Genomic DNA, 72,089 nt, shown 5'->3' on the forward strand with positions numbered 1-72,089 from the left:
AGGAGAGATGGAGATTTGCAACATCTTCATTTCTCAGAGAAGCTAGATTCTAGGATGAGAATGGAAGCAGGAAGGTTACCAACCCTGACCTTGGAGGAACCAGGTCAGTGGACACCTGGAACACTTCCAGTTTTGTATCCTGTCTCAGTCAATCTGGGTTGCTGTAACAAATACCACGGGCTTCACGGGTGGCTCAGTGGTAAAGAATCTGCCTCCCAATGCAGGAGGCGTGGGTTTGATCCCTGGGCCAGGAAGATCCCCTGGAGGAGGAAATGGCAACCCCCTCCAGTATTCTTGCCTGGAAAACCCCATGGACAGAGGCGCCTGGCAGGCTACAGTCCATGGGGTGGCAACGACTTGGACACGACTGACTGAGTATACACACATGCACACACAACAAATACCCTGGACTGAGTGGTTTGAACAACAGACATTTATTTCTCACAGTTCTGGAGGCTTGAAGTCCCAGGTTTAGATGCCAGTCAATTTGATTCCTGGTGAGGACCCTCTTCTTTGCCTGCAGACAGTGCCTTCTCCCTCTGTCTTCATGTGGCTCTGGTCTCTTCATCCCCTTATAACGGCATCAATCCCATCATTTGGGCCCACCCCCATGACTTCATCCAAATCCAATTACTTCACAAAAGCCCCACCTCCAAACACCAACACATTGGAGATTAAAGTTTGACATATGGATTTTGGGAGTGGGGTGCTGGAGAAGACTTTTGAGAGTCCCAAGGACAGCAAGGAGATCAAGTCAGTTAATCCTAAAGGAAATCAACTCTGAAATATTCATTGGAAGGACTGACGCTGAAGCTGAAGCTGAAGCTCCAGTACTTTGTCCGCTTGATGAGAAGAGCTGACTCATTGTAAAAGACCCTGATGCTGGGAACGATTGAGGGCAGGAGGAGAACAGGGGGACAGAGAATGAGATGGTTGGGTGGCATCACCAACTCAATGAACATGACTTTGAGCAAACTCTGGGAGATAGTGAAGGACAGGGAAGCCTGGTATGCTGAAGTCCACGGGGTCACAAAGAGTCAGACACAACTTAGTGACTGAACAATACATAGCGCATATGTATGAGATGCAGTTCATAGCACATCTTTGTGAATTTGTCTGTGGGGTGAGTTTGTTCTGATGCAATAAGTAGCTAACACTGGAAAAGTACCATCTCTGCTCAGCGTTTAGGGGCACTTCAGTGTATCAGGACAATAATCTTGGTGCATATCAACATCTTGAGATCCTTTAGTAGACACTTCATTTACCATGATGAAGAGCAGAAAGACTATGATATGACTGTTTTTGTGTGACTACCTGTGAATCATTGATAGGATATCGACATGTATAGGAATTCAGGACTTTGAGACTTCCCTGGTGGTTCAGTGGTTAAGACTCTGAGCTCCCAATGGAGGAGGCCTGGGTTCGATCCCTTGGGGAACTATATCCCACATGCCACAACTGAGACTCAGTGCAGCCAACTAAATACTTAAAAATAAAATAAAACAGCTTTAAAAAAAATAAATTCAGCCCTTCAATAACGAGTAAGGCACCAGCATTAAGGGGCAGAATATCTATGAGCACAATATTAAGACACTTATATAGAAACCTGAGAGGAAACAGAAAAATTGGACATGAATCTTACCTTTTAGGAACTTATAATCAGGAACGAAAAGACTTGTATCAGTGACTAAGAGCATAATGGAAAGTAATACCTAACAGAGTACTGTAAAAAAGGTCATGTATTTTCAAGAATGTAAAACGGTACAGCCACTGTGAAAAAGAGTATAGCATTTCCTCAAAAAACTAAAAATAGAGTTACCTTGAGATCTAGCAATCCCACTGCTGGGTACAAATTCAAAAAAATTGGAAGCAAAGTCTCAAACACATATTTGTACACACATGTTCATTGCAGCATTATTCACAACAGCCGAACGGTGAAGGCAACCCAGGTATCTATCAACAAATGAATCAATAAAGAAAACACAGTATAAAGATACAATGGAATATTACTTAGCCTTAAAAAGGAACGAAATTCTGACATGTGTTACCATGTGGATGAATCTTGAAGACATTATGCTAAGTGAAACAAATGAGTTACGAAAGGACAAATACTGTGTGATTTTACTCATGTGAGGTCCTATAGTGGTCAGATTCATAGAGACTGAGAGTAGAATGGCGGTTACCTGGGGGGGGTGGAGTTGAGGGGAGTAATATGGAGTTGTTGTTTAATGCGTACAGTTTCTGTTTTATAAGATGTAGAGTACTATGGATGGTGGTGATGCTTATACAATAATATGTATGTACTCAATATCATTGAACTGTGCACTTAAAAATGGCTATGATGGTGAATTTTATATAATGTAGTTTTATCATGATCTTTTTTATTTCTTAAAACATTTATACAATTTTTGAAGATTAGTTTCTGTGTACAGTTATTACAAATATTGGCTATATTCCCCATGTTGTACAATACATCCTTGCGCCTATCTTATACCAAATAGCTTGTATCTCCCACTGTGTGCATGCTCAATCAAATTTGACTCTTTGTGACCCCAGGGACTGTAGCCCACCAGGCTCCTCTCTTCATGGGATTCCCCAGGCAAGGATGCTAGAATAGGTTGCCTTTTCGTACTCCAGGGCATCTGCCTGACCCAGGGATCAAACCCACGTCTCTTGCGCCTCCTGTTTTGGCAGGCAGATTTTTCACCATTGTGCCACCTGGGAAGCCCATATATCCCACTCCCCCACTTCCATTTGACACCCCCCCACATTTGTTAAAAACAGCATGTTGTTTCAGATGAGACTTCCCAGAAGTCTCTGAGTTGGCACTGAGTTGGGCTTGAAAGGGCAGATACATTTCAATAGATAAAGAAGAGGAAGACACTTCCCTGGTGGTCCAGTGGTTAAAACTTTGCCTTCCAGTTCAGGGGGCATGGTTTTGATCCCTGGTCAGGGAATTAAGATCCCACATGCCTCACAGCCAAAAAAAACAAAGCATAAAACACAGGCAATATTGTAACAAATTCAATAAAGACATTAAAAACGGTCCACATTAAAAAAAAAAAAAAAATCTTTAAAAAAGAGAAGAAGAAAAAAAAAAAAAAAAGAGAGAGAGAAGAAGAGGAAAAAGGGCTTCGGAGGTAGAAGGAAGAACATGAAATGCCCAAAAGCAGTGCAGCATCAGTAGGCAGGCACAATGACTAGGTTTAAGTTTCCTGCAACAAAGCATTCAGGAAGAAAAATAAGGTTCAACCACTGTTGAAGCCAAGACAACACAACCTCAATGGCTAGAACAAGGAGTTTGGATTCTGTCCTCTAAGCCATCATAGCCAGCATTTCCATAGTGTGTTCCACAGAAAACTAGTTCCCTGAGATGCTGTGGGGAAAATGCAGGGGAAGGGAGCTATAGTTGAATAAGTGGGAGATAATGCATAGTCCTAGAGACAATGCCTTATGCTAAGTCCTAACATAAAGAAACTCAACTCACTTTGTTTAACTTACTGTTCCCAAAATTCATTTGATCATGCTACCCTTGGAGGAAGCTTCAGAAGCCATTTTATTCTTTTCTTAGCTTTTTAGTTGTTCCAGCCAACGTAGAAATGGTATCTTGCAAAGAGGCAATTTTAGATTTTTTTTTGTGCACAATTGGAAGCTTCTGCATACCAATGAAAATAAATAATACCATTCATTTAGCTTAATTTTAGAACTGCAGTACTCCAATTTAATCTTAAGAAAAAATGAATTTGGAGAAATCAAAAGTTCTCCACAATGACCATTGTAATGCAAAATCACTCTTAGTTTGTTCAGACCACTTAGTTTAAAGATGTGCATGTAGGAGGTCATAGTTTTTAAACGTCAAGTGAGCCTAAGTCCCCAAAGGAGGGCTGCCCTTAGAGCATTTAGATGACTGGCATCCCATTTTCCTAAACTTTTCTGAAAATATAAGTTGCTAGAGTCCTAGTCTAAATCCCAAAAGGAATCTAGAAACAAAAATTCTTGGATTTCAGTTAATCTGATCTCCCAAAGAGAACCTCACTACCTTGCACTTCAGGAAGCAACTGAGTACTCACCAAGGACAAAACCTTAAATTAGAAAAGATGAACTCTTTTCCCTGAAGGGACAAAGCCTTTCTGGATCCAGAATAAAGTCAGAGAACTCAAAATGCACAAAGAGCAAAGCTTGAAATCTCAGAGAAGACCCACCAACCTGAAAACAGGAGGCTACTCATGGAAGCAATGAGCACAGGGGTTTGGTGTGAGTACCTCATTCAGTTCTGGGGGTCTATCACCTCTCAAGATTTGCCTCCCTTGAAGCCCACTTCTGACACCAAAAATGTCAACTCTAATAATATAACACCCATTTATTTTACCAGCAAAAGCAAGTTTACTTGGGAATGCCCAGAGGAATTGTCACTTGAGATATGTGATTATGATGTACCACAGGGGAATCCAGGCTTCCCTTGTGGCTCAGCTGGTAAAGAATCCGCCTGCAATGCAGGAGACCGGGGTTTGATCCCTGGGTTGGGAAGATCCCCTGGAGAAGGGACAAGCTACCGAATCCAGTATTCTGGCCTGAAGAATTCCATGGACTGTATAGACCATGGGGTCGCAAAGAGTCAGACATGACTGAGCGACTTTCACTCACTCACTCACAGGGGAATCCAGAGAACAAGGCAGGGGAACTTGCTTTCAACAGGAAAAGAGGAGAGTTGGGAGGGGCTGTAATAACCAGAATCCACTGGAAGAACTCTGGAAGCCAAAGTGTGGAGGCTTCTCTTTGGTTGTACTGCTACAGTCTCTGATTGGCCGGACTGTCATGGGGTGGAGAATTTTCTTCTTCCTGATAAAGAGTAAAGTAGGTAAAATCTTCCTGTCAGCAATGTAGGCCTACACTGCTCCCTGTGGGGAGTAATTAATGATATATGGCAGGGCATGGAGGCTTTCCGGATGGCTCAGCCGGAAGGTAAAGGATCCACCTGCAATGCAGGAGACACAAGAGATGAGAGTTCAGTCCGTGGGTCAGGAAGATCCCCTCGAGGAGTCAATGGAAAGGTGCTCCAGTATTCTCCCCTGAGAAATCCCACAGACAGAAGAGCCTGGTGGGCTACAGCCCACAGAGTTACAAAGAGTCGGACACAGGTGTGCAACTAAGCAATCACCACAGAGCATAAGATCTGCCCCAACAAGTCTATCTCAACTCCAGTTTTAGCTGAAGTTTCTTTCATTCCACAGTTTCCAGACTTATGTATTTTTTCTTTTAGGAACCCAATGCCATAAATAGATCTTTGGGCACTGGAGGATGGTACCTCATCCTTTCAGGGTACTTCCTGTAAGCTGACACTTCAGTTGCTCCTTTACTTATTTATTTTGCTGCTGTGAAGTAGCTCAGCCGTGTCCAACTCTTTGCAACCCCATGGACTGTAGCCTACCAGGTTCCTCCCTCCATGGGATTTTCCAGGCAAGAATACTGGAGTGGGTTGCCATTTCCTTCTCCAGGGGATCCTCCCAACCCAGGGATCAAACCTGGGTCTCCCGCATTGCAGGCAGACGCTTTAACCTCTGAGCCACCAGAGAAGCCCTTATTTATTTAGAAAGTCTAATTGTTTTTTTAATATTTATTTATTTATTTGTCTGTGCCTGCTCTTAGTTGCAGCACACAGGGTCTCCCATATTTGTTGTGGCATGTGGTATCTTTAGTTGTGGCACATGAACTCTTAGTTGCAGAATGTGGGATCTAGTTCTCTGACCAAGGATCAAACCTGGGTCCCCTACATTGGGAGCTCTGAGTCTTAGCCACTGGCCCACCAGGGAAGTCCCCAGTTGCTCCCTTAGAAGGCCATTCCAGGATTCTATGAGGCCAACTGTCTGAAGGTGGTGTGGTATGTGATATAATAATACACTTCTGAGCATCCTTAGCTATAAGGACCCAGACCGTCTCAGTCTGCTGGGCCTGCCGTAAGAGAAGACCACAGACTGCATTGCTTAAACAATAGACATTAGTTTTCTCATGGTTCTGGAAGCTGAAATCTCCAAGATCAAAGTGTCAGGCAGTTTGGCTTCTGGGAAGAGCTCTCTTATTGGCTTGCAGATGGCTGCCTTCTTGCTGTGTCCTCACATGGCATGGAGGAGGGAAGTGGCAAAGAGAAAAAGAAAGATCTTCCTCTTCTTATGAGGCCACAGACCTATCAGACTAGGGCCCCACCCCTATAATCACATTTAAATTTAATTATCTCCTAAAAGCCTTATCTCCAAATAGAATCACTTTGGGGATTAATGATTCAACATATGAATTTGGGTAGAACACAGTACAGATTTTCCCATGGCCCTGTCCTCTGCAAAGCAGGCCCACCATAGCTGAGTATTCTGACATCTCTGGAGCTGTGACTCATGATGAGGTCTTCTGCCTGATGCTCAAGTGTCTCTGCCTTTCCACTCTGGGTAGCAAGGCCTCTTTGTGAACCACCATGGAGGCATTCTGACTCTTGCACTTAGCCTTTATCTGCTTGTTAATGGCCTCAGGTCTCTCATCCTTTTGCAGAGCATCAATGCAACTTTTCAGTAAACAGTGACTTCCATTGTCTTTGGAGGCATTGTTCCCTCCATATTTTTCAAATTCTTGCATCGTCACACCTGTCACAGTGTTCCCCCCAACCCTCTACCATGACATTTCCCAGGTAACCACCAGTGAAATCTTTGGCAGTTGAGCTACCACACTGTACCAGAGACTGGTACACCTCCAGTGTACCTCCTAATCTTCCTCTTCATATGTTGGGTGGTGGGCAACCCAGGCCCACATCCCCAGCTTCTCCCTTGTTTTCTCAGACCACTCTGAATACCACTTGTGTTAGTCCAGGTCCTCTGAGATGCAAACATCAAGGAAGGGTTAAGCATGCAAAGATTTTTATGCCCATGGGGAGAACTAATGGGGAGGGAGCCCAAAATGCGGGAGAGCCATGTCAGACCTCGAAGCAAGTCTTGCCACACATGAAACAGAGAGGGAAGGAGGGGATTGGATGGAAGCCTCCTAGACTGCCACAATGTCTAAGGAAGTTTCAACAAGGTTCAAGCCAAAGCCACCTGTCAGAGAAGCCCTGGTATCCTTGCATACTTAGTCACTGGCTGGCAGCCCCCCAGTGGGAAGCATGGACTCAGCACAAATATATTGCTCTGGATTCCAGAGTTAAGTACCAGGGGTGTCAGGTCAACTATGATCCCTCTACTTCGATGTCTGAGTGGTACAATCACCACTCTACCATGTCCCAGACTTTCCCTGATTCCAGTTGGGCAGAATGAATAAAGAGTTGCAGTCAACGAAAGAGTAAACACATGGTGTTTTTTAGTCCTTGAGTATTGATCTAAATACCCGCATCTGCCCAAAAAGCCACAGAGATAAACTGAGAACTCTGATTGCCAAAGGCGTTTTCTAGTACAGTTTCAAGTCAACCCTGGGCCAATGACTTTTTGCATCTCCATTCAGTTATTTTATCTTACATCTCATCTCAGATCCTGACATCAGCTACCTACTAGCTACCTACCATGTTGGTAGCTGTTTGTTATTTTTCCCCTACAAGGCAAAGTAAATGCTGTCCTTGGTGGCCGAAAGTGAAAGTGAAAGTTGCTCAGTCATGTCCAACTCTTTGCAACCCCATGGAGTCCATGGAATTCTCCAGGCCAGAATACTGGAGTGGGTAGCCTTTCCTTTCTTCAGGGGAATCTTCCCAACCGAGGGATCAAACCAAGGTCTCCCTCATGGCAGGCGGATTCTTTACCAGCTGAGCCAAAAGCGAAGCCCAAGAATAGTGGAATGGGTAGACTCCCTTCTTCAGCACATCTTCCCAACCCAGGAATCAAACCCGGGTCTCCTGCGTTGCAGGAGGATCTTTACCAACTGAGCTATGAGGGAAGCCCAGATTTGCTAAAGATCATGTTCATTTTCTCCCACATCTTTTCAATAATTGTCTTTCTGGGAAGCTCACCACCAAGAAGTATTCAGAATATTTTCCCATTGCCATAGTACATTTTAAAAAATTATTTATTAATTTATCTTGCTTTTTGGTTGTGCTGGGTCTTAATTGCTATGAGGGCTTTCTCTAGTTGGGGAGAGTGGGAGCTACACTTCATTACGGTGCATGGGCTTCTTATTGCAGGGTCTTCTCTAGTTGTGGAGCACAAGCTCTAGGATGATCAGTCTTCAGAAGTTGCTGCTTGCAGGCTCTAAAATGCAGGCTCAGTAGTTGTGGCTTATAGGCTTAGTTGCTCTGTGACACGTGGGATCTTCCCAGACCAGGGGTCAAACGGGTGTCTCCTGCATTGGCAGGTGGATTCTTAAGTACTGGACCACTAGGGAAGTCTAAGTATCATTTTTATAATGTCCATGATGCTTGGCTAGTCTCTGCATGTGAAAGTTAAATAAATGGTGAATCAAGCTGTATCCCCACATGACCTTTGAAAGGAAGGGAGCAAGCAGGTAGGATTCTGCTCCTTTACACAGAAGCAAAAAAGTGGAATTGGTGGTAGCAGAGCTATGCAGACCTGAGAGCTCTGATTGCCAAAGGTGTTTCCTAGGTACAGTTGCGAGTCAGCCCTGGGCCGATGGCCTTTTGCATCTCCATTCAGTTATTTTATTTTACATCTCATCCCAGATCCTGACACCAGTCAAAATCGATTTCCAGTCATCAATGGCAGGTGGCCTTCTGGCCTGAACTCATATAAAACAAACAAAAAGAGCCCCTGGGTTGCCAACTCAGCATTTATTGAGCTCCTGGTGCATACCAAGCACAAACTGTTAAGTTTGGCGATACAGGGATAATAAGATACTGGCCCTACTTTCTGAAAGCTCCCAATCAGTTCTTTCACCATCCTCTCACACTCTTCACTGCATTCCGAGTGCCAGGGTCTAAATTATTCACAGAGGATAAAATGGTCTATTTTGGGGTAATTCCTATCACACTTCATGGTGACTGCTTCCATTTTTAAAATAGCCTCAAGTGTGACTATTAATCAGTATATCATTAAAAATAATATCTGTCAGGATGACATTCATTTCTGTTCCATAAATAATGTCACCAGCATTGAATTCCTGAACAGTGGGACATGTACAAAGTTACCGAAGAACTCTGGGTGATGAGCTTCGGAAAGCGAGGCTGTGTCTTCTGCCTTTCCAACACAGACCACCTGGGACAGTGCCTGACTCACAGGAAGAGATCAGCAAATGTTTGTGGGAGTAATTTTTAAGTCCCTCCACGTCACATTGTGATCCTGTTGTGAAACTACGTGACGTCAAGCTCCAAGGTTAGGTGAGCTTCCAAACTGTCTTAATGTGTCCTAGAGACCCATTCGTGCTTTTTCACGTTATGCCTATATCTTTATCCTCCTACATCTCGTGTGTGTGTGCTCAATTGTGTCTGACTCTTTTGCGACCCCATAGACTGTAGTCTGCCAGGCTCCTCTGTTCATGGGATTCTCCAGGCAAAAATACTGGAGTAGGTTGCCATTTCCTACTCCAGGGGATCTTCCTGACCCGGGAATTGAGCCACTGTGTCCTGCATTTCCTGCATTGCAGATGGATTCTTTCCCACTGAGCCATCAGGGAAGCCCTTAGATCTCGTAGGTGAATACATTTCTTAAGTTTATTACTCAATGTATGAACAGGCACATAGTTCTATTGATTTTAAATCTACTTATATTAAAGGTCAAGAGCTGCCCCTTTTGAACTGGATAAAAATCAATGTCAGCGTAGCTTTGTCCATTTCTACATTTCTCTAGCACTAACATTCTAGGCTTATTTAATTTTTTTAATTAGATTTTGAGATAATTGCAGATCCACATGCAGTGGTGAAAAATAGTACAGAGTGCGTCCATGTCCTCTTCACCCAATCTCTTACTAATGGTGTCATTTTGCGTGACCATAGTGAGATGTCACAACCAGGAATATCATTTGTGTGTGTGTTCAGTTCTATGCAGTTTTATCACATGTGTAGATTTGTAAGTTCGCTCCCACAGTGAAGCCTCAGGACAGTTTCCCTGACACAGCGATCCCTCATGCTACCCTTCTACACACCCACCTACAGTACTTCCTGCCCTGCCTACAACTCCTGGCAACCACGAATCTGTTCTCCATCTTTATAATTCTGTTTATAGCATGTTATATAAATGGATCCATACAGCACGTGACATTTTGAGATTTGAGATCCACCCAAGTGACTATCCATATCAATAGCCTATTTCTTTTTATTACTGAGTAGTATTCTGCAATAAAATGTAGTTACCGACATCCCTACCGTAGTGAAACTGTGCTACCATATGGATGTAGCACAGTTTAACCATTCACCCGCTGAAGGACATTTGGGTTGTTTCCAACTTGGAAATCTATTTGATTTTAGCTTTTAAATAAGTGTTTCAGGGTTTCCCTGGTGACTCAGTGGTAAAGAATCCACCTGCCAATGCAGGAGACATGGGTTCAATCCCTGATCCGGGAAGATTCTACATGCCACGGAGCAACTAAGTCCATGAACCACAGCTATGGAGGCTGTGCTCTGCGACAGAGAAGCCGCCACGACGAGAAGCCCACAAGCCACAACTATGTCAGCGAAGACCCAGCAGAGCCTCAAATGGAAGAATAAATAAATAAAATGACCAATAAGTGTATCAACCACCAGTTTTCCCAGATTCAAAAGCCCAAATACTTTATTTCCTTTCTCATTCCTTTAACTGTTTTAAGTGCCCTTCTCAAGTACTAGAATATTCTTCTGAGATTTATCAACAAAAATTCTGACATAGAATTCAGCCTGAAAAACACAATACGTTTTTATGATACTGGGACAGTGTTTCCCCTCTAATTTCTAACACCTTTCCTGGCTGGGCCCTACCTGTAATCAACTTCTCTGGCTACTGGAAAAGGATAAGCTCAGAGGACAATCTCAGACAGTGCATAGACATATTTTAGCCCAAGGAACTATAAGTATAATTTGGATTATTATTTTTCTCAGTATTTCATCTTTCATTTACCCATCTTGAAACTCATCCGCTGCTTTTCTGCAGCTCAGAGAATCTGGAAAGATCTTCCTCCATCTTTTATGTTCTCACTGCCTGGTAAGTCCTATGAGGTCCGTAGACTTGGAGAATGCTGCTCACATTGTATACAGGTCCAGGGCTCGTGGCCAGCTTTTCTCAATTACCTGCCACTGTGTCTCTTGCTAATGAGAGTCTTAGCTAGGAACACTCTCTGTTCATCAGAAGGAAAGAATTTATCTGTCTTTCCAAAACCCTGAGCCAGCTTTCTGAGCTCTAGGAAACCAGCATCCTTCCTGTCATAGGTTGAAGGAGAAATGTAAGCCACACCAGTGTTCCCCACGTCTGTCTGCACATCATACTCAGGATTCACTTCCAATGCATTAAATCCAGGGACAACCCAGGGCATGAGCATTTTTCAGAAGTCTTCAGGAAGGGCTTCCCTGGTGGCTCAGTGATAAAGACTCCACCTGCCAATGCAGGAGACACAGGTTCAACCTCTGATCTGGGAAGATCCCATAAGCCATGGAGCAACTAAGCCCCTGAGCCACAACTACCGAGCCTGTGCTCTAGAGTCTGGGAGCCACAACTACTGGAGCCCAGGGACCCTAGAGCCTGTGTCCCACGACAAGAGAAGCCACCACGATGACAAGCTCCAGCCCTCACTCACCACAACTAGAGAAAAACCTGCACAGCAACAAAGGTTCTGTATGGCAATAAATAAGTTTATTTTTCTTAAAGTCCTCGGAACTCAAATTATAGTAAGCCCTCATGTTGGAATACAATGCAAATTTAAGACTGAGGAAGTTGTCAACATACTGATAAGAAAAAATCTCCTTAGTAGAGTGCTATATGAATAAAATTGGTTTAAATTCATATGCCAGCAAATTTGGAAAACTCAGCAGTGGCCACAGGACTGGAAAATGTCAGTTTTCATTCTAATCCCAAAGAAAGACAATGCCAAAGAATGTCCAAATTACCACACAATTGCACCCATCTCACACACTAGCAAAGTAATGCTCAAAATTCTCCAAACCAGGCTTCAACAGTATGTGAACCATGAAATTCCGGGTGTTCAAGCTAGATTTAGAAAAGGCAGAGGAACCAGAGGTCAATTTGCCAATATCCATCAGATCATAGAAAAAGCAAGATAGGTCCAGAAAAACATCTATTTCTGCTTTACTGACTACACCAAAGTCTCTGACTGTGTGGATCACAGCAAACTGTCGAAAATTCTTCAAGAGATTGGAATACCAGACCACCTGACCTGCCTCCTGAGAAATCTGTATACAGGTCGAGAAGCAACAGTTAGAACCGAACGTGGAACAATTGGACTGGTTCAAAAATTGGGAAAGGAGTACATCAAGACTGTATATTGTCACCTTGCTTATTTAACTTCTATGCAGAGTACATCATTCGAAATGCCTGGCTGGATGAAGCACAAGCTGGAATCAAGATTGCCAGGAGAAATATTAATAACCTCAGATACACAGATGATACCACCCTTATGGCAGAAAGCTAAGAACTAAAGAGTCTCTTGATGAAGGTGAAAGAGGAGAGTGAAAAAGTTGGCTTAAAACTCAACATTCAGAAAACAAAGATCATGGCATCCAGTACCATCACTTCATAGCAAATAGATGGGGAAACAATGGAAATAGTAACAGACTTTATTTTGGGGGGCTCCAAAATCACTGCAGATGGTGATTGCAGCCATGAAATTAAAAGACACTTGCTCCTTAGAAGGAAAGCTATGACCAACCTAGACAGCATATTAAAAAGCAGAGACATTGCTTTGCCAACAAAGGTCCATTTAGTCAAGGCTATGGTTTTTCCAGTAGTCATGTATGGGTATGAGAGTTGGACTATAAAGCTGAGTGCCACAGAATTGATGCTTTTGAACTGTGGTGTTGGGGAAGACTCTTGAGAGTCCCTTGGACTGCAAGGAGATCCAACCGGTCAATCCTAAAGGAATTAGACCTGAATATTCACTGGAATGACTGATGCTGAAGCTGAAACTCCAATACTTTGGCCACCTGATGTGAAGAGCTGACTCATTGGAAAAGACCCTGATGCTGGGAAAGATTGAAGGCAGGAGCAGAAGGGGACGACAGAGGATGAGATGGTTGGATGGCATCACCAACTCAATGAACATGAATTTGAGCAAGCTCTGGGAGTTGGTGATGGACAGGGAAGCCTGGTGTGCTGCAGTCCATGGGGTTGCAAAGAGTCAGGCATAACGGAGGAATTGAACTGAACTGAAACATTTGTTCAGGAGATGAAAATGTGCACATGTCTCCACTTATCTAGGCATAAAATATCCTGGAAGGATTTATAAGACTCTAGCGACAATGGTTGTCTCTGAAGAAGTTTTTGGTGGATGCAGGCTTGGGGTCAGAGGGCAACTTTTTGCCGCCTATCTCTTCAAATCTGTTGAATATGCAACCAGGTAAATAGATTGCCTATGTCAAAAACCAAATTAAAATTCACAAAATTAAAATAGAAGGAAAGGGATGCTCGTATACAGCCAGGACTGAGAACCTCTGTGCTACACAACCATGAGCTGACTATGAAAACAACAAGTCCAAGAACAAGTTTCCTGAGTTATTTACTACTTGTTTGTTTTGGAAAAGATTGAACATTCTCTTTTAGGTGCCATACACACCTTTTTAAAAATTGAGATCTAATACAAGCAGAAAAGAGAGCACAGTACGAGTACATCTTGGTGAATTTACATACGTGTGCATCTGCATTCAGAACAAGAGGCAGACCATTCCCAGTCCCCTAGAAGGTCCTGCCTGACTCCTCTCAATCAATAATCCCCCTTCCACAAGCAACCAGTATTCTGACTTCTACTGTTTCTCCTTTCTTAAAATATTTGGCTATACCACATCTTAGTTGCACCACACGGGCTCCTTACTTGCAGCATGTGAACTCTTACTTTAGGCATGTGGGATCTAGTTCCCTGATCAGGGATTTAAGCCGGGCCCCTGCATCGAGAGTGCAGAGAGTCTTAGCTACTAGACCACCAGGAAAGTCCCTCTATTGTTTCTTCTGAACTTCACGTAAACGGAATGTATCCGGCTTCTTGCATCCAAACTTACATCTGTGAGACTGATCCATGTTGTTGCGTGTGGTAATGGTTTGGGGGCTTTGGTGAGGGATTGCAGAGGGAATTTTGCTAGGGAATCTCCCATTGTATGAATATACTACAATTTACCTGTCTTTTCTTCAGTTGATGTATGTTTTGGTTGTTTGCAGTTTGGCGCTATTATAAAGCTATATGAATATTCTTATGGCCGTCTTTCAGACATAGACACTTATTTCTTTTGGCTACTCTTTTTTTTATATATTCATTTTGTTTATTTATGTGGCTGTGCCAGTTCTTCAGTCTTCATCGCAGCATGCAGGATCTTTAGTTACGGCATGCAAACCTTTAGCTGTGGCATGTGGGACCTAGTTCTCTGACCAGGGGTTGAACCCAGGGCCCCCACATTGGAAGCACTGCGTCTTAGCCTCTGGACCACCAGGGAAGTCCCTCTCTTGAGTACTCTGGCATCTTCTTATCAAGAATCTTTAATGGTTTATCTTCCCTGAAGGATTATAAGCTTTTTGAACGTAGGGAGAAATCTGTGACTTGTCCACTGGGGCGTCCCCTGAATAAAAAGGAAAATTCTCTATTGCCCCCAACCTTTCCTGTATTCTAGCCTGGAATAAGAGCCTGATGTCTGGAGATACGGCAGCTACCTTCTGAGAACAATAGCAAAAAGAGGGGCAAGGCAGGCAGTTATGAGGTATCTATCTTCGGATAATATTGAAGAGACACAGCACCAACCCTGGCCTGCCTACCTTCAAACTGGTCTGAGAAGAGAGAAACAGAAACAGAGGCGCAGACTAAAGCAGAGGCGAGGGTTGGAGAAGGTCTAATAAGTTTAAGTCTCAAGTCTCAGCTCATTCTTGAGAGTCGGGTGCACGCTTTCCTCACATCTTACAATTCACCTGATCTAATAACTCCTTCTTTCTTGGCTTGAGCAAACACCACTGAATTTGTTACCTCAACCAAGGGTCTCGCCTAAGTCAGTATTTCAGCCCTGTATTATCACTGATTTTTATAATTTCATCTCTAATCCATCCAGTAAAGTTTAAAAATATGCTTAGAATCCCAACTTTGAGAAAAGTAGGAGCATTTTCACAGTGTGGTAGCAATCACGTGGGTTTTGGAGTTGGATGAAATTGGATTCAAAGCTCCACTCTGGCAGTCACCCAACCTGTGATTTTAGCCAAGTTACATAATTTCTCCAAGCTTTGGGTTTTCTTACTGGCTAAATGATGATAATATCCACTTTGCAGAGACGTTAAGGGCTGAATGCAATAAAGCAGATAAAGGGCTGGTAAATAGTATTCAATAATGCAAGGAATTTTTTTAAAAGATGGAAAAGTATGTATTATATTGAAGGAAGATTTACCTTGAAAGTGATCTTTCTATTTATGGAATTATTTATTTTTTTATTTTTTACCTTTTTAGAGAGAGAATTACCTTATTTCCCAATGATGCCAGATGGGAGACCATCAATACACACTCGTCCAAACTTGGAGTCTTGTAAACATCATTTTTGTGTGTCAATAAACCATGAGAAAAATTATGTGCTAGCTAAATGATATCTTCAAAGTAAGATTTCTAAAAATTTCCAGGCTCTGTGTAAAGAGATTGGCAGCCTGAGGCTGCTCCCAGATTCCCTTGCCAGAGCCCAGGGACAAACCAAGTGTCAAAGAACACCAGATGACTTTACAGACCCCATGCCTCCTGTATTCTTCTAAGACTCAGAGGCTTGTGCCATTCCTGGACCAGAAAACCACAGCCACGTGTCTGCGCTTCATCATGGACAACCGTAGCTTTAAATACAAGACAGCATTTTACAGTCAAACAGATCCAGATGGACAGCTCTCCCAAAGCCAAATCTATACCCAAGACACAGATTTTGAGGGGAAAATGCAGCCAAGGCAGATACAAAAACAACTCAGGGAACAAAAAGTCCCAGTCACTATAATGTCATGATCACTCCGCTGCTCTGCATTGAGCTGCACATGCGCAGTGGGATGGCAGGCGCGGGGGTGGGGAGGACCAAGAGCCAGATGCCAAAGTCCGAGAAACGTGTGGGGTGAGCAGAGGTCAGCAGAAGACAGGGGTGATAGTAGGGAGGGCATATGCTCTGCCAACAGCACAGTCCACCTGCCCTCCCTTCCTTGTTAGGTGTGAAGACCCAGCCTCACGCATGTGGCCCTACTGTGTGCACGGGAGCTTCCCAGGTGGCCCAGAGGTAAAGAATCTGCCTGCCAATGCAGGAGACTTGGGATGGATCCCCGGGGCTGGGAAGATCCCCTGGAGAAGGAAATGGCAACCCACTCCAGTATTCTTGCCTGGGAAATCCCATGGACAGAGGAGGCTGGTGGACTACAGTCCATGGTGTTGCACAGAGTCAGACAGGCCTGAGCCTAAACAACAACACAACTGTGTGCACAGCCTGGAAGTGTGGGCCACCACCCCTGGTGTCAAGTATGACGCATGGGGGGAATGCACTGTCTAGGGTGCTTCCATCTTGCAGAAGACACACAGCTGCAGCTCCCCATCGTGGCATGGCAGGCCAGGACCTCAATTTGGTCAGTTTGCTGAGAAGTGGTCAGACCCTACAGGGCTGCCCTGTGCTGACCAAACTCATAAGAGACTTGTTGGTAAACCAGATGTCTATGGACTGACTCTTTTATTAGGAGGAGGCATCCCCTTTACACTACCCTCTTTGGTAACATCTCTTGCCCCAAACTTTGTATTCCACCAATGTAGATTTCCCTTATGTCCGTTTCTTCAAGATCCCTCTCACTGAGGCTAAACTATCTGATAAATGTGATGATGGTGAGTGATCAAGGACAGGCTACTTCTTTTCAAATTGCAGTCATAATAGTTGCCGTTTATTGAGGAACTATCACGTGTCAAGCGTTTAACGTACACGATCTCTTGTAATTCTCAGCCTTAGATAGTGGGCACTGATATTGTCATCCTGGGTTTTATAGATGAAGAAATGGAGGCCCAGGTTAATTCAATAACTTATTTGTCCCAGGTTGGGCTCCTCGGGAAGCAGACACTGGATTATTGGGCAGCATGCTTTTTAAGGCATGCCCTTGAGCAGGGGTGGTTTAGCATGGTGCTGAGAGTGCCCCTGAGGTCAACACGGATGAAGGGAGAGGGGATGGGAACAAGAGTGAACAGGAGAAGTTGAGCTCTGATGCAGCCCACTGCTGGCCTCAGCCAAACTACAGAAAGCTCTGGAGCTAGAGTGGCCCTTCAGAGTTATCTCAGGTTGAGCTGGGATGAACAAATCTTTATATTTCCTCTCAATCAGTCATGGGACTTGGGACCCCTCAGGAGGGTGGACTTTGGGCAAGATGGCTCTGCAGTGGGGGCAGAGCTCCAAGGGGCTGATGACTGCTGGCAGCCTGCTGACCACACTTCCAGTAGCTGGGCCAGCAAGCCCTTCACTGACCCAGGAACTGAGTTGTACATCACTGTATCCAGAATGTTGAGAAGATCCCACAGCTCATGAGTGGTAGGGGCAGGCTTGGAACAGAGCCTCTCTGGTTCTAGATCCTTCTAGTCAAACATCTTTCTATAGCATTTCCCACAACACTTTAAACTGAATGTTGAATGTTCGGCTCTCAACGGTAGTTTTCTTTTTCCATGTGCTTTTTCTGAAAATCAGTACCCTCCTCCAAGCTGGTGGGCCCCTGGGGTACATTTATGATTCTTGCCTAAAGAGGGATGACCCTGTGCCCACCTAAGGAACAACAGTGGTGTTGTTGACATCCTGAGCCCTTAGCCTGGGGGAAATCAAGATACCTCTGTCCCCCTCATATATGCTCGGCAGTCACTTCAGCCTTGAGAACAAACACAGGTGCCCGCAGAATGAAATCCAGTATTTCAGGAGTCCCACTTCACCCTTCTACCCTAGAAGCATCTCTATCCATTTTCTTCTTTAAAAAGTAACTTTGCAATCTTATCTAATTTGCTCTTTCCCATCAGAGATGTGAGAGTAATGAGAGTGAGTAAAACAATGTAAGGGTCACAGATCCATTTTGTAAGATGACGCTTTATTTCTGTAAGAATTTCAAGCCATGTACTTTAAAATACTTTTATTTATTTATATATTTTTGGCAGTGCTGGTTCTTCACTGCTGCATGCGGGCTTTCATTGCAGAGAGCAGAGGCTACTCTCTAGGTGCGGCGCTCAGGCTTCTCATTGCGGTAGCTTCTATTATTGCAGAGAATGGGCTCTAGGGCATGAAGGCTTCAGTAGTTGCATCCCATGGGCTTAGCAGTCATGGCTGTTAGTGGTTGTGGTGAGGGGCTTAGTTGCTCCACAGCATGTGGGATCTTCCCGGATCAGGGATGGAACTCATGTCTCCTGCATTGGCAGGCAGATTCTTTACCCCTAAACCACTAGGGAAACCCCATGCATTTTTTTTAATTGCTCAAAGTGACATCATTCAGGGGTAACCACTGTTAACATTTTGAGTGCATCATATTAGAAAGTTCTGGACATGTATGTATGTGAGCATGCTAAGTCGCTTCAGCTGTGTCCGACCCTTTGTGACCCTATGGACTGTAGCCTGCCAGATTCCTCTGTCCATGGGATTCTCCAGGCAAGAATACTGGAGTGGGTTGCCATGTCCTTCTCCAGGGGATCTTGGCTACCCAGGGACTGAACCCGAATTTATTATGTCTCATGCATTGGCAGGAGGGTTATTTACCACTGACGCCACCTGAGAAGCCCATAAAAGGGGACACTATGGCTGCATTCTTCACAAATGGGAATAAACCACACTTGAACCATAATTTGCTTTTTTCCCACCAGTGTGGTAGGAACATCTTTCTATGGCTACAGATTCTCACTCTGGAGCCTGTGAGGAGCTAACGATGACCCTGGAGATGGGGGTAGAGTTGGGAAGATAGATGGGCATGGCTGTGATAAAGGTTTGAGATCTTATCCTAAGTAGAAGGAGAAGATACAGAAGTGCTACAAAATTCAATTTATTTTTTAAATGGCTTATTCTAAATACTGATCGTGATATGAGTGTGTGTTGTCATTATTTAGTCAAAAATCTATCTCTAAGTGATAGCTCCATGATGTTCAACTTCAGACATAAGAGAAGCAAATGTTGGCAATTTCCACTCAATCTGTCCACTCAAGCCCCTACAGAGGCTTCTTGGGTTAGAATTTACTGATTACCAGAGAAAGAGCTGTCATCTATCACTGTTTTCCCATCTTTATAAATCTTACCTATCTGCTTTCCAGAACCAATAAATGTGCATAGCAGAAAACATAGAGAATTTTTTAAAAGAAAATAAATTTAACTCATAATTCTACCATCCCAAAATAACCACTAACATTACCGTGTTGGAATGTTTCCTGCCAGTCTTTCTTCTAAGGATATTTTTTTCTGTTACAAATAAGATCAACCATATTGTACAAACTGTTTTATATTTTAATATAGTACAAATATATTTCTGGATCATTAAATATTTCCCTACGACTTCATTTTCAGTGATCCCTTAGTATCCATTTTGTGGTACCAGCATTTGTTAAACTAGTCTCCACTTGCTGGGGAGTTAGGTTGTTTTGAGTTATTTATATTTACTATCATAAAGCACACTGTGACGAACAGTCTTGTGGGTAAATCACACTGGGGTGAATATCCTTATAGGTAAATATTTGCATGTATTGCCACTTTAAGATTTCATAGACTTGGGACTTCCCTGGTGGTCCAGTGGTTGAGACTTCAGGCTTCCACTGTAGGCGGCACAGGTTTGATTCCTGGTTGCGGGACTAAGATCCTTCCTGCCACGTGGTGCAGCTAAATAAATAAATAAATGAAATTTCTAAAAGATTTCATAGACTGTTTCCATTCTTACAGCCTCACCCCAAGCACACCAAACATTGTAAAATATACCTCCAACTAACATTAAATATAGTTTTGCTGTAAAATATTAAATGGATTTTTCTAAGTTGCTTTTGAAATTGTTTAGCTCCAAGGAAATCATTTAATTTGCATATGAATTCTCAGTAATCATTTAGCTTATACCGGAATTCTTGTGAAGTGAAAAAAATCAAATCCACAAATAGGTTTGTTTCTTTCTTTTTAATTTATTTTTAAAAATTTTATTGAAGTATAGTTGATTTGCAATGTTGTGTTAATGTTTTCTGTAGAGCAAAGTGATTCAGTTATACATGTTTATTTCCTTCCTCATATTCTTTTCCATTATAGTTTGTCACAGGATATTGAATATCGTTCCCTGTGCTACACAGTAGGACCTCGTTGTTTATCCATCCTGTATATACTAGTTTGCCTCTGCTAAACCCCAACTCCTTCCTAAACCCATTCCTTCCCTTCCTTGCCCTTCTTCCCCCTTGGTTATAGTTTTTTAATATAATGAAAATTGAAAAATAATAATTTTAATAATTCATTCAATAAATCTAAAGTTATACTTTGTGAATACTTCAACAACTTCTTTTACTTTTCTCTTAATTTTGGAGAGATAGACTTTTTCTTTTCCCAAGGTATCAGGTATTTTTCAAGCTCTTTAAAAGCGGATAGGCATCTGGCAGTGTGACTATGTTGTTTTTCAGTCGCCCATTCGTGTCTGACTCCTTGTTACCCCATGGAATGCAGCACGCCATGCCTCCCTATCCCTCACCATCTCCCAGAGTTTGCCCAAGTTCATGTCTAGTACATCGGTGATGCCATCCAGCCATCTCATCCTCTGACACCCTCTTCTCTTTCTGTCCTCAACCTTTCCCAGCATCAGGGACTTTTCCAGTGAGTGTCTGCTTGCATCAGATGACCAAAATACTGGTCTATAGTGTGGATCTATAGTGTGACTATAGATCCTAATAGATAAAGTGACTTTGCAAATATTGCTAAAAGGGGCCAATAATATAGAAAGATTTTAAAACAAAGCATGATCGCTCTCCTTTTTTTGTTTTGGCTACAACCCGAAGTATATGGGATCTTACTTAGTTCCTGACCAGGGATTGAACCAACACCCCCTTGTGTTGGAAGGATGGAGTCTTAACCAGGAACCCCATGATCACTCTCATTCTTGAAAAACTTTAATGAATCTTTTTTTTTTTTAAATAATTGTATGTATTTATCTTTGGCTGTGCTGGGTCTTTGTTGCTGTGAACCAAGGCTGTTCTCTCCTTGCGGTGCACTGGCTTCTCAATGCAGTGATTCCTCTTGTTGGGGGGCACAGGAGCACAGGCCATGTGGGCCTCAGTAGTTGCAGCCCGCGGGCTCTAGAACCACAGGCTCAATTGTTGTTTCACTGCCTGTGGGATCTTCCCAGACCAGGGATCAAACTCATGTCCCCTGCACTGGCAAGCAGACTCTTTACCACTGAGCCAGCTGAGAAACCCTCTTGATAAACCTGAACCCTCCAATTCCTTCTCTCTGCGTGAAACGCTTACTACCTGTAGGTCAATGGGTGTCCCCAGGAGAAACAAGAGAGGCGTTTTGCTTCTTAGAGGTTGGTTTCAGAAGAGCCTGCTTGCTGTTTTTGCTGGACAGATCTTGTGGATCAGCCCTCACATGGGCACATGGACATGCTCTTGCCAGATGGATGTCTGCTGAGATGGAATGGTATTTGCATGGACATGTGTCCACATCCTTGAAGATGTGACAATAGTGGGGGCACAGGTCACCAGAGAAACCCTGCATCAGGGCCCCACACCCCCAACTCCACCCAAATTGCCTTCCTGCTCCTGGGGAAGCTCACTCACTTTTCCATTTGTGTTCTTATGAGGCCATGGGATCCTCCCCTGAACGGCATCTTCAGCACAGAAGTCAGGAGGAAAGAAACCCACCCCTTCCAGCCATCTGGGATTAGGCTGGCTGAAGCGTGCAACCCCCAGATAGATCATGGCAGGATTTCTCCAACCATCTCCAAATGTCAAGTGGAGGAATGAATTACAGGTCATCAATTGCTGCTTCTTTCTTTGAAGAGACATTTTAGGGAGAGGAAAAGGTCACTGCCTGCTTCCATCCTTTCTTCTTCCTCACTTTTTATTTGATAGACTTTACTTTTTTAGAGCACTTTTAGGTTCACTATAAAATTGAGCAGAAGGCAAGCGACTATACTTCAATAAAAATTAATATAAAAAAATTTAACAGGCCTTCTCTGGTGGCTCAGTGGTAAAGAATCTGCCTGCCAATGCAGGATTCAATCCCTGGCTGGGAAGATTCCACATGTTGATTCCACAACTACTGAGCCTGTGTTCTAGAGCCTGGGAGCCACGATTACGGAGCCCGTGTGGAGAAACTACTGACGCCCACCTGCCATAGAGCCCATGATCTGCAGCGAGAGAAGCCACCGCAAGGAGAAGCCCACATACTGCAACCAAGAGTAGCTCCCGATTGCCACAATGACAGAAAGCCCATGCAGCTACAAAGACCCAGCCCAGCTATAAATAAATAAAATTATTTTAAAAATTGAGCAGAAGGTACAGAGATTTCTGATGGACCCCACACACAGGCACAGCCATCCCATCATCAACATTCCCCATCAGAGGCTCATGCATTTTTTTTTTAATGCCCTCCATTTCTTCTTTTGGATTTTCTTTCTTTTTGCTATGAAATTCCTTCCTCCTCCAGAAATGCCTCTCCTTTCATTTCATACTTAATGTTCTTTTGACTTTAGCTCCTTATCACTGCCATGGAGTCTCAGGGCTTCTCCTGTACATCCTTACCCTAGCTACATGTTCTCTACCCAAAATTTCCCTTGTTGTTCTCTGCATTTATTAACAATGCATTTTCTTCTCATTGCATTTTACGTATTAGTATAAAAGTAACAGGGCTTCCTGGTGGCTCAGACGGTAAATAATCCGCCTGCAATGCGGGAGACCTGGGTTCGGAAGATCCCCTGGAGGAAGGCATGGCAACCCACTCCAGTATTCTTGCCTGGAGAATCCCCATGGACAGAGTAGCCTGGAGGGCTACAGTCCATGGGGTTGCAAAGAGTCGGACATGACTCAGAGACTAGGCACAGCACAGAACATAAGCGTAATAACACAAACCTAGTATATCTTGGTATTTAGCTATGGCCAAAGCCCCATCTACCCAAACCACCACCACTAACTACTACCATCAGGAATTCATTCAACAAATATTATATCAGATTCCTACTATGTCCTTGGGACCACTCTAGGAACTGCAGTTGTCCAAGAATGTTTCTTACAGTTGTTACTGTTGTTTTGATTTTGATCTGAGATCAAATCAAATGTCCTGTATTGCATTTATTATGTCTTTCTGCTCTCTTTTAATTTGGAACAGTCTCCTTGCTTTTTTGATATAATTATTAAATAATTATAACTATAAAATTAAAGACCCTGATGCTGGGAAAGATGGAGGGCAGGAGGAGAAGGAGGTGACAGAGGATGAGATGGTTGGATGGCATCATCAACTCTATGGACATGACTTTGAGCAAAGTCTGGGAGATAGTGATGGACAGGGAAGCCTGGCGTGCTGCAGTCCATGGGGTCTCAAAGAGTTGGACACAACTGAGTGACTGAATAATAACAATAAGAATTATATTCTTATATATTAATATTACAGTATATTATGGTATTTTTTGACAAGCATGGGCCGGTTATCTGTTGTCTTCTACTTTGTCCAGAATAGCTCTTATTTGGGATTTGTCTGATTATTCCCTCATGCCTAGTTTCAAGTTAAACGTTTTTGACAAGAGCACATCCTCAGTGATACTGCGTTCCTCTTGTTACATCACTTCAGGAGACACAGAATGTCAAGGTGTCCCATCATTAGTGTTGCTATATTTAATTCCTGAGTCCAGATGATGACTCCCAGCTCTCTCCACTCTAAAGAGACACTGTTAATTAATTACCCTTGGTAATTAATAAAATTCTGAAGAGTGACAACTTTGAGACCATGAGAATATCTTATTCCTCAACAAATGTATTTATCCATCAGTGATCCTTACCTGAATTAACTATTGCTTTGGAGGTTAGAAATGATGGTTTTCTAACATTCCTTCCACCATTAGTTTTATTTTTATCTTTGTTTCACTTATTCATGTGGACTTGTGGAATTTTAAAAAATCAATGTATTATTTCAACATAAGACCCAAAATTACAAATCTCCTAGAAGAAACATAGGGGAAAATCTTTACGACAATGGATTTGGCACTGACATCTTGGATATGACATCAAAAGCATAAGCAACAAAAGCAAAAACATACAAATGGGATTGCATCCAAACTTCGAAACTCTTGTGAATCAAACGGTAATAACAGAGTGAAAAGGGAACCCATAGAATGAGAGAAAATATTTGCAAATAACATGTCTGATTGGGAATGGGAGAAAATTTTACAAATAATGTATCTGAAAACACCGGACACAATATTCAGTATTTTCACTATGCCATGAGCATTTTTGCTGCAAAAATTTTGACTGCAGAACTAATTGGCCGTAAGGCAGTTTTGCTGTGAAAGATGAAATAACTGCTTGATGATTTTTGGTCTGACGCTTTGGTTTCAAATGATTCAAATGCATTAGCAATGCATGTGACAACACACTAAGAGCATAAAACAGTGTAGAGGCTTTCACAAAGCAGCAAAGAGCTCAGTTACAAATATTTATCCCAGTATTTAGAAACTGATACCTCTCTTAATGAAGGAAGAAATTTTAGCAAAAAAGAAAAAGTGCCATGCTGAACAAGAAAATGGATCAACAAGCAAAAAAGGTGTAAAACACAATGAATGAAAGACTTGGAAGAAAAGTGCTCAGGTACAACCCACAAAATAAAATACATGCTTTGTGCAACATTGCCATGAATCTACACACATTTTCAAAGTAGTCAAGTATTTTGCATTTTTCAATAAAGACTTCTTAATTTTGTTACTCATTTCTCATGTTTCATTATGTCCGTTTTAATGTCCCTCTTTTATTTTTCATTATTTTATCTTGTGTGGCAAAATTGCCTGACAGTCAATCAGTTGTGCAGCAAAGATCCTTGTGGCAAAGATATTTATGACGAAAGTACCTAGACCAATAGCCAGAATATATAAAGAACTTATACAACTCAACAACAAAAAATTCAAATAACCCGATTAAAAGTAAGACCAAAGACTTGAATAGACATTTCTCCAAAGACGATTACACAAATGGCCTGTACATGAAAAGATGTTTAGTGTCAGATCTCAATCCTATCACATCTAAATGTTATTTGATGTTATCAAAGATCTTTTGATAAATGCAAATCAAAACCATAATGATATACCAGCGTACACCCATTAGGATGAGACTTCTATAAAAAATAATAATATCAACTGTTGGCAAGGAAGTAGAGAAATTGGTGGGATTATAAAATGGTTCAACAATTATGGAAAACAGTATGGTGAGTCCTCAAAAAATTAAAAATAGAATTATCATATGATCTAGAAATTTCACTTCCTGGTACATATCCAAAAGAAGTGAAAGCTGGGTTTCAAAGGGATATTTTCACCCATGTTCATAGCAGCACTGCTCACAATATCTAAGAGGGAGAAGCAATAAAAGTGTTATATATATGAACATTGTTGATAGTTACTAAGTATTATCCAACTCTTTTGTAACCCCATGGACTGTAGACCACCAGGCGCCTCTGTCCATGGGATTTTCCTAACAGGAATACTGGAGTGGGTTACCATTTCTTTCTCCGGGGATCTTCCCGACCCAGGGATCAAACCCAGGTCTCCTGGCCTGGCAGGCAGATTCTCTACCATTGCGCTGCCAGGGAAGCACATATATGAATATTGCTTAGCCTGGAAAAGGAAGACAATTCTGACACAAACTACAACATGGATAAACCTTGAGGACATTATGCTGAGTCTTCAGTTACAAAAGGACAAATGCTGTATGATTCCACTTATATTCTTGCTACAATGTCCCAGTAAACTTATACTGAAGGCCCTTTTTAAAGTCTTCTTTTTAAAACACGAGTATCACATCCACATGATTCAAAATCCCAATGTATAAGAGCATAGAAAGTGAAAACCTCCCCTTCTTTCCTATAATCCCTGTTCCATGCTTCCTGCATGGCCTCCAGCCACCCAGTTCTTCTCCATGGAGGTTATTAATGTCACTACTTTCTAACCTCTGTCTATGTTGCCATACTTTTAAGAGAATATCCAAGAGCTAAATTCCAAGTGCTCATATTGTTGAGTCAAAGTGGTTTTGCTTTTTAATAGTTGATGCTGCCAACTGTTCTTCAAAAAGATTATACTGATGTAATTAGTAAATATTAATTCAGTGGTTAGTAATGCTAATTAGGACTTAGTAAATACTAGCAGCAGCAAATACATTTACATTCCTACCAGCAAAAAATAATATTTATTTCCCTACATATTCACCAACACTGGCTATTTTCAAACCTATAAATGTTTGCTAATCTGATAGGTGATTAGGAATCCCTTGTCACTTTGCTCTACAGTTCTTAAATGATAAGTGAAGGTAAGCAACTTTTCATATGCTTATTTCTATTTGAACTTTTTTTTTCTGTGAACTGCATATTCAGGTCCTTTGCCCATTTTTCTATTAGGTGGTTATACTTCTCTTATTGATTTGTAAGTTTTTCTGGCATGAAATCTACAAATATTTTCCCTTCTAATACCTTTATAATTAAAACCACATAATTCAAAATGTAAAATTCCTATTCAGGGATGTCCCTTTGGTCTCCCCAGTCAGACTGTAAATTATTTAAAAACTGGGACCTAGAAACTACGCTAGTCCTAAATTGCATGGCAAACTCCGGTTGATCAGCTGCGACCTTCATTCTGGGCACAGGACTGAGATCCTCTGGGGAAGAATTTGTGTCTTCTGTTGTTACCAAAGGAGATGAGATTTGACTTCCTGGGTCAGCCCCTCCATCGATCCAGGGTATCTTTCGATCTGACAGCAGCAACAAGAAGCATGTTGAAGAGAATCCAATTACCCTCTTTGACACCCGCTTCAAAAGGTTAGGAATTTATACTGTATATCATCCTTTGCGATCTCTCTTGCATCCATTCATCTAAACCAGTCCTGAACCTCGGCATACAGTCCCACTACAGACACTACTGGTAATGAGTTCTTTTCTTTTTAATGCAATATATCAACTTCTGGGTCGCAAGGGCGGCATAATATGTAGGCACATATAATTCCCCCTACTTCACTCCAAATACCTATAAATAATCAATTTTAAGTAAGTTTAAAATATTAACAAAATATTCCTTTTGTTAGTTCCAAAACTGTCAAGCTTTTCTTTGACCTTTTTTAAATTGTATATTATTACATACAGAAAAAGAGAAAACATACAAAAGTACAGTTTAATGAACAACATTAGCCCTACAGCTATGTAATCACACCAGGTCAAGGAAGGGGGTCCCCAAACCCCCAAGTGTCTCTTCCCCACAACGAGAAGGTAAACACTACACTGACTTTTGAAATAATCATTTTCTTATATTTTTAAAGATGTTCTATTACCTACAGATATACCCCTAAATGCTAAACTGTAGTTTGAGCTGGCTTTGAATTTTATGTACACGAACTGTCTATATTTTTTGTGTCTTCTTTCTTCCCCTCAACGTTAAGTTTTAGGATTCATCCATGTTTGCTGAGAATAGTTCTAAGTCATTCATTCTCTTTCGTGATCTGTTTCCATCATAGGACTATACCACAATTAAATTACAAATTCTACTGATGGATATTTGGGTTGTTTCCAGGTTGGAGTTATTACAAATAATGCTGTTATTCTTATAAATGTATCCTGGGCCATGTGTATACAATTTTCCCTAGGGGTATAGACAGGAATGAAATTACTGAGTCATAGGCATACATATTTTCTACTATTAGATAGTACTGCCAAACATCTTCCCAAAGTAGTTACAATTCTCTGGCAGTCCAGTAGCTAAGACTCAGTGTTTACTCCAAGTGTGTGGGTTCAACCCCTGGTCAGAGAGCTAAGGTCCTTGCAAGCTATGAGACATGGCCAAAAAGAAAATGAATAAAAGTAAAGACAAAAATGGTTATACTAACTTGCATCTCCCATGAAGAGCACTTGAGAGTTTCCGTTACTCTATAGCTTCCTTAACACCTGGTATTGTCAAAGGGTTTTTTGTTTGTTTTGTAATTTTTAACAGCTTTACTGGGTATAATTCACATACCACACAATTCACCTTTTCAAACTGTAAAATTTGATGGTTTTTAGTATATTCATAGAGCTGTGCTTATGTCATCACAATTTTTGAACATTTATATATATATATATACATATATATCAAGTCATCACAATATATGCTTTAAATAAATACCTTACAATTTTATTTGTCAGTAATACCTCAATAAAACTTAAAAAAGAATTAGTATGTTAAAATTTTAGGATATTTTAATTGCCACAAAACCCCAAACCTCTTAGACATCACTGCTCATCCGCACAACTCCCTAGACAACATGGTTTCCTACTTTCTTTCTCTATAGATTTTCCTGTTTATTTCATTTCATATAAGTAGAATCATCTGGGCCTTTGTGACTGGCATCTTTCACTAAGCATTACTGCTCAAGCTTCACTCACACCATAGCATGAATTAGTATTTCATTTCTTATACCAAATAATATTCCAGTATGACTATTATTATTTACTCATTTATCGGTTGATGAACATCAGGGTTTTTCCTCTTTTTGGCTATTATGAAAATGCCACTGTGAACATTCATTTACAAGTTTTTGTGAGGACATGTTCCAATCTCTTGTGTATATACATACCCAGGAGCAGAGGTCCTGATCATATGGGAATTCTACGGTTAATCTATTAAGGACCTGCCAGACAGTTTTCCAAAGCAGCTGCACCATTTTACATTCTCACCAGCAGCCTATGGTGGTTCCAGTTTCTCCACATCTTGTTGTTGCTATCTTTCTTTTTTTTAATAGCCATTCCAGTGGGTGTGACTTGATATTTTCTTCTGTTTTGATTTGCATCTCCATCATAGCCGATGATGTTGAGCAACTTTTCATGTGTTTATTTGTCATTTGTTTATCTTCTTTGAAGAAATGTCTATCAGATCCAGTGCCCATTTTAAAACTGGATTGTCTTTATTATTTTATATATATATAGTGGTAGTTTAGTCGCTAAGTCGTGTCCAACTCTCGTGACCCCATGATCAGTAGCCTGCCAGGCTCCTCTGTCTATAGGATTCTCCAGGCAAAAATACTGGAGTGGGTTGCCATTTCCTTCTCCTATATATATATATATTACCAGATATATGACTTGCAAAAATTTTCTCCCATACTATGGGTTTTCACTTTCTTCATGGTGTTTTTTGAAGCACAAAAGTTTAACATTTTGATGTTCAGTTTACCTATATTTTATTTTATTGCTTGTGCTTTTAGTATCATATTTAAGAAACCATCACGTAATCCAAGGCCACGCAGATTTACATCTATGTTTTCTTCTAAGAATTTAATAGTTCAGCTCTTACAATTAGCTTTTATCTATTTTGATTTAACTTTTGCATATTGTGTGTGATGTGAGTCCAGTTTTATTCCATGTAGGTAATTATTTACATGTCTATTTACATTGAATTATCTTGGCACTCTTGTCACAAATCAATTAACTATATGTAATGAACGCTTATTTCTGGGCTCTCAATTCTGTTCCATTGATCTATATGTCCATCTTTGTACCAGTATCATACTATTTGATTACTGTCACTTTATAGTAAGTTTTGTTTTGTTGCAAGTTTTGAATCAGGAAGTGTGAGTCCAACTCGGTCCTTCTTTATCTAGATCATTTTGGCTATCATGGGTCCTTGCATTTCCATATGAATTTTAGGATCAGCTAGCTGATTTCTTTAATTCAACTGGGATTTTGATAGTGATTATGTTGAATGTATACATCAATTTGGAAAGAATTGCCATCTTAACAATATTAAGTCTTTTCATTCATGAGCATAGAATGTCTCCATTTATTTAGGCCTTCTTTAATTTCTTTCGATAATGTTTTGTAATTTTCAGTATACATATCTTGCATGGCCTTTGTTAATTTATTCTTACGTATCTATTTTTTTGGTGCTATTGAAAAGAAAAGTTTTCTTAATTTCAATTTTGGTTTGCTCATTGCTACTATATATTAATAGAAATACAAATGATCATTGTTTATTGACTTTGTATCCTGCAACCATGTAGAACTCACTTATTAGCTCTAAAAGATTTTTAGTGGATTCCCTAGAATTTTCTATATACAAGACCATATCACATACAAGTAGTTTTATTTCTTCCTTACCAGTATATATGCATTTTATTTCATTTTCTTCCATTATTGCCCTGTCTAGAAACTCTAGCACAATGGCGTATAGAACAGTGAAAGTGAAAGTCTTTGCCTTGTTCCTGATGTTAGGGGGAAAGCTTTCACATTAAGTATAATGTTAGCTATAGGTTTTTCATAGATGCCCCTTATCAGCTTGAGGAATTTTCCTTGTATTCCTGGTTTGTTGAGTGCTTTTGTTATGATGAGGGGCTGAGTTTTGTGAAATGTTTTTCTGCATGCATTCAGATGACCGTATTATTGTCCTTTATTCTACTGATGCATCACATTACATTAATTAATTTTTGAATGTTAAACCAAACTTCCTCTTCTGGGAAAAATCCCATTTGATCCCAGTGTATAATCTTTTCACTTATTATTGAGTTCTAGTTCCTAGTCTTTTGTTGAGGGTTTTTATGTCTGTGTTCATGACATTGATTGGTCTGTAGTTTTCTTTTCTTGTGATGTCTTTTTCTGGTTTTGCTACCAAGATAATTGTGTGTGCATGCTCAGTGGCTCAGTTGTGTCTGACTCTTTATGACCCCATAGACTGTAGCTCACCAGGCTCCTCTGTCCATGGAATTTTCCAGGCAAGAATACTGGAGTGGGTTGCCATTTCCTTCTCCCACAGATCTTCCCGATCCAGGGATTGAACCCACGTCTCCTGCATTGGCAGGTGGATTCTTTAGCACTGCACCACCTGGGAAGCCCCATCAGGATAATATTAGCCCCATAAAATAAAGTATTCCTTCATTTCCTGGGTTATTGGTTTCTTGCAATTTTTTGTAAGAGTTTGAAAAGGATTGGTATTAATTTTTCTTTAAATGTTTGATAGTTGTTGGACATTTTTATTTCTCCCAACACATGAAGATATGCTGGTATTTCACAGTGGTTTAAATTTGCATTTCCTTGATTACAAAGAAAGTTGGATAGTTTTTCATCTGTTCATTGGACTTCTGGATTTCCTTTTATTCAAGTGTTTTCATTATTTGGGGAAAGCTGACTTTTTATTGATTTACAGATGTTCTTTTTATGTTCCAGACACCTGTCCTTTATGAATTATATGTGCTGAAACAAATATTATTTTTCTTTTCTGTGGCTTTTAAAATTGTTTATAACGTCTTGATAAATAGGAATTCCTAATGTTTATATAGTCAAAAACATGGTCTTTTCCTGACTATAAGGTCAGGAAATTTGTGTCTCATGTAAAAGTATTTAAAATATTCCAAGATCATTAAATACCCTCCTGTAACATCTCCTAACTAATCTTCCTTTATTTTATCCACCTAGAAATGTTTTATTGTAAATGACATTAAATAGGAATCCAACTTAATTTTTTTCCCAAATGGACACCTATTCATCCTAACACCATTTCCTGAAAAAAAATTATTTCTCCACCACTAGAATAAGCCAACTTTGTGACAGTATATTATCCTTTTTATATATTGCTGGATCCTATTTGCTATTATTTTGCCTAGAATTTTTGTATATATGTGAAATTGTTGTTGTTGTTGTTCAGTCACTCAGTCACGTCTGACTCTTTGTGACCCCATGGACTGCAGCACACCAGCTTCCCTGTCCATCAGCATCTTTGGAGCTCGCTCAAACTCATGTCCATTGAGTTGGTGATGCCATCCAACCATCTCGTCCTCTGTTGTCCCATTCTCCTCCTGCCTTCAATCTTTCTCAGCATCAGGGTCTTTTCCAGTGAGTCAGTTCTTCGCATCAGGTGGCCAAAGTATTGGAGTTTCAGCTTCAGCATCAGTCTTCCAAAGAATATTCAGGATTGATTTCTTTTAGGATTGACTGGTTTGATCTCCTTGCAGTCCAAGGGACTCTCAAGAGTCTCCTCCAACACCACAGTTCAAAAGCATCAATTCTTCTATGCTCAGCCTTCTTTATTGTCCAACTCTCACATCCACACTTGACTAATGGAAAAACCATAGCTTTTACAGACCTTTGTCAGCAAATTAATATCTCTGCTTTTCAATATGCTGTCTAGGATTGTCATAGCTTTTCTTCTAAAGCTTTTCTTCTAAGAAGCAAGCATCTTTTAATTTCATGGCTGCAGTCACCATCTGCAGTGATTTTGGAGCCCAAAAAATAAAGTCTGACACTCTTTCCATAGTTTCCCCACCTATTTGCAATGCAGTGATGGGACTGGATGCCATGATCTTTGTTTTTTCGAATGTTGAGTTTTTAGCCAGCTTTTTCACTTTCCTCTTTCACCTTCATCAAGAGGTTCTTTAGTTTCTCTTCACTTTCTGCCGTAAGGGTGGTCATCTGCATATCTGAGGTTATTGATATTTCCAAATTTGCCGGCATATTGCGTGCAGCACTTTCACAGCATCATCTTTTAGGATTTGAAACAGCTCAACTGAAATTTCATCACCTCCACTAGCTTTGTTCATAGTGATACCTCCTAAGGCCCCCTTGACTTCGCATTCCAGGTTGTCTGGCTCTAGGTGAATGACACCATCATGGTTATCTGGGTCATGAAGATCTTTTTTATATACTTCTGTGTGTTCTTGCCATCTCTTCTTAATATCTTCTGCTTTTGTGAGGTTGATCTATGTTTTTTTGCCTACTATCCATGTCAGATTTTGTTATCAAGGCTATAACAGCTTCAGAAATGAGTAATAATAAGCCTCTTTGTCTATTTTCTAAAAAGTTTATGTAAGATTGGAATTATTTGTTCCTTGAATAATTGGTTTGAACTTTCGGTGAAACCATCTGGGCCTGGAATTTTGTTTGCAGGAAGATTTTTCATTACTAACTCAATTTTTCCAACGATTATAAGAATTTGGGGGTTTGCTTTCACTTCCAGAGTTAATTTTCATTTTAAACAACCAAATTGAGGTATAATTTATACACTATCAAACTTGGGCATTTTAAGTGTACAATTCAACAACTTTTAGAATATAATTTCTCGTGTATCCATAACCAGAATCTTGTTCTAGAGCCAATATTCAGTTTTGGTAAAGCTTTTCTCCATGAATTTGTCCATTTCATATGATTTTTGGCATAACATTATTCATAATATCTTGCTATTCAGTTGCTCAGTTGTGTCCGACTCTTTGCAATCCCATGAACTGCAGCGCGCTAGGCTTCCCTGTCCTTCAGCATCTCCTGGAGTTTGCTCAAACTCATGTCAGTTGAGTCGGTGATGCCATCTAACCATCTCATCGCTGTCATACCTTCTCCTCCTGCCTTCAATCTTTCCCAGCATCAAAGTCTTTTCCAGTAAGTTGGCTCTTCACATCAAGTGACCAAAATTTGAGCTTCAGCATCAGTCCTTTCAGTGAATATTCAGGATTGATTTCCTTTATATTGTTCATTTTAACTATATCTAATTTATGTTCCCTTTTCACTCATGCATGTTTGTAACATTTTTCTTGTTTTCCTTAATCAGTCTCACCAAAGGTCTGTCAAACTTATTAATCTTTTTGGAAGAACTGTTTCTGACTGTATCAAAACTCCCTATTTTCTAGTCCACTTATTTCTGCTTTTATCATAACTATTCCTTCTTTTTACTTTTGATAGTTTATTTTATTTTTAATTAGTTAAGAAGTATAAACTCATTTTTTTCAGTCTATATTCTTTTAAAATATACCTTTTAAGAGCTATAAATTTCCCACTGAGTACTATTTTTGCTACAAGATTTAAAATGTACTGTTTTTATTATTGTTCAATTTGAAACATTTTAAAATTTCCATTATCATTTCCTTTTGCATTCATTATTATTTAGATGTACATTTCTTAATTTCCAAATTCATGGAGACACTTTGTTACATTTTTATTACTGATTTCTAACATAATCTTATTTTGTTAAAAAAAATAAACATTGTATGATTTTGATACTTCAAAATTATTTACTTGCAGCCCAGAACATAGTGAAATATTTTAAATATAAAATGTGCACTCAGAAAATGTTATTCTGGGACTTCCCTGGTGGTCCAGTGGATAGGAATCTGCTGGCCAATGCAGGGGACACAGGTTCAATCCCTAGCCCAGGAAGATTCCATATGCCATGGGGCAACTAAGCCCATGTACCACAGCTATTGAGCCCAAGTTCTAGGGCTTGTGTTCCACAACCGGAGAAGCCCCCACAGGGAGAAGCCTGTGTGTAGCAACTAGAGAGGAGCCCCCACTCACCACGGCTAGAGAAAGCCCGCGCACAGCAACAAAGACCCAGAACAGCCACAAATAAAATAAATAAAAGATATTTTTTAATTTAAAAAAAGAGAAAAAATGTTATGCAGTTACTGGGCTCAGTGTGACTCTTGCTCCTTCTTCTATCAATTATTGAGAGTTAAGGGTCTTTAATCTTCCAGGATAATTGTATATTGGTTATTTCTCCTACGATTCTGTCAAATTATCTTTAATTAAATTTGGCAAATGGTTGTTAGGTAAATACAGGTTTGGAGATCAAAAAGTCTTTCTGGTGAATCGATCTTTTATCATTTTGACATGACTTTTGCTTTTTTGCCTGAAAGTCCTTAGGTTTTTTTTTTTTCCCCCCTTAGGTGTTTTTATTTAACAAATAGTGAACTTTATTCTTTTGGGTACAATTCTAAGAGTTACTGGGAAATGCATAGAGTTCTGTGACCATCACCGCAATCGAGATACAGGACAATTGCATCACCCCCACATTCTTTTGTTCTGTTCCTATGTAGATAGCCCTGACCATCGCTGCTTTGTTTTCCGTCACTCCAGTTCTCCCTTCTCCAGAAGAGCATATAAAGAGAACCATTAAGCACACAGCCTTTTCACTCTGTCTTCTTTCACACAGCTCTAGTTCAAAATTCATCTATGTTGTGGCAAGTGCATATCAGTAATTTGTTCTTTGTGTTGCTAAGCGGTATTCCACTGCCTGGTAGCAAAATCTGCTCATCCATTCACCAGTTGAAGAACACTCAAGTTCACTTGAGGTTTTTAGTGGTTCGGAACAAAGCTGCTATAAACATTTACACGCAGGTTTCCCAGAGAAATTTTATTTCCCTCCTTTGGAGTTATTGGATGACGTGATAAATGTATATTTAACTTCATAAGAAACTGGCAGAATGTTGCCAATGTGGCTGGACCATTCTGCATTCCCAGCAGCGATGGGTGAGAGTTCCCATCACTCAGCATCCTTACCAGCCATTGGTATTACTGGGTTTTTGTTTGCTTTGCTTTGTCAACATTTTATTTTGTGTTACATTTGAATAATAATATTGTGACAGTTTCAGGTGAACATAAGAGTGATTTAGTTATACCTGTATTTCTTCTTTTTCAAATTCTTTTAGGTTGTTACATAATATTGAGCAGAGTTCCCTGTGCTATACAATAGGTCCTTGCTGGTTATCCACTTTAAATATAGCCATGTGTATTTTGTTTTAACCATTCTATTACGTATATAGCAGTATCTCACTGGACTTTTAATATGCCTTTCCCCAATGATCAATGTTGAACAACTTTGCGTGAGCTTATTTGCATCTACATATCTTTGTTGACAATATCTGTTCAAATCTTTTGCTTATTTTAAAAGTGTGGTTTTTTTTTTTATTGTTGTTGAATTTTGAGAGCTCTATATACAGTCCTTTGACATCCAGTGTGATTTATAAATATTTTCTCCCATCATGTGGCTTATCTTTTCATTCTCTTAACAACATCTTTCACAGAGAAACAGTTTTTAATTTTATCTAAACCCATTTATAATTTTTATAAGGACAATGCTTTTGGTGCCCATGTCCAAAAATTTTCTTTAATTCAAGGCCACAAAAGTTTTCTCCTGTGTTTCCTTTGAGAAGTTTAATAGTTAAGGCTTTATATTAAAGTCTATGATGTATTTTAAGTCAATTTTTTGTATAAAATCTGAGGTATGGGTCAATACTTTTGGGGGGAGTTGGTGATTTGTCTGGGAGAGGGGTTGCAAACTGTCCAACTGTTCAGTATTACTTGTTGAAAAGATTATTCTTTCTCCCTTGAACTGCTTTCATAATCTTGTTAAAAACATCAATTGACCATATCTGTGGGAGTCTAATTCACATACACATAGATATACAGTTTATTACTTGACCAGTACCTCACTGTCCTAATTACTATAGATTCACTATAATTTTAAAGTCAGGGAATGTGCATCTTCCAACCTTTTTCTTTCTTTTCAAAATTGTTTTGACTACTTTATTTCCTATGTTTTTTGCTATGTAAATTTTAGATTCAGCTTGTCTGTCTACAAAATCTCCAGCTAAGGCTTTGTTTGGGATTGTACTGAATCGATAGATCAAATTAGGGAAAATGGGCACCTTCATGAAACTAAGTCTTCCTGTTGACAAGCAGAGCATATATAACCACTTATTTAGGTTTTCTTTTATTTCTTCCTTAAAGTTTATCTTGCCTGATAGAAATAAAACCATACCGACCTTCTTTTTGGTTAATATTTGCATGGTGTATCTCTTCCCACCTGTGGTACCTCATAGCTCACTCCATCCTAAGCCTCAGAACCTATGAATATGTGGACTGCTGAGGGCAGTAGTGAAATCCACAATCACTGCAGATCGTGACTGCAGCCATGAAATTAAGACACTTGCTCCCTGGAAGAAGAGCTATGACCAACTTAGACAGCATATTAAAAAGCACAGACATTTACCTTGCCAACAAAGGTCGGTCTAGTCAAGGCTATGGTTTTTCCAGTAGTCATGTATGGATGTGAGAGTTGGACTATAAAGAAAGCTGAGCACCAAAGAATTGATGCTTTCGAATTGTGGTGTTGGAGAAGACTCTTGAGAATCCCCCGAACCGCAAGGAGATGAAACCAATCAATCCTAAAGGAAATCAGTCCTGAATATTCATTGGAAGGACTGATGCTGAAGCTGAAGTTCCAATACTTTGGCCACCTGATACGAAGAGCTGACTCATTGGAAAAGACCTTGATGCTGGGAAAGATTGAAGGCAGGAGGAGAAGGGGACAACAGAGGATGAGATGGTTGGATGACATCACCGACTCCATGGAAATGACTTTGAGTAAGCTCCGGGAGATGCTGAAGGACAGGGAAGCTGGCGTGCTGCAGTCCATGGGGTCACAAAGAGTTGGACATGACTGAGTGACTGAACTGAACTGAATTTAGGGCAGTAGGTTTAAACATAATAAGTCAGTATAGTTGTTCACTTGTGCCTGATGGTTCCAATAGCCTGTGCCTCTGTGGCCCTCATCCTGCTGTTTTCTCTGCTTCTCAATCACAGTTCTGATCTTCTTTAGTATGCATTATCTCGTGTGCTCTAACTGTCCTAGAGGAAATATTTATAGGAAGTATTTGAAGCCTCAGATAAAGCTTCTTATCCCCAGAGGGGATTTGCATTTGTATTTGCTCCCACCTGTTACAGAGTCCGGAGAATGAACCACCAGTCCGGGCACTGTCTGACGTTTCCCTACCACCCAGATGGTAGAAGCCTGGAAAACAGATCCCTTGCTGGGCCAGTCCATCCTTACCCTAAAGATATGGCCTTCCCTGGGAACTTTCCTTCTTAGAGGACCAGAAATTTCTGGTGTTCCATTGAGAAATCCTTAACTTTAAATAAGGATGAGACAATGATGTTTTCATTCTTTTCTTTTTAATAATACTCACTGTGGTACCAAGAAACTTGTTGTCCCTTTAAGTCCAAGCAACATGTTTCACCGGTTTCCTTGGGAAACCATTTATAAAACAAAACAGCATACAACTCAAGAGATATTTTACAAGTGTCTGCCATGAACCAGATGCTGTGGTGCTGGGAATATAATGCTGAGAAATATAGAAACCAGTGCCGCAATGACTATTTAATCTCTTTCCTTGGATATACTTGGTGGCTTAAAGATTATTTTATTATTTTGACTTTTAACTTTAAGAATAAGATAAATCATGGTGGTTTCATTATTTCCCATTGCTTCTACTCCTTAGAGAGCAGAAGGTTGTTGAGGGAGAAAACATGAAACAGACTGGGTAATTCAATTCTGCAGTTATTGTTATGGAAGGCCTCCAATAGTGAATGCATGCAAAGTAATGGTCACTGAGTTCTTAATTACTATGTTCCCAGTACTCTGCATTTGTTTCTTACCATAGACCCATGAGATGGGCATTAGCATCCCGTTTCTACCTAAAGAAAATGAGGTACAAATGCATATTCTTTTCTGAAGGCACACAGTATGACGACTTCTGAAATGAACCCCAAAGAACACTGGTTTCCCCACCACGCTGTGTTCTAACCCACCCCCCCGGGACTGGGCTAAAACTAGTGACTCAATTTAATGAGGATAATACAGCAAAAGTGTAGCCATGTCACTTCTGAGATTAGGTTACAGAAGATTAACTTTCTCCCCCACCAACCCCCTCTCTCGCCTCCCTCCCTCCCTCTCCCCCTGCCCCTGGCTCTTCTCACTGCTCCATTCTGATGAAGGAAGCTGCCATGTTGGGAGCTCCCAGTGGAGAGGCCCACAGGAAGAAGCTGAGGCCTTCCGTCCATCAGCCCATGAGGGACTGAGGTCTGCCCACGTCCACACACCGGAGCAGAAAGCAGATGGATCTTCCCCCAGTTGAGCCAGCAGGAGAGACGGTAGCCCCGTCTGACGCCTGACATCCAGCTCAGTCACAGCCAGATCCTCACCCGTGGAGACTGGGAGATGACGCACGTTGTCTTCACTCATTAAGTTTGGGGTAATATGGTTCAAAATAGAGAACACATACTTGCCACTAAAAACGAGGCACTCAGCTATTTGAAGGTCCACCTGAGACCACTATAGTCCATGGGGTCACCCAGAGTCAGACAGGACTGAGGGACTTTCACCTTCACTTCCACCGAGACCGCTTCCTGGGCATCTTTATACACTAACAACTAACCCCTCAGAGGAGGTGCCCCTGAATAGCAGTTTCAAGAAGGTCCAGACAATATAAATCATTCAAAGTAGAGCTAAACTTGTTCTTGAAGCTCCTTTATCCAGCTTCCTCATTTTACCTCCGGGAAACTGAGGGGCTGAGACTTTCTGAGAGCCCCCATGACATCTGGGAAGGGCCAGGACCTCAGCCCAGTTTGCGTCTCCATCCAAGTGTCTGTCTACATGACTTCATCCTCACTTCTCATGCTATTTAAGGCCGCAGTGATGCCTTCCTGGGTTTTGTGCACTTGTGTGTTTTGTATAAAGAGCTTGTACATGTTTTATTGCTGCTGTTATTGCTCAGTTGTGTCCAACTCTTTGTGATCCCACGGACTGCAGCACACCAGGGTTCCTGGTCCTTCACTATCTCCTGGAGCTTGCTCAGACTCATGTCCATCGAGTTGGTGATGCCATCCAGCCATCTCATCCTCTGTCATCCCCTTCTCCTCTTGCCCTCAGCCTTTCCCAGCATCAGGATCTTTTCCAATTAGTCGGCTCTTTGCATCAAGTGGCCAAAGTATTGGAGCCTCAGCCTCAGCATCAGTCCTTCCAATGAACATTCAGGGTTGATTCCTTTTGGATGGACTGGTTTGATCTCCTTGAAGTCCAAGGGACTCTCAAGAGTTTTCTCCAACACCACAATTCAAAAGCATCAATTCTTCTGTGCTCAGCCTTCTTTATGGTTCAACTCTCACATCTACACATGACTACTAGAAAAACCATAGCTTTGACTATACAGACCTTTGTCAGTGAAGTAATGCCTCTGCTTCTTAATATGCTGTCTAAAAAATAATAATAATAATATGCTCTCTAGATTGGTCATAGCTTTGACTATTTGCTGCAAGAGTGGAAGCCCAACTATACTTGCTCCTTGAGTTCACAATGTAGAGAGTAGAGTTCACAATATCTCTTTATCTCTTTATACCCTTGGTTCTCCACCTCCTGCCCCAGCAGCAAGGAACGGACATGAATGGAATTGTTAAGAACCCTGGAAAATGGGGATACCTAGTTGCTTTCTAAAGAGGAAACTGTAAACAAGCCAGATGTAGGCAAGAGGGAAGGAGGTAGTTATAAAAGCTAGATTTGGTAAGTTATAAGCCAGAGTAGTGCAGATATTTTGTAGCTCCTGGGATGTGGAAAGTGATTCTGAAGATGAATCAGAATTTTTCAGGGTCCCAAGAAATCCCTCAAGAGAAAAGAAAAAAAAAAAAACAAACACCCCCTTTGGTGAAACAAGTTTTCAAGCACCTTTGCGCTTCACACCTCATTCATGATTGTAATGTCCACATGTGTCCACAGGAGGACAGTATTTACCATGACTTAAAGCAATGTGTCCAAAGCTGTCCTCTAAGACTAACCACTTGAGATACTGTCTGCCAAACTGAATTTATTAGGAAATATCAACTTGGGTTTCCAATTTTTGCTTTTCAAAGGCACAAGTAAGAACCAGCATATCTTTCAGATCACTCTGAGATAACCAGTGTTATGGTATTCCAGCAACACCCCAGATTTTTGTGGTTAGCCTTCTCAGAGAGAAATATAGAAAGAGGTATTCCTGGGGCCACGCGGGGCAGGACGGAAGCCTCGCTGGGTCGGACCGTGGCGATGCGGGAAGTGCAGACGCCGTGGCAGCCTGAAGCGGAGGTCGCAGGCCCGGTCCCCGGCCGCGGCCAAGGCGGAGGGGCCCGAGGATCTGAACCTGCCCAACGCCATCATCACCGGCATCACCAAGGAGGCGCTCCGGGACGGTGTCAACATCTCCACCCCCCCGCGCCGCCAGCGTCTTTGTGCTGAATGCCGCATCCTGTCCCAACAGCTTCGCGATGAGAGGGAAACTCAAGACACCGAATGCCAGCGATGTGCTGTCTGCCAAGGAGGAGATGGCGTTTCAGCGCTTCGTTACCCCGTTCAAAGAAGCTCTGGAAGCTTATAGGAAGGAGCAGAAAGGCAAAGAAGAAAGCTTCAGAGCAAAAGAAGGACAAAGACAAAACAACAACAACAACAACAACCACCAGATTCGGAAGAGCAGGACAAGAGCAGGGATGAGGACAACGATAACGATGAGGGAAGGCTGAAGGAAGAAGAACAGAAGGAAGAGAGAAAGTGGACAACTGAAGAGGATGGGGAGACGCCCCTTGGCAGGTACCAAGCCCAACCCTGGTGCACGTTTGTGTGAAGCTTTTTCCTGCTGGGCAGAGTAGTCTTGACAGAAGAGCCTGAGAAGATCGAAATAAAAACTGAATTATCATCAGGATTACCATCAAAGCCGGTGCTTCCCAGACTCAGAGCATCTGAGTAGCAGAATCCTGTTTTGCTTAATCAGTCTCAAGGTTATAACTTTTTGGAAAGAGGGATTCTGAATGGCTAATTTAATTGGCCGGTTTCATCTCTTTTGTTTACATACACTTATAGTTAGGCAATTGTTGATCCCCAGTTCCCTCCCTGCACCGCCCCCCCCCCCCAAAGTAACAATAAATTCCAAGCTGCCAACTGTGTCCCAGATCACAGAGGCAGTTAAGGGTCAGGAAAAATTTGGGTTTGATTACAGTCAACCTGTCTGATTATACAGCATTTGGCAATACTAGCTTATTTCAGTGGTCAGAATGGTTTAGCTTTAGGAAATTACTAAAAAGGTTGAGGAGAACAATGAAATCCACTGTCTCTTCACTTGACAGTAACATTAATTGAATTTTGTTTTCTACAGACCCACTTGGCTTGGCGCTCTCCTATATTGCCTGTTAGGTGTGTGACCTGCCTGGGAGGCTACCTTCTAGGCACGTAATGTTTTTAAATCCACAGAGTAGAATTAGTTAAGCAAGGTTGCCAATGTCTTACTCTTATAAAACAGACGATTTAGTTTCCGATGCACCTCACTGCCTGCCACTGTGCAGCTTCAGGATTTGTCATCACCTCCTGGAAGGTATAAAATTCCAGGCTTTCTCATCCCGTAATCCATCTTCCAGCTTTGTGACCGTGGCTTTTCATTTTTCCAATTCATGACAAGTTTTGAAGCTTACTTCTTCTAGGCACAACTTTCTCCCTCCGTGCTTCTCACCTCCTGTCTGTCCTGCCTCTCCTCTGCTCCCCATTCCCACTGTCTCTGTCCCTCTTTTTCTCACTTCTGCCGACCCAGGAACTTGGATGACCTGCAATATTCCAGAGTATGGGTTCCTCTGATTCCCTAGTTCTAACCTCATGTCTTAAAACTGCTTTTGTAAACCTCTTTGACCCATGAGGGAAATCTGATGGTGCTGGGGAATCTAATTCCTCCCCTAACCCATCCCTTTTAACTGCTTCTAAGTATCTCAGTTGACCTTTCCAGGTTTTATTCTCTTTCCTTTTGGTGCTCCAAGCACTTTTTTGTTGGTCACTAAGTTGAGTATTGGGGGCAGGAGGGGAAGGGGACGACAGAGGATGAGATGGCTGGATGGCATCACCGACTCCATGGGCATAAGTTTGAGTAAACTCCGGGAATTGGTGATGGACAGGGGGCCGGGGCCTGGCATGCTGAGGTTCATGGGGTTGCAAAGAGTTGGACACAACTGAGCGACTGAACTGACCTGAACTGAAGTTTAGCGCTTTGAGGTTGAAAAGTAGTTTGACACTGTTGATTTATTAAATGAGTACAGTGGAAAGTTTGTTGATAAATGAGTGAAGACTATTGAGAAAATTATAATGCTTTGTATAATAAACATTATTGTTAAAAGTGAAAAAAAGGTGTTATTAAAATGCTTAAAATTAAGAAAGGCAGGAATAGAGGGAGGGAAGAAAATTGAGACAAGAGAAGAGTAAGAGAAGAAATCTGAGAACCAATATCATTCCCGTTACCCTGGGGACCCAGAGGCTCTGGTTTGAGAAACCCTAATTTTCGACGGAGGAATCAAACCATCTCCACATGGTAGTGTTGTGCCATTTTTCTTTCCAAAGTAGGACACGCATTCTTCCTTGGATGGAGCCTCCTAATCTAGTCTGTGCTGGGGAAGTGCTAAGTACAAGCTAAGGAAATCTTCTGGCTCATGGAGGTTTCTCATCATGTGTTCTTGGCTAATGACAATTGTTGTGGAGTTGGAGTGGTGATATTGGGCATCTGCTGAATTTGTGTCTACACATATTTTGGTGGCATAAACTTGGAGGAAATATCAAGCCAGTTGAAGGCAAAATGAACTTAATTCACTTGATCAGACTGTAATATGCTTGACGTCCGGGACTCTATATTATATATCATTTTTTCCTCCAATGCCAGTACAGAGCTTGCAAGACAGAATAAATAAGTCAATGGTAACACATTAAAAACCAAGGTATGCTAAGAGATAGGCATGAGCATCCCATTTTACAGCTAAAGAAAATGAGGTACAAAGGCGTTTCCTTCCCTGAAGTCACACAGTATGATAGGCAGTTTCTGAAATGAATTCCAAAAAACGCTGTCTTCTGATATCCCCACCACACTGGGTGTTAACCCATCCACTAGGGACTGGGCTAAAACTAGTGACTGAATTTAGTGAAAATAATATAGTAAAAGTATTGCAATATCACTACTGAGATTAGGTTAAAAAAGATTAGCTTACCACCCCTCTCCCTCTTCCTCTCTCTCTCTCTCTCTCCCTCCCTCCCTCTCCCCCAACTCTGGCTCTTCTCACTGCTCCATTCTGATGAAGGAAGCTGCCATGTAGGGAGTTCCCAGTGGAGACACCCACAGGAAGAAGCTGAGGCCCTCTGTCCTTCAGCCCGTGAGGAACTGAGGTCTGCCCGCGGCCACACAGCTGAGCAGAAAGCAGATGGATCCTCCCCCAGCTGAGCCAGCAGGAGAGACAGCAGCCCCGTCTGACGCCTGACATCCAGCTCAGTCACAGCCAGATCCTCACCCGTGGAGACTGGGAGGTGACACATGTTGTTTTCAGCCACTAAGTTTGGGACAGTGTGTTTAACAATAGACAGCGAATGCACACAATTAATCTGAGGCCATCAGCTGTGTGACAGGGCCATCCCAGACCGCTTCCTGGGCATCTTTATACACTAACAACTAATCCTCAGAGGAGTTACCTCTACAGAGAAATTTCAAGAAAGGTTCAGACAATATATATCATAAAAAAGTAAAACTAAACTTTGTCCTTAAGCTCCTTTATCCAACTCTCCCATTTTACAGCTGGGAAACTGAGGGTTGCAGACTTTCTCAGAGCCCCCATGACATCTGGGAAGGGCCAGGACCTCAGCCTTGTATGTCTACACACCCAAAGTGTAGATGGCTTCATCCTCACCTCCATTGCTATTTGAGGCAGAAATGGGGGCTACCTGTGATTTGCTCACTAACCTGTTTTGTATAAATGGATCGTACATGTTATGTAGTGATGAATATTTGGTGTAAGAGTGGAAACCCCAGAGTACTTTGTCCTTGATGTTCAAATAAAGAGAAGTTGCTCAATATATATTTATATGCTTTGTACTCCACCTCCCACCCCAGTGGCAAGAAATGGACATGGAATTGAGCCCTATTCAAGAGCCCTGGATAATGGGATACCTCGATGCTTTCTAAACAGGAAATTGTAATCAGGCCACACACAGGTGAGAGGGAAGGACCTAGTTATAAACTATATTTGGTAGCTTAGATGCCAGAGAATTGCAGGTATTTTTTAGCTCCTGGGATGTGGATGGTGGTTCAGAAGATGAAGGAGTATTTTTCAGGGTCCCAAGGAATCTTCAAAAGAAAAAGAAAAAAATGACCCTCTTTACAGAAGACATTCAATAACAAATTATCAAGCAACTTTTTTCAATAACAAGTTATCAAGCAACAAAGATGTACTTTTCATTATAGAGGACTGGAATGCAAAAGTAGGAAGTGAAGAAACACCTGGAGTAACAGGCAAATTTGGCCTTGGAATACAGAATGAAGCAGGGCAAAGGCTAATTCAGAGTTTTGCCAAGAGAACGCATTGGTCATAGCAAATACCCTCTCCTAACAACACAAGAGAAGACTCTACACATGGACATCACCAGATAGTCAATACCAAAATCAGATTGATTGTATTCTTTGCAGCCAAAGATGGAGTTCTATACAGTCAGCAAAAACAAGACTGGGAGCTGACTGTGGCTCAGATCATGAGCTCCTTACTGCCAAATTCAGACTTAAATTGAAGAAAGTAGGGAAAACCACTATACCATTCAGTTATGACCTAAATCAAATCCCTTACGATTATACAGTGGAAGTGAGAAATAGATTTAAGGGACTAGATCTGATAAGAGTGCCTGAAATATTGACAGAGTTTCATGATATTGTAAAGGAGACAGGGATCAAGACCATTCCTAAGAAAAAGAAATGCAAAAAAAACAAAATGGTTGTCTGAGAAGCCTTACAAATAGTTGTGAAAAGAAGAGAAGCCAAAAGCAAAGGAGAAAAGGAAAGATATACCCATTTGAATGCAGAGTTCCAAAGAATAGCAAGGAAAGATAAGAAAACCTTCCACAGTGATCAGTGCAAAGAAATAGAGGAGAACAACAGAATGACAAAGACTAGAGATCTCTTCAAGAAAATTAGAGATACCAAGGGAACATTTCATGCAAAGATGGGCTCGATAGAGGATAGAAATGGTATGGACCTAACAGAAGGAGAAGATATTAAGAAGAGGTGGCAAAAATACACAGAAGAACTGTACAAAAAAGATCTTCACAAAGCAACTCACCTAGAGCCAGACATCCTGGAATGTGAAGTCAAATGGGCCTTAGGAAGCATCACTACGAACAAAGCTAGTGGAGGTGATGGAATTCCAGTTGAGCTATTTCAAATCCTAAAAGATGATTCTGTGAAAGTGCTGCACTCAATATGCCAGCAAATTTGGAAAACAGCAGTGGCCACAAGACTGGAAAACATCAGTTTTCATTCCAATTCCAAAGAAAGGCAATGCCAAAGAATGCTCAAACTACTGTACAGTTGCACTCATCTCACACGCTAGTAAAGTAATGCTCAAAATTCTCCAAGCCAGGCTTCAACAGTACGTGAACCGTGAGCTTCTGGATGTTCAAGTTGGATTTAGAAAAGGCAGAGGAACCAGAGATCAAATTGCCAACATCCGCTGGATCATTGAAAAAGCAAGAGAGTTCCAGAAAAACATCTATTTCTGCTTTATTGACTATGCCAAAGCCTTTCACTGTGTGGATCATGATAAACTGTGGAAAATTTTTCAAGAGATAGGAATACCAGACCACCTGACCTGCCTGTTGAGAAACCTGTATGCAGGTCAGGAAGCAACAGTTAGAACTGGACATGGACCAACGGACTGGTTCCAAATAGGAAAAGAAGTACGTCAAGGCAGTATATTGTCACCCTGCTTATTTAACTTACATGCAGAGTACATCATGAGAAACGCTGGGCTGGAAGAAGCACAAGCTGGAATCAAGATTGCCGGGAGAAATATCAATAACCTCAGATACTCAGATGACACTACCCTTATGACAGAAAGTGAAGAGGAACTTAAGAGCCTCTTGATGAAAGTGAAAGAGGAAAGTGAAAAAGTTGACTTAAAGCTCAACATTCAGAAAACTAAGATCATGGCATCCAACCCCTTCACTTCATGGGAAATAGATGGGGAAACAGTGGAAACAGTGGCAGACTTTATTTTTTTAGGCTCCAAATTCACTGCAGATGGTGACTTCAGCCATGAAATTAAAAGATTAGTCTTTGGCAGGAAAGTTGTGAGCAACCTAGACAGCATATTAAAAAGCAGAGACATTACTTTGCCAACAAAGGTCCATCTAGGCAAGGCTATGGTTTTTCTAGTAGTCATGTATGGATGTGAGAGTTGGACTATAAAGAAAGCTGAGTGCTGAAGAATTGATGCTTTTGAACTGTGGTGTTGGAGAAGACTCTTGAGAGTCCCTTGGACTGTAAGGAGATCCAACCAGTCCATCCTAAAGGAAATCAGTCCTGAATAGTCATTGGAAGGACTGATGCTGAAGCTGAAACTCCAATACTTTGGCCACCTGATGCGAAGAACTGACTCACTGGAAAAGACCCTGATGCTGGGAAAGATTGAGGGCAGGAGGAGAAGGGGACGACAGAGGATGAGATGGTTGGACGGCATCACTGACTCGATGGACATGAGTTTGAGTAAGCTCTGGGAGTTGGTAATGAACAGGGAAGCCTGGCGTGCTGCAGTCCATGGGGTCGCAAAGAGTTGGACACGACTGAACAACTGAACTGAACTGAAAAGACACTTTGTCTGCCACACTGAATTTATTAAGAAATATCAACTCAGCTTTCCAATTTTTGCTTTTAAAGGGCACAAATAATAGGCATCATTTATTTCAGATCACTCTGAGAAAACCAGTGTTAAAAAATTCCAGTTAAAAAAAAAATTCCAGTTACAAAAAAAAAAAAAAAAAAAATTCCAGTTACAAAAAAAATTTTATAAAATATAAAATAAAAATTATAAAATTTGTATTTAGGTTTCTCTCAGAGAAATGCAAGAAGAGTTATTAAAATGCTGAAAATTAAAAAGTGAGAAAAAAGGAATGAAGGGAGGGAAGGAAAAAAAGAAAGGGGAAAAGTAAGAGAAGTCTGCAAATCCAGAGGCTCTGGTTTTGAAAAACCCTGATTTAAGCCAAAAGTGTCCAGCCCTTTCCCCAGGATAGGATAGTCCCATTTTCGTTTTCAAAGTAGGACAGGCATTCTTCTTTGGATGGAGCTTCTTAACCTAGCCTATGCTGGGGAACTGCTAAATACATGTTAAAGGAATCTTCCAGCTGATGAAAGCTTCTCATCACATGTTCTTGGCCAATAACAGTGGTTTTGGAGTTGGAGGGTGGTATTTGGCTTCAGCTGAATTGGTGTCTGCATATATTTTTGTGACATAAGCTTAGAGGGTGGAGAGGTGAGGTCAATTCTAGGTAAGAAGAACTTAATCATCTTGACCAGGCTGTAATCTGCATGAAGTCTGGGACTCTGTACTATATGTCATTTTTCCTCCAATGCCAGTGCAGACCTTGGCACACCGTGTAAATGAGTCAATGATACCACATTAAAAATGAAGACTGACACCTCTGCGGTAGTCCAGTGGCTAAGACCCTTGCTCCCAAAGCATCAGGCCTAGATTCCATCCTAGGCATTAGCAGGCCCATTTTTTTAATTAATTATTTTAATTGGAGGCTAATTACTTTACAGTATTGTGGTGGTTTTTGCCATACATTGACATGAATCAGCCATGGATTTACATGTATTCCCCATCCCGATCCCCCCTCCCACCTCCCTCTCCACCCGATCCCTCTGGGTCTTCCCAGTGCACCAGCCCCGAGCACTTGTCTCATGCATCCAACCTGGGCTGGTGATCTGTTTCACCCTTGATAATATACATGTTTCGATGCTGTTCTCTCGAAACATCCCACCCCTGCCTTCTCCCACAGAGTCCAAAAGTCTGTTCTGTCCATCTGTGTCTCTTTTTCTGTTTTGCATATAGGGTTATCGTTACCATCTTTCTAAATTCCATATATATGCGTTAGTATACTGTATTGGTCTTTATCTTTCTGGCTTACTTCACTCTGTATGATGGGCTCCAGTTTCATCCATCTCATTAGAACTGATTCAAATGAATTCTTTTTAATGGCTGAGTAATATTCCATGGTGTATATGTACCACAGCTTCCTTATCCATTTGTCTGCTGATGGGCATCTAGGTTGCTTCCATGTCCTAGCTATTATAAACAGTGTTGTGATGAACATTGGGGTGCACGTGTCTCTTTCAGATCTGGTTTCCTCGGTGTGTATGCCCAGCAGTGGGATTGCTGGGTTGTATGGCAGTTCTATTTCCAGTTTTTTAAGGAATCTCCACACTGTTCTCCATAGTGGCTAGCAGGCCCATTCTACAGCGAAAGAAAATGAGGTACAAAAGATACTTACCTCATGTTTTCCCACCACCCTGTGTTTTCTCCCCTTCCCTTGGGACTGGGCTAAAAGTAGTGACTCAATTTAATCAAAATAAGACAGCAAAAGTGATGGGATGTCACTTCTAAGATTAGGATACAAAAGACTAACGTTCCTCCCCCCCCACTCTCTCCCTTCCCTCCCCACCCCCCTCCCTCCCTCCCTCCCTCTCCCCCTGCCCCTGGCTCTTCTCACTGCTCCATTCTGATGAAGGAAGCTGCCACGTTGGGAGCTCCCAGTGGAGAGGCCCACAGGAAGAAGCTGAGGCCTTCCGTCCATCAGCCCATGAGGACCTGAGGTCTGCCCGCGGCCACACAGCTGAGCAGAAAGCAGATGGATCCTCCCCCAGCTGAGCCAGCAGGAGAGACGGCAGCCCCGTCTGACGCCTGACATCCAGCTCAGTCACGGCCAGATCCTCACCCGTGGAGCCTGGAGATGACACGCGTTGTTTTCAGCCACTACGTTTGGGTAATGTGCGTCAAAATAGAGAACAAATACTCACCGCTAATACCAGGCAATCGGATATTTGAAGGCCCATCTGAGACCTCTTCCTGGGCATCTTTATACACGAGCAACTAAATCCTCAGAGGAGGTGCCCCTGAATAGCAATTTCAAGAAAAGTCCAGGGAATATAAATCATACAAAAGTCGAGCTAAACTTATTCTTAAAGCTCCTTTATCCAGCGCTCTCAGTTTTCAGCTGGGAAATGAGGGCCTGAGACTCTCTCAGAGCCCCCATGACATTTGGGAAGGGCCAGGACCTCAGCCTGCTTGGTTTCTGCATCTAGGTGTCTATCTACATGGCTTCATCTCACTTCTCTTGCTAGTTAAGGCAAAAATGATGCCTTCCTGGGGTTTGCTAATTGACATGTTTCGTATAAATGGCCTTACACATTATAAGTGATGAATATTCCTGCAAGATTAAAAGCCCAACATTATTTGGTCCTACGTTTTTACAAAGGAGAAAAGTTGCTCAGCCTCTCTTTGTACCCTTTGCTCTCCACCTCACTCCCCAGCAGCAGTAGATGGACATGAATGGAATTGTTAGGAGCCTGGGATAATGAGATACCTGGATGCTTTGTGACCAGGATATTGTAACAGGGCCACACACACAGGCAAGAGGGAAGGAGCTAGTTTTAAGAGCTACTTTGGTATTGCAGATATTGCAATACCAATTTTGCAGAGACTTGCAGATATTCTGCAGCTCCTGGGATGTGGAAAGTGGTTCAGAAGATGAAGGAGAATTTTTCAGGGTCCCAAGGAATTCTGAAAAAGAAAAAAAGTTAACAGGGTCCTCTTTGCAGAAGTCATTCAATAACGTGTTCGCTGGCAACTTTTCTCTTGAAGCCGCATTCATAGGTTGTGATGTTTACATGTGTCCACAGGAGGGCAGCATTTACCACGACTTAAAGACAAATAGCCTACGTCAAGACTAACCCGCTTGAGATATTTTGTCTGCCAAACTGAATTTATTAAGAAATATCAGCTTGGGTTTCCAATTCTTGCTTTTCAAAGGCACAAATAAGAGTCATCATATGTTTCAAATCACTCCGAGACGACCAGTGTTAAAATATATACCTGCCCCCCACCAGAATAGTTTTTAATTGGTCTTCTCACCGAGAAATGTAAGGCGTTACTAAAATGCTGAAAAATTTTTAAGAAGAGAGAAGGAAAGAATGGAGGGGAGGAAGGAAAGAAATAGAAAAAGAAGAACAGTCAGAAAAGAAATCTAAACGCCATTATGACTTGGCAGATCCTAGGGTATCCAGAGGCTACCTGGATTTGAGAAATCCTCATTTTAGCGAGAGGAGTCCAACCGTCTCCCCAGGGTAAGGTGGTCCCATTTTCCTTTTCAAAGTATGACAGGAACTCTCTCTTGGATGCAGCTTCCTAATCTAGTCTGTGTTGGGGAAATGCTAAATACATGTTAAGGAAATCTTCTGGCTCACGTGCTTCTGGTCAATGACAATAGTTTTGAAGCCCAGAGGGACTTAATCATCTTGACCACGTGGGAATATGCTTGAGGTCAGGGACTCTAGACTATATGTCATTTTTTCCTCCAATGCCAATTCAGAACTTGGCACACACAATAAATGAGTTGATGATAACACATTAGAAATCAAGACATACTAGGAGATAGGCTTGAGCAGCCCCATTTTACATCGAAGGAAAATGGAATACAAAGGCATTTTCTTTCATGAAATCCCACAGTATAATTGGCAGCTTCTGTGTTGACTCCCAAAGAACACTTCCTTCTAGTATTCCCACCACACTGTTTTATCCTATCAACTTGGGACTGGGTTAAAAAGTGATGACTGACTTTAATCAAAATATTACAGCCAAAGTGATGGGATATCACTTCTGATTAGGTTATAATGGACTGAGTTTGCTCCCCACCCTGACCCTTCTTTCCATATTTCAGTATCACCCGCCCACCCTCCTTCTCCCTCTCCCTCTCCCCCGCCTCTGGCTCTTCTCACTGCTCCATTCTGATGAAGGAAGCTGCCACGTTGGGATCTCCCTGTGGAGACACTCACAGGAAGAAGCTGAGGCCTTCCGTCTTTCAGCCCATGAGGAACTGAGGTCTGCCTGCGGTCACACACCCGAGCAGAAAGCAGATGGATCCTCCCCCAGCTGAGCCAGCAGCTGAGACGGCAGCCCCGTCCCACACCTGACATCCAGCTCAGCCACGGCCAGATCCTGACCCGTGGAGACTGGGAGATGACACATGTTATTTTGAGCCACTCAGTTTGGGTAATGTGTTTCACAATAGGAAATGAATACACACCAGGCAATCAGATATTTGAAGGCCCATCTCAGACCAATTCCTGGACATCTTTTCACAGTGACAACTAAATCATCAGAAGAGGTACCTTTCAATAGAAATTTCAAGAAAGGTCCAGAAAATAAAAGCCATACAAAAGTAGAGCTAAACGTTATCCAACTGTCTCATTTTACAGCTGGGAAACTGAGCGACTGAGACTTTCTCAGAGCCTCCACGACATGTGGGAAGGGCCAGGACCTCAGCCCACCTTGTTTCTCCACCGAAAGTGTCTACAGGGTTCATCCTCACTTCCCTTGCTATTTAAGGCAGCTATGAGGTGTTCTTGGGTTTTGTGCACTAGCATGTTTTATATAAATGTCTTGTACATTTTATGTAGTGGTGAATATTTGCTGCAAGTGTGGAGGCCAACAGTACTTGGTCCTTGATGTTCACAATGAAGGTACTGTTGCTCAGTATCTCTGTATACCCTTTTCTCTCCACCTCCCACCCCAGCAGCAAGAAACAGACATGAATGGAGTTGTTAGGAGTCCTGGGGCTCCTAACAGCGGGATAATGAGATCCTTGGATGCTTTCTAAACCGGAAACTGTAACCAACCTGACGTAGGCAAGAGGGAGGGAGCTAGCTATAAGAGCTAGAGTGGTAATTTATCTGCCAGAGACTTGCACATATTCTGTTGCCCCTGGGATATGAATGTGGCTCAGAAGATGGAGAATTTTTCAGGGTCCAAGGAATTCTCAAGAGAAAAAATAAAATTAAAAAAAAAAACATACAGGGCCCTCTTTGCAGAAGACGTTCAAATAACGAGTTACCAAGCAACTTTTCTCTTGGAGCCTCATTCATAGGTTGTAATGTCCACATGTGTCCAGAGGAGGGCAGCATTTACTATGACTTAAAGCAGAATTTTCAAAGCTGCCCTTTAAAAGACAACTTGAGATATTTTTATACCAAAGTGAATTAAGAAATATCAACTTTGCTTTCCCATTCTTGCTTTTAATGGACACAGATAATAGCCATCATATTTTTCAGATCACTTGGAGATGGCCAGTCTTATCAAATTCCAGCAACTCCAATAATACTCTGTAATTAGTCATCTTACAGAGAAATGTAAGAACAGTTATTAAAATGCTGATAAAAAAAAAAATAAATAAAATGCTGATAATTATAACTAAATAAATAAATAAAAATAAAATGCTGATAATTAAAAAGAAAGAGAGAAGGAAACAATGGAGGGATGGAAGGAGAGAAAGAAGGAGGAAAGTAAGACAAGAAGTCCGAGAACAATTACGATTCCCCAGTTCCCTGGGAATCCATTGTCTCTGGCTTTGAAAAACCCTAACTTTAGCCAGAGTGGTTCAGCCATCTCCCCAGGGTAGCATACTGCCATTTCCTTTTCAAAGTAGGACAGGCGTTCTTCCTTGGGTAGAACTTCCTAATCTAGCCTGTGTTGGGGAAGTGCTAAACATTTGTTAAAGAAATATTGCAGCCCATGCAGTCTTCTCATCACATGTTCTTGGGCGGTGACGAATATTTGGGAGGTGCGGTGGTGGTATATGGCACCCACTGAATTTGTCTCTACCTACATTTTGAAGGCATAACACTACAGAAGCAGATGTTTTTCTGGAATTTTCTTGCTTTTTTGGTGATCCAGCGGATGTTGGCAATTTGATCTCTGGTTCCTCTGCCTTTTCTAAAATCAGCTTGAACATCTGGAAGTTCATGGTACACATGCTGTTGAAGCCTGGCTTGGAGAATTCTGAGCATTGCTTTGCTAGCCTGTGCGATGAGTGCAGTTGTGCAGTAGTTGGAGCATTCTTTGGCATTGCCTTTCTTTGGGATTGGAATGAAAACTGGGTAGTGTAATTTCATTTTCCTTTTCACAGTAGGACAGGCATTCTTCCTGGGATGGATCTTCCTAATCTAGCTTACGTTGGGAAAATGCTAACTATGCACTGAGAAAATCTTCTAGCTCAGGCGAGCTTCTCATCACATGTTCTTGGCCAATGACGATCGTTTTGGGATTGGAGTAGAGGTATTTGGCATCCGCTGAATCTGTGTCTACCTACATTTTGGTGACATAAACTTAGAGGAAGGAGACATCAGGTCAGTTCAAGGCAAGATGAACCTAATCATCTTGACCAGACTGTAACATGCGAGAGGTCTATACTATACTAATATGCAAGACTGTATACTATATGTCATTTTTTCCTCCAATGCCAGTGTGGAGCTTGGCACCCCATATAAATGAGTCTGTGATCACACATTAAAAACCAGGCATGCTACGAGATAGGCCTGAGCAGCCCAATTTTAGGTATTGGGGTATAAAAGCATTTCCTTTCCTAAAGTGACAGTGTGATCAGCAGCTTCTGAAATTACTCCTAGAGAACACTGTCTCCTGGTTTCCCCACCACACTGAGTTTTATCCCATCCCCTTGGGACTGGACTAAAACTAGGGACTCACTTAAAATCATACCGCAAAAGTGTAGGGATGTTGCTTCTGAGATTAGGTTACAAAAGATTCACCTTCTCCCCACCCACCCTTCTCTTCCTCGTTCTCCCTCCCTCCCTCCCTCTCCCCCCACTCTGGCTCTTCTCACTGCTCCATTCTGATGAAGGAAGCTGCCATGTTGGGATCTCCTTGTGGAGACACCCACAGGAAGAAGCTGAGGCCGGCTGTCCTTCAGTCCATGAGGAACCAAGGTCTACCCACGGCCACACACCAGAGCAGAAAGCAGATGGATCCTCCCCCAGCTGAGCCAGCAGGTGAGATGGCAACTCCGTCTGACACCGGACATCCAGCTCAGCCACGGCCAGATCCTGCCCCGTGGAGACTGGGGTTTGACACATGTGGTTTTGGGGTGAGGTACTTCACAACAGAGAATGAATACACACCACTGATACAGTCGATCAGACATTTGAAGGCCCATCCGAGACCTCTTCCTGGGCATTTATATGCTAACAACTAAATCCTCAGAGGAGGTACCTTTGTCAGACAAAATCCAGACAAAATCCTCAGAGGAGGTACCTTTGTCAGACAAAATCCAGACAAATCATATAAAAGTAGAGCTAAATTTGTTCCTAAAGCTACTGTATCCAACATTCTCAGCTTACAGCTGGGAAACTGAGGGACTGAGCCTTTCTCAGAGCCCCCATGACTTTAGGGAAGGGCCAGGACCTCAGCCTAATTCGTTTCTCCATCTAAAGTGTCCGCAGAGCTTCATCCTCACTTCCCTTGCTGTTTAAGGCAGAAATGATGCTCTCTTGGCTTTTGCTCACTAACATGTTTTGTGTAAGTGCCCTCCACATGTTATGCAGGGATCAATATTTGATGCAAAAGAGGAGGCCCGGCAGACCTCGCTGCTTGATCTTCACAGTGCAGAGAAGTTGCTCTGTATCTCTTTATAGCCTTTGCTCTCTCCTTCATGCCCCAGCAGCAATAGATGGACATGAGTGGAATTGTTAGGAGCCCTGGGTAATGGGATACCCAGATGCTTTCTGAACAGAAAATTGTCACTAGGCCACACACAGGCAAGAGGGCAGGAGCTAGTTATAAGAGCTAGGTTGGTAGCTTATCATCCAGAGAATTGGGCTTCCCAGGTGGCACAGTGGTAATGAATCCCCCTACCAATGCAGGAGGTACAAGAGACATGGATTCGATCCCTGTGTCTAGAAGATCCCCTGGAGGAGGAAATGGCTACCCACTCCACCATCCTCCCCTGAATAATTCCATGGATAGAAGAACCTGGCCAGCTATAGTGCATGGGGTCACAAAATAGTGGGACAGTACTGAACACGCCACCTGTTCGGTACTTCGGCCACCTGATGCAAAGAACCAACTCACCAGAAAAGACCCTGATGCTGGGCAAGATTGAGGGCAGGAGGAGAAGGGGACGACAGAGGATGACATGGTAGGATGGCATCACCAACTCGATGGACATGGCTTTGAGCAAGCTCCGGGAGTCAGTGATGACCAGAGAAGCCCGGCATGCTGCAGTCTATGTGGTGGCAAAGCGTTGGACACAACTGAACAACTGAACTGAACTGAACTGGACACGCACACACACACAGAGAACTGCAGACATTTTGTAGCTCCTGGGACGTGGAAAGTGGTTCAGAAGAATAAGGAGAATTTTTCAGGGTCACAGGGAATCCTCCAAAAAAAAAAAATGAAATAAAAAACAGAAGCCTCTTTGCAGAAGACAGTTAATAACAAATTATCAAGCAACTTTTTTCTTGGCGCCTCATTCATAGGTTGTAATATCCACATGTGTCCACAGGAGGGCAGAATTTACCACAAATTAAAGCAGAATCTCCAAGTAGTCCTCTAAAGACTAACCCTTAAGATGCTTTATTCACCAAAAGAAATTGATTAAGAAATATCAACCGGGGTTTCCAACTTTTACTTTTCAAAGGCACAAATAATAGCCATCATATGTTTCAGATCACTCTGAGATAACCAGTGTCATCAAACTCCAGCACCCTCCGAAACATTTTGTAGTAGTTTGCTTTCTCACAGAGAAATGCAAGAAGAGTTATTAAGATATGGAAAATTAAAAAGGAGAGGAAGAAGCAATGGAGGGACGGAAAGAGAGAAAGGAGAAAAGTAAGAGAATTCTGAGAATCGTTATGGCTTTCCTGTTCCCTGGGGACCCAAGGGCTCTGGTTTAGAGAAACCCTAATTTCAGCCAAAGGAGCCCCGCCTTCTCACCATGGTAAGGTCATCCCGTTTTCCTTTTCAAAGCAGGACAGGCATCCTTCCTTGGATGGAACTTTCTAATCTAGCCTATGTTTGGGAAGTGCTAAATATGTGTTAAGGAAATTATCTAGCTCAGGGAATTTTCTCATCACATGTCTTGGCCGATGATAATTGTTTCACAGTTGGAGCGGTGGTATTTGGCATCCACTGAATTTGTGTCTACCTACATTTTGGTGACATAAGCTTAGAGGGAGGAGACATCAGGTCAATTCAAGGCAAGATGAACCTACTCATCTTGACCAGACTGTAATATGCTTTAGGTCAGGGACTTCATGCTACATGTCATTTTTCCTCCAGTGCCAGTGTGGAGCTTGGCACATGGTATCGATGAGACGATGACAATGCATTAAAAACAGATGTGCTAAGAAGCTCCTGAGGAGTAAAGAATATTAATTTTCCAGTGTCTGTGACCCAAGGTATTGGGGAAATGGGCAATGTACTATGTATTCATTTGTATATGATCTGTGTTTAATTCCCAAGTTAAGATTTTAATAGTCAACAAAATTCAGAGGATTGGAAAAGGAATATTGTGCATATTCCTTTGCAATGAAATAGATATATTCTCCTATTTCATTACAAAGGTCCACCCTGCGGGCCGGTAAAATACTGGCCGCATGTTGCCCAGGCCATTGCCTGCAGTAAAACATTGGCCACAGGGTCGTGTGTACTTAGGGCCTGTGTACTTAGCTGCTCAGTCGTGTCCGACTCTTCGTGACCCCAGGGACTGAAGCCCGCCAGGCTCCTCTGTCCATGGGATTCTCCAGGAAGAACACTGGAGTGGGTTGCCATGCCCTCCTCCAGGGGGTCGTCCCAGCCCCGGGACGGAACTCAGGTCTCCCGCGTTGCAGGCGGATTCCTCACCGTCTGAGCCGCCAGGGAAGCCCGCCCGCCTTACCGTTTCCCTCTCCGCTGCTGCGGTGTCTCCTCAGGTGGGTCGCTGAGAGCTGGGCTCTGCTGATGAGGCTGAATGGCCTTCAAATTCGTTTCAATTACTAAAACTGGGAAGAGAAAAAGTAACGGACAGAATGATGGAGTTACAGCCAGACTCTTCACCTTTGAGTTCATCTGAGATTCAGTTTGATTTTATTGGAGGAGACAGAGAAGGAAACGTTTCAGAAGCTCAGCTCCTATTTCTAACAGAATCAATGAGCTGGAAGGTGAAGTGTTTCCCGCCTTGTCTGGATTCTATCTGTCTCCCTGTTCCCTGGGGCCATCAGTAAGACGTGGCTGAGGGTTTATTCCTTGTGGAAGAGAGAAGTGAGGTTTGAGTGTGTTACGCAGAGGATGAAAGGGGTTTCTGGAGGTGAATTAAACATCTATCTTTTAACAGAGAACTATGTTCAATATCCCATGATAAACCATCCTGGAAAAGAATATTAAACAAACTAAATGTCAGGGGTGGGGGGGGGAGTCTGTCATTCAAGCAGCCCTGACCCTGTTGTCAATACCACAGAGCAGAGAACTTTATCAGGTACAAAAAGGTAGCAACAAGGACTTCGCTGGTGGTCCCATGGTTAATACTCAACACTTCAAAGGCAGGGGGCACGGGTTTGATCCCTGGTCCTGGAACTAAGATTCCACATGCTCTGCATCACAGCCAAACAAAAAAATAGGCAGCAACAACTGCCTAGATCCAATTAGACAGAGTTGAACCTGCAGTGAATATAAAGTCTCAAACCTGGATCCAAATAAATGAACAGTGCTGATTCAGCCAAATGCACGCCCCCCTCCTCCCGCCCACCCCACCCATGTCCCGGGCCACCATCCTCAGAACACATGTGGTTCTGGTTCTTTCACAGCTGCCCTACTGTATTCAACCCTCACAGCAGCCCCATGCAGATGTCCTGACAGCCCCATTTCAGGATGAGGAAAGCTGAGGCTGACTGTCGGGACTGGTGGCTCTGGGGTTTGGACACATCTTCCCTGGTAACTCAGATGGTAAAGAATCTGCCTGTAATGGGGAGACAGGGGTTTGATTCCCGGGTTGGGAAGATCCCCTAGAGGAGGAAATGGCAACCCACTCCAGTGTTCTTGCCTGGAGAATCTCCATGGGCAGAGGAGCCTGGCGGGCTGCAGTCCACGGGGTCGCAAAGAGTTGGACATGGCTTAGCAACTGAGCACATATGCAAAGCACCTTAGATTTTACTTAGCACATTGCAAAAACTGTATTTTTGCTATTATTTGAAGAAAAAGAAACTGTATTGTTTATTATTGTAATTAGATGAGTCACAGCAATTAAATTTTTAGGCAAAAATGAATTTTAAAAAAAGAGAAAATGAAGTCACTCAGTCGTGTCCAACTCTTTCAGACCCCATGGACTGTAGCCCGCCAGGCTTCTCCCTCCATGGGATTTTCCAAGCAAGAATACTGGAGTGAAAAAAAAAAAAGAACACTGGAGTGGGTTGCCGTTTCCTTCTCCAGGGGATCTTCCTGACCCAGGGATCAAACCCGGGTCTCCCATGTGAGGGCAGACCCTTTACTGTCTGAGCCACCAGGGGATCCCTTAAAAAAAAAATTCTTTTTTTTTTTTTTAAGAGAGAAAGCTTTAAATCAGCCAAACTTAAAAAACAATTTTTGTTGTTGTCCTCTCTTGTTTTCTCTGAATAAACCAAGACTGCTCCATCCTGTGAACCAGTGGGCCCAGCTTTGACAAAGATTATTCAGTTTGATCAGTGAGACACTGTATACCTTGAGTGCCTACTGTGTGCCGGGCTTTGGCTAGCTATAAAGGGATTGAGGCTGCTGAGAGCTGCCTTGCTGGCTCCCCCAGGACTGTAGGAGAGAGATAAGTTACAAACCAGGAGAACAGTGTGTTCTGTGTGACAGACTATAGATCAAGACTCTTTGAGAGTGAGAAAGGAGAGAATACTTCATTCAGCCCAAAGCATTCAGGGAAGGCTTCCTGGAGGAGGGGGCATTTAACCAAGTGCCCAAGTGATAGGAAAGGGAAGAGAATTTAAACCAGAGGGAACTCAAGGGCAGGCGGGTGAGGCTAAAGGGTCAGAAGTTGTGAGCAATTGGATGGACCCAGAGCTGGAAGCCAGAGGAGCCTCGAAGGAGCAGTGCCCCAAGCTTCAGGGTCTGGATTGTAACCTGTGCAAGAGCTTCTTTTTTTTTCTTCTTTCACATTTGGCCTCACCATGCCGCATGTGGGATCTTAGTTCTGCAAACAGACATTGAATGCGCCCCCCCTGTGATGGAAGTGGGAAGTCGTAACCCACTTGGCCGCCCAGGAAGTCCCTCCCACGTGTTTCTACCTCTGCAGGTTTTACACTCTGATGAGCAAGGGCTGATAAACCTTTTCTGTCAAAGGCCAGGTAGTTAATACTTCAGGCTCTTCCAACGTTGGGTTCTCAAATGAAATAGCATGGCCATGTATTCAATAACATTTTATTTGCGAAAACATTCAGTGGCCCAAAAATAAACCCTCCCAAATATGGTCAAATGATTTTTGACGAGGGCGCCAAGATCATTCAATGTGGAAAGGGGTTTTTCAACAGTGCTGGAAAAAAATGGATTTCCATAAGCCAAAGAAAGAGGTTGGACCCTGACATCATACTATAGGCAAAAATTAACTCAAGATGGATCAAAGACCTAAATGTCAGAGCTAAAATTATAAACTTCTTAGGAAGAAAGCCTCATGATGTTGGATTTGGCAAGGCTCTCTTGGCAGTTTCATCAAAGGCAGAGACCACAACAACAAAAATAGATAAATGGGACTTCATCAAAATGTAGAACTTTGGGGTATTGAAGGACACCGTTAGGGACTTCCCTGGTGGTCCGGTGGGTAAGACACTGCACTTCCAATGCGGAGGGTGCTGGTCCAATCCCAAGTTGGGGAACTAAGATCCCACATGTGCTGCTGTGGTCAAAAATAATTAAAGTAAAGTAAATTTTAAAAAGAAATTTTTTTTAAAAGACACATCAACAGAACAAAAAGTTACTCATGGAATACCAATCATGTTATCTGATAAGGGGTTAATATCCAGAAAGTGTAAAGAACTCCCAAAACTTAACTACAACAGACAACCTGATTTAAAAATAGGCAAATGAAAAAAAAAGTAAAAAAAAAATAAAAATAGGCAAATGGGCTTCCCTGGTGGCTCAATAGTAAAGAATCTGCCTGCCCTCTATAGGAGACACAGGTTCAATCCCTGATCCAGGAAGATCCCATGTGCCTCGGAGTAACTGTCCCTGTGACACAATAGTTAAGCCCATGCACTGGAGCCCAGGAGCTGAAGCTACTGAAGCCGTGTGCCTAGAGCCCGTGCCCCACAATAAGAGAGGCCACTGCAGTGAGACACCTGCATGCCGCAACTAGAGAGGAGCCCACACAGGAAGGAAGACCCAGCATGGAGAAAAACAAATAAATAAAATTTTTTAAAATAATATGCAAAGGACTTGAATAGATATTTTTCCCTAAAGATTTGCTGATAAGCACATGAAAAGATGTTCAACATCATTCCTCAAGGAAATGCAAATCAAAACTACAAGGGAATACCACTTGGCAGCCATTAGGAGGGTGATATTAAAGGAAAAATAAAAACAGAAAATAACAAGGCTGAGGAACCCTTGCGCATTGCTGGTGGGACTGCAGAATGGTGCAGCAGCTATGGAAAACAATTCCTCAAAAAACAGTATAAATAGCAATTCCTAAAAAAAAAAATTAAAAATATAGTTACCAGGGGAGTTCCCTGGTGGCCTAGTAGATAGGAGTCTGGACTTTCACTGCCATGGGCTCAGGTTCAGTCCCTAGTGGGGGAATCCCAAAAGTCATGCAGTGTGGCCAAAAAAAAAAAAAAAAAAGGTTACCTTATGATTCAGCAAATCCTTATCAGAGTATATACGGAAAAGAAGTGAAAGCAGGAAATCAAACAGATATTTACACACCCAGCTAAACTTTTACCACTATTCACAATAGCCAAAAGGTGGAAATAATGCAAATGTCCATCAACTGATCAATGGAGAAACAAAATATTAATATGGTCTAGCCATACAATGAAATAGCATTCAGTCTTAAAAAGAAAGTTCTGACACAGGCTACAAGATGGATGAATGTTATGTGGTCCAGTGATTAAGACTCTGAGCTTCCTCTGCAAGGGACGTGAGTTCAATCCTTGGTCGGGGAATTGGAGCCTGCATGCCACAACTAAAAAAAGATCCCACATATCGCAACAAAGGTACTGCCTGCCACAACTAAGGCCTGGCACGGCCAATAAATAAATAAATATTAAAAAAAAAAATCTTCCCTCGTGCTAACCTGGGTTTCCCAGGTTGGCGCTAGTGATAAAGAACCCGCCTGCCAACACAGGAGATGTAATGAGACGTGCATTCGATCCCTGGGCCGGGAAGATCCCCTGGAGAAGGAAATGGCAACCCACCCCAGAATTCTTGCTTGGAGAATCTCCCCAGGCAACAGTCCATAAGGACACGACTGAAGTGACTTAACACTCATGCAGCACACATGCTCAGTTCAGTTCAGTTCAGTTGCTCAGTTGTGTCCGACTCTTTACAACCCCATGAATCCCATCACGCCAGGCCTCCCTGTCCATCACAAACTCCCAGAGTTTACTCAAACTCATGCCCATCGAGTCGGTGATGCCATCCAGCCATCTCATCCTCTGTCGTCCCCTTCTCCTCCTGCCCCCGATCCCTCCCAGCATCAGGATCTTTTTCAACAAGTCATCTCTTCGCATGAGGTGGCCAAAGTATTGGAGTTTCAGTTTCAGCATCAGTCCTTCCAATGAACACCCAGGACTTATCTCCTTCAGGATGGACTGGTTGGATCTGCTCACCTCCTATAAAATCAGATCACCTGCCTGTCCAACTTGAAAAAGCCATGAGAGATAAGAGATTCTGAAAAGAAAATATTTTGCATCCTTGGAGAAGTGTTGAAGACTTCCAACAAGCATTTCAGAATAGAAAGCAAGTTGTGGTTGAGTGGCTTTTAAACCCAGAGGGATGGGATGGGGAGGGAGGCGGGAGGGGGGATCGGGATGGGGAACACATGTAAATCCATGGCTGATTCATGTCAATGTATGGCAAAAACCACTACAATATTGTAAAGTAATTAGCCTCCAACTAATAAAAATAAATGAAAAAAAAAATGCAGAGATGAGCTGCTTCATCTAGAACTGGCAGGCAAGTGGCTGCTAACAGAGGGGTCCCACACTCACCGAACTGTTTCTGGAGCCAGAGTGACAGGTCTATGCTGAGAGTCAAAGAAAATGGTAGACCTAAGCTTTCTCTTTCTCTCTCCTTTTTGGCCTCGAGGTGTGTGGGATCTTAGTTCCCCAATCGGGGATCGAACCTGCATCTCCCGCAGTGGAAGCATGGAGTCTTTAAGCACTGGACCCCCAGGGAAGTCCTAGCATTAAACTTTTGATCAGAGGGAATGAAGGGTGAATTGCAGGTCAACATCATAGCTGGGAGAGTAGAGAAGATCATGGGAGCAACACCCAAGAGGGGCGATACCTTAGCCCACACCATTGAGCTCTAAAAAGACTAATGCCCAGGCATCAGTTCTTCCAGCAAGGAGCGATGGCGCAGGAGGGGCTTTACGCAATCATTTTAAAGGAGATAAGGAGAGAGACTGAGGAAGGTAGATAATCGTCAGTAGGTGACCTTGGAGGTCCTTTCCATCTAAGAATCTCTGAGAACCAGGTGGGGTAAAAGGTACAGAAAAGTAATAAGACGGAGAGGAGGAAGCAGATACTTGGTTTGGGGACATTTTCTGTGAGCCAGGTATTTTGCACATACATCTTTTTTTCTTTGTAAGATTTTTTTTTTGATGGGCACCATTTTTAAAATCTTTATTGAATTTATTACAATATTGCTTCTGTTTTATGGTTGGGTTTTTTTTTTTTTTTTTTGGCCCTGGGACATGTAGGATCTTAACTCCTCAACCAGAGATCAAACCCACATCCCCTGCATTGCAAGGTGAGGTCTTAACACTGGACCATGAGGGAAGTCCCTGCACATAGATCTTGTTGACCCTTCATACTAACCTAGTGGGTTGGTATTATTATTATTTCTGGTTAGCAGATGAGGGAACTGATGTTCAGTTTACGTATCTTGCCCTGCGTCACACAGCTAAGCTGGTGGAGCCAGCAGGGTGCAAACCCAGGACTGTCTGATTCCCCAGAGAAAGTCCAACTTCTGGTAAATGAGAGAGAAATTGTGGAACACTTTGCAGTTATGGATTTTAGCCTTTTGAGCCACAGACCTCTTTGAGGGAAGACGTTTCTAAACAAGGGTCCCATGCATGGGCTTTGGGGGACCCAGGTACCTCCTGAAACTACCTATGAAATCTACTTTGCATGTGTATTTTCTGGAGAGAAGATCCATGACTTTTCAGTTCTTTAAGGGTCCTTCAAAAGATTTTTTTAAAAATATTTATTTATTTATTTGTCTGCACTGGGTCTTAGTTGCAGCGTGTGAACTCTTAGTTGCAGTATGTGGGATCTAGTTCCCTGACTGGGGATCAAACCCAGGCCCCCTGCACTGGGAGTGTGAAGTCTTAACTACTGGACCACCAGGGAAGTCCCAGTAGATTTTAACCTTGTTCTAGGAAGCCCATGAACCCTCATGAGAGAGGAGAGGCAGGAGGTAAAAGCTCTCTCAAGAAAGAGTTTTAGACCATGCAGATAACAAAGGAGAACTAGAGTGCTAGATAAACTGATAAGGTCTTCCAAGATGTCATATCTAGATGGGATCATCATGTCCACTGTCTTGAGTGTTTGTCACGTGGCTACCCAGCGTCTTTTGAACACTCTTCCTGTTTCCTGGGAGTTTCTCATGCTGTGAATAATCCACTTCCCGTTCCCAGCATCCCTTGCTACTAGGGCACAGATGTGATCCAACTCTGCCAATCAGAAGCCCTCCAGCAGACTGGGGCTCAGATGGTACCAACCGTAGAATCTAGTGCAAGACTGTCCCTGTAGGGGGTCCTCATCAAACCAGTTTTGCAGTGTGGTTTGGACATTGCTTCTGGAAGCCAAGCCTGGCTGGATCTTTTAGCCCTTCCAACAAAATTGCCCAGTTATCTTTGTAAAAGACTCCCTTTCTGCTTAATCAGCTTAGTCAGTGTCTATTGCTTGTAATTAAGACCCCTAGATGACACACCTACATTTATGGGGTGTCCACACAAATGGGAACAACTCAGCACCCAGTCATGAGAGATTGAGACCCGCTTTATTTTTATTTTTATTTTTTTTTAATTTTTATTATTATTATTTTTTTTTTCCAGTGGGTTTTGTCATACATTGATATGAATCAGCCATGGATTTACATGTATTCCCAATCCCGATCCCCCCTCCCACCTCCCTCTCCACCCGATTCCTCTGGGTCTTCCCAGTGCACCAGGCTGGAGCACTTGTGAGACCCGCTTTAGAAACACACAGTGTCAAGAAGAAAAGAACTGCAATTGGTGCCTGCTTGTGGATCACAGGCTCACCCTGTGATTGATGAGGGGTTGATGAAAGAGTAAATGATGTAAATTGTAACATTATAAAACAGAAGGAAAAAAGGAAAAGTAGAGGTCAGTGCAGCAATTACAAAAAATTAGATTTTTTTAACACAAAATTTTTATTATAAAAAACATGATAATGTACCGATAAATCTGAATTAAGTACTATCGGTTCATCCTTATACCTCCCACTGGGCTTCCCTGGTGTCTCAGATGGTAAGGAATCTGCCTGCAATGCAGGAGACCCAGCTTTGATCCCTGGGTCGGGAAGATCTCCAGGAGAAAGAAATGGCTACCCACTCCAGTATTTTTGCCTGGAGAAGCCTGGTGGGCTACAGTCCATGGGGTTGCAAAGAGTCGGACACGACTGAGCGACTAACACTTTCACTTTCACACCTTTCACTAGGAATATGTTTCTCAAGGTTGATTTTCAAACTTTTTTTCCTTGTTTCCATTTAAAAAATTTTTCCTTTTCTTAGTACAGCTTTAAAGGTTACTTTCCATTCACAGTTACTACAAAATCTTGGCTGTATTCCCCATGTTGTACAATACATCCTTGAGTTTATCTTACTCCAATAGTTTGTACCTCCCTCTCCCGGACTCCTATGTTGCCCTACCCCTCCCCCGCACTGGTAACCACTAATTGATTCTCTATATCTGTGAGTCTGCTAATTTTTTGTTGTATTCATTAGTTTTTTTTTTTTTTTAACTGAAATTCACAGAGTCTGACTCTTTGTGACCCCATGGACTATACAGTCTATGGAATTCTCCAGGCCAGAATACTGGAGTGGGTAGCCTTTCTCTTCTCCAGGGGATCTTCCCAACCCAGGGATCAAACCTAGATCTCCCACATGCAGGCGTATTCTTTAGCAGCTGAGCCACAAGGGAAGCCCTGTTTTGTAAAAAAATTCCTCATATAAGTGATATCATACAGTATCTGTATTTCTCTGTCTGACTTATTTCACTTTAGCATAACGCACTCCAAGTTCATCCATGGTGCTGCAAATGGCAAATTTTTTAGCCTTTTATGACTGAATAATATTCCATTGTGTGTGTGTGTGTGTGTGTGTGTGTGTGTGTGTGTGTGTCCGTGCGTATTGTGTCTTCTTTCTCTATTCATTTTCTTTGCACAGCAGAGGAAACCCTTGACAAATGAAAAGACAGCCTACTGAATGGGAGAAAAAACTTGCAAATGATATGACTAATAGAGAATTAATATCCAACATATATAAACAGCTCATACAAGTCAACATCAATAAAACAAACAACCCGGTTTTTAAATGGACAGAAGCACTGAATAGACATGTTTCCAAAGAGGAAAGACAGATGGCCAATGCTGCTGCTGCTGCTAAGTCACTTCAGTCGTGTCCGACTCTGTGCGACCCCATAGACGGCAGCCCACCAGGCTCCCCTATCCCTGGGATTCTCCAGGCAAGAACACTGGAGTGGGTTGCCATTTCCTTCTCCAAGGCATAAAAGTGAAAAGTGAAAGTGAAGCCGCTCAGTCGTGTCCGACGCCTAGCAACCCCATGGACTGCAGCCCGCCAGGCTCCTCCGTCCATGGGATTTTCCAGGCAAGAGGACTGGAGTGGGGTGCCATTGCCTTCTCTGAGATGGCCAATAGACACATGAAAAGATTCTCCACATCACTAGTCATCATGAGTTTTCACCTCACACCTGTCAGAATGGTTATCTTCAGAAAAGACACAAATAACAGATGTTGGCAAGGATGTGGACAAAAAGATACCCTTGTACACTGCTGGTAGAATTGTAAATTGGTGCAGCCACTATGGAAAACAATATGGAGGTTTCTCAAAAAACTGTAAGTTACCATATGGTCCAGGAATTCCACTCTGAGGTATATAAAAAGCACTAATTTGAAAAGATACATGCGCCCCAATATTCATGGCAGCATTGTTTATAATTGCTAAGATATGGAAGCAACTTAAGTGTCCAGCAATTCATTTTTAATTCATGTTTTGAAGTAAATAGAATATTTTTAAAATTTAAATGCTCTTCATAATGTCATCAGGGAAATGCAAATTAAAACTACAGTGAGACACCACTGCACACCTATTAAAATAGCCAAAATCCAGACACTGACAACACTAAATTCTGGAGAGGATGTGGAGCTACAGAAACTCATTCGTTGCTGGTGGAAGTGCAAAGCGGTGCGGCCACTGTGGAAGACAGTTTGATGGTTTCTTAGAAAAGCTAAACATACTTTTACCATCAGATCCAGCAGTCGTGCTTCTTGGTATTTATCCAAAGAAGCTGAAAACATGTCTACACAAAAACCTGCACACTGATGTTTTATAGCAGCTTCATTCATAATTGCCCAAACTGAAGGACACCAAGGTAAATAAATCAAGCAATAAATTTTGGTACATCCAGACAATGGAATATTACTCAGAGCTAAAAAGAAATGAGCTTTGGGACTTCCCTGCTGGTCTAGAGATTAAGACTCCTGGCTCCCAATGCAGGGGAGGGAACTAGATCCCTGGGGAGGGAACTAGAATCCCACGTTCCATAACTAAAAATCCTTCTTGCTGCATCTACAAGATCCTGCCTGCTGAAACGAAGGCCCAGCACAGCCAGAAAAAGAAATGCTAAAATAAAAAACAACAACAACAATAGTAAGTCCTAAGGTAAACGATGGACTTTAGGCAGTTATGATGTGCTAATGTGGGTTTATCTTTGGTAAAAAGGCACCATTCTAGGGAGTGGTGTTGATAAGGGGGTAGGCTTTGTATGGGTAGGGCCAGAGGGTATATAAGAAATCTCTGTAACCTTCCTCTCAATTGTGTTATAAACCTAAAAGTGCTCTTTAAAAAAGCGAAGTTTAAAAAAAAAGAAAAAGAAATTGAAAAAGAAACAAAGAAGGAAAAAGCTTCCTGTGAAAAATGTACGAATAACCATTAGAAAAACAGTAAATTTGATGGCTGTTTGGGGTAGGTGATTTTGTTAGGTTTTGTATAATTCTAAGCAATAATGAGTATGGTCATGAAAAAATAAAAAGCCAAAAAGCCACAACTTTTAAAGGCCACTTGGAATAACAACAGCCAACAAGAGTCTTTTTGAGTAGCGTCTTCATGCTTTGAAAATACTTTCATATATATCACCCCATTTGATTTTAACAGCCTCTAGGGTGACATAGCCTAAAACAGCTGCAAAAGTGAGTGGCTAAAAAAGATAAAAGAGGAACTATTTTATAGCTTAGTGTTCTATTTTACTCACAATAAAACAAGAAAAAACTAGACATAGGGCATTATTATAAAATCCCTGCCTAGGTGGAAATAAATTTTTGAGAAATCAGGGTCTGTTGAAGAATGATTGGAAAGTATCAGAAAGATAACTTCCTTACGAGAAAGTAAATGATAGGTATGTTACATACTTAAAGAATCAAAAGAAGTATAATCATGGACTAGTATTTAAGGATCAGATGAGACACTCCTGTGGCAGTCCAGTAGTTAAGATGCCAAGGCTCCAGCGAGGCGCAGGTTCAATCCCTGATTGGGGAACTAAGATCCCGAATGTCATAGTGAGGCCAAAAAATTGTTTTAAATAATAATGAAAAATAAGGATCAGATGAGAAGTGCATAATTTAAGTGGTTGTATAAGAGATGAAGCTTCCCTTGTGGCTCAGCTGGTAAAGAATCTGCCTGCAATGTAGGAGACCTGGGTTCAATCCCTGGGTTGGGAAGATCCCCTGGAGGAGGGCATGGCAACCCACTCCAGTATTCTTGCCTGGAGAATCTCATGGACAGAGGAGCCTGGTGGGCTACAGTCCATGGGATTGCAAAGAGTCAGACACGATTGAATGACTAAACACATGCACATGAGATATGAGAATCAGATACTATAGCTACACGGGCACAATACAGACCTAGTTCTTTGTCCAGGTGGTGGGTTAGGTTGCCCTGTTCACTGGCCCCAAGGGTGACTGACTTACAAACACAGATGCTGTGATGATGAGTTGGCATCTTCCCAAGCTCCCCCACTCACCTAGCCCATCATGTCCTGGACTGACCTTTCCCCCACCCCTAGTTTCACCCAAAGATACCTGAAGACCAGTAGCTCTCCCCTCAAACACAGGAAAGATTTAGAGCATGTGGCTCAGGTCTGCCCTAGAAAAGCTATACTTTCTGTTATTCATCCTGATTCTTTAGGACCTAAAGGGTCCTGCTCTTGGTGGGGGTGTGGGGAGGGGAGGAAGCGTACCACCTAGCCCTCCCCCACTCAGGACCAAAAGGTATGTTCTAGTTGTGAGTGCTTAGTCATTCAGTTGTGTCCGATTCTTTGCAACCCCATGGGCTTTAGCCCACCAGGCTCCTCTGTCCATGGAGATTCTCAGGCAAGAATACTGAAGTGGGTTGCCATGCCCTCCTCCAAGGGATCTTCCTAACCCAGGGATCGAACCCAGGTCTCCCGCACTGCAGGCAGATTCTTTACTGTCTGTGCCACAGGGAAAGCCCACGTTCTAGTTGAAGTGTGCACAAAACCAAAGATCAAGCTTTCTGTCCTTTTCTCACTCTGTTTCTACCCTTCCTGGTGGGAATGTGGTCTTTCATCACGAAAGACATGACAAACGATGCCATGAAAGGTTAACCTGGTGAGGACACAGTTTATGTCTCTTGTAGACATTCTGCTTTGATCTATGGAGGGAGTTCAGGAGAGTTCCACTGGGTCCCAGGAGGGAGCGGGGACCCCGTCGGGGAGAACTGGGGTAGAAAGAGGGGCAGAGATTGAAGAGGGGAGGCCCAGAGTCAGGAAAAACCTCCGATACTGGCCTACGGCTGCCTTATAACCCTGAAAGGTGATGTGATGGAAAAATACCCAACTGTTTCAGCCGTTCTCCAGATTCCACTTGCTTGTCTGTGATCTTTTGATAGTAAGATCTGTCCTTCCAGTGAAACCAGACCAGCTCTTTCAAACAGGGCAGGGCTGGATGGAGGGTTATGAACATTTGCCTTGATTTCTCCTTGGTCTTGTGAGGCCCCTCCGGTCTGAAACCCTGGACCCTGGTTTAGCTGGCATTGGACCTCACCTGCATGCATGTTCTATGCTGGCCCAGGCTGACCTAACTGCCTGCAGGTGTGGTGACCACCCTGCTGACCCTGGATTCCTTAAGTCCTTTTCAGGCTGGTCTGCCTGTGTGCACTGTCTCAGGCCCATAACTACACCAGCCTTGGCTAGGTGCGTTTCATTTTGGGGGTGCAGTGTGAGGCAAGTGGAACCTTAGTTCCCTGACCAGGGATCGAACCCGCATACCCTGCGTTGGAAGCAGGGATCTTAACCACTGGACCACCAGGGAAGCACCTTCATTTCATTTTGAATCCAGGTCTGCCACCTAGTTTGGAAGATTGCTGGAAATAGCTTGCTTTTCAAAATAGAAAGAGTGAGAAATTGATACAGGAGTATCTCTAACCCAGTCGTAAGGATTCAGGGAATCAGCAAGTTGAGAGTGTAGAGAGGAAGGGATTAAGAACTTCTATAAACAGGAAACCACTACTCCTTTCTTCAAAGAGGGGAGGGATCATAAATATCATCACAGGGAAGCCTGTGGCAGAGCGAAGATGGTGTTAATGATGGTAACACAGCATGAGTTAATGAGACTTCAGAGAGGAGGGTGAAATGTGGGCTGGCTTAAACTGGAAATATTTAAATGGGAGGGAGAAGGAATGCCAGTTTGGAAAGGGAGAGTTTAACCCCAGAAGTAGGTTTTTTAAGGAATGTAGTATTTTTGAACATTTTCTTTCCCTCTTAGGTAAGATTGGAAAAGCTAGAGGTGAACAATTCCTGGTGGGGCACAGCTGGAAACTCTGAGGATGATAAACTGTGTCAAAGAGAATTTGGAAGGAATTCCCTGGCAGTCCAGTAGTTAGGACTCTGAGGGCCCAGGTTCAATCCCTGGCTGGGGAACTAAGATCCCACAAGCTGCAGGGCATGACCGAAAGAAAAAAAGAGGATTTATTTTAGGAATTAATTGTTATGCTTATTATTATTACTATATTAACTATCTTAATTTTAATTATTATTTGTTCAGTTATGTCTTTTCTTTAACCATCTGCTTATTTTCTAGAGCAATTTACAGAAAAATTGAGCAGAAAGTATGAAGTGTTCCCATGTTACCCCTCTCTCTCTCACACACACACACACACACACACACACAGAGTTTATTATGGATTGGTGTGGCACATTTATTACAATTGATGAACCAATATTATTACATTATTATTAACTCAAATCCACAGTTTACTTTATGGCTCATTCTTTGTGTTGTAACTGATGAACATTTTATGTGGTTTAGTTGTTAAGTCGTGTCCAACTCTTTTGACCCCATGGACTGTAACCTTCCAGGCTTCCCTGTCCATGGGATTCTGGAAATGGAGAAGGAAATGGCAACCCACTCCAGTATTCTTGCCTGGAGAAAGAAGCTAATATATATAAATATATATATATATATTTATTATATTTTATAATTATATAATATATAATTATATATTAAATATATATGTTATATAATATATATAATTATATATTATATATATTATTATATATAATAATAAATATATAAATATATATTATATATAATAATAAATAATATATATAATATATATATTATATATATATAAATCTGTCTTAATAGAGAAGAGATTTTTAAGAGATCGGTGAGTTCCTATGTAAATACTTCATATAATCCTCCCCTCCCCCCAAAAAAATGGAATTTCTTTCTCAGGATAGCATAGATGTCAAAAAACAAACAAACAAAAAAATCCCTTTCCATGGTAAGACTCTTCCATTCTAGAATGACCTTGAGCTCTCAACAGTCACATTTTTGGTACTAGACAGAACAAAGGTGATTAAACCTTCTTATAGCTCAGGATATAAAATCCCTTACAA

At 42.1% G+C, this 72,089-nt stretch overlaps 1 pseudogene; it reads left to right on the plus strand.

The window, feature by feature from the left end:
• Positions 1-4,931: 4,931 nt before the first annotated feature.
• Positions 4,932-41,451, plus strand: LOC133048455 (DNA polymerase epsilon subunit 3-like; annotated as a pseudogene).
• The last annotated feature ends 30,638 nt before the right edge of the window (positions 41,452-72,089 follow it).

This window comes from Dama dama, chromosome 29, assembly GCF_033118175.1.
Source record: "Dama dama isolate Ldn47 chromosome 29, ASM3311817v1, whole genome shotgun sequence".
Classification (NCBI taxonomy): domain Eukaryota; kingdom Metazoa; phylum Chordata; class Mammalia; order Artiodactyla; family Cervidae; genus Dama; species Dama dama.